This window comes from Aplidium turbinatum, chromosome 3, assembly GCF_918807975.1.
Source record: "Aplidium turbinatum chromosome 3, kaAplTurb1.1, whole genome shotgun sequence".
NCBI lineage: Eukaryota > Metazoa > Chordata > Ascidiacea > Aplousobranchia > Polyclinidae > Aplidium > Aplidium turbinatum.
The window spans coordinates 10,523,918-10,596,006 of record NC_137474.1 but is presented as its reverse complement, the minus strand read 5'-3'; the positions used below and the strand labels follow the sequence as shown (position 1 = coordinate 10,596,006).

The 72,089-nt window shown below is 37.5% G+C and overlaps 3 protein-coding genes across 3 annotated transcripts; all 3 read left to right on the top strand.

The window, feature by feature from the left end:
• Positions 1 to 12,976: 12,976 nt before the first annotated feature.
• On the top strand, positions 12,977 to 24,639 carry LOC145766538 (arylacetamide deacetylase-like). The gene is made up of 9 exons (XM_082578262.1): positions 12,977 to 13,123; positions 13,659 to 13,803; positions 17,529 to 17,594; positions 19,110 to 19,173; positions 19,587 to 19,720; positions 20,705 to 20,897; positions 21,671 to 21,787; positions 22,304 to 22,514; positions 23,659 to 24,639. The coding sequence occupies exons 1-9, from the start codon at positions 12,977 to 12,979 to the stop codon at positions 23,836 to 23,838; spliced, it is 1,257 nt and encodes a 418-aa protein (XP_082434388.1). The 3' UTR covers positions 23,839 to 24,639.
• A 3,717-nt stretch (positions 24,640 to 28,356) lies between these two features.
• Positions 28,357 to 49,152, top strand: LOC145767258 (uncharacterized). The gene is made up of 12 exons (XM_082579049.1): positions 28,357 to 28,497; positions 31,147 to 31,289; positions 33,371 to 33,493; positions 33,873 to 34,009; positions 35,098 to 35,288; positions 37,833 to 37,979; positions 39,568 to 39,799; positions 44,051 to 44,253; positions 44,852 to 45,066; positions 45,308 to 45,404; positions 46,039 to 46,350; positions 47,816 to 49,152. Exons 1-12 carry the CDS (start codon positions 28,404 to 28,406, stop codon positions 48,010 to 48,012), a joined length of 2,091 nt encoding a protein of 696 aa, XP_082435175.1. The 5' UTR covers positions 28,357 to 28,403; the 3' UTR covers positions 48,013 to 49,152.
• A 2,289-nt stretch (positions 49,153 to 51,441) lies between these two features.
• Positions 51,442 to 70,667, top strand: LOC145767436 (major facilitator superfamily domain-containing protein 8-like). The gene is made up of 8 exons (XM_082579255.1): positions 51,442 to 51,471; positions 61,939 to 62,124; positions 63,079 to 63,591; positions 64,232 to 64,389; positions 65,657 to 65,798; positions 68,842 to 68,961; positions 69,628 to 69,758; positions 70,398 to 70,667. The coding sequence occupies exons 2-8, from the start codon at positions 62,010 to 62,012 to the stop codon at positions 70,506 to 70,508; spliced, it is 1,290 nt and encodes a 429-aa protein (XP_082435381.1). The 5' UTR covers positions 51,442 to 51,471; positions 61,939 to 62,009; the 3' UTR covers positions 70,509 to 70,667.
• The last annotated feature ends 1,422 nt before the right edge of the window (positions 70,668 to 72,089 follow it).

Below are 72,089 nucleotides of genomic sequence, written 5' to 3'. Positions count from 1 at the left end.
TTTTAATTCCAAAAAAAGAATATAGCTAAAATTTCATGTCTCAAACGTAAGCTTTAGGTGCATACAAACCAAGATATTTTATCAGCACGTGTTTCCACGTCATAATTTTGATATAAACTGGCAAAACGGGCTTTGTAATGGAAAAGCGTCACGTGGGGGAGGGGGGTGACAAAAACGTTACGTTGGCGTCACATGGGGGAGGGGGAATCAAAAATTCGGAAAAACAGCGTTACGTAATATTTGAACGCTCCCTTATTCTCCAATAGGCTATTTTATGAAATAAATTTTATTCTGATCACATAGGCTAACATTCAATTTACATTGACAAATGACAATGCAGTCTGCGAGGCAAGGCAGTTGCGAGATAGGTTACATGGAAAGGTGGCACTGGTAAGGATAGTAGGCTACCAAAGGTGAATACAGTCCAAAAAATTTAGGGTTTGCTCTTCCAGATCTAGTTGTGATGACTTTCCAAACAGCAAAATCCATCATTTTTAAAAATAACGCATTTTGTTGTCTGGGTTGGTGCTTGAGGTGTTTAGCTGGCTTCTATGTTTTACAACGTCGACTTCGAGTTAAAATTTTAAAATAAAGCGGTTTGCTTTTGATGCAATATTTTTGCCTTGATTTTGTTTCAACTTATTTTCTTGAAACATTTTATTTCGACCATGACAAGTGGATTCTAACAGCCTCAGTCTATTTTGTTAATAGCAGTAGCCTTGTCGCCTTTCCGCGTATGGATGGGTTGGGGTCACCAGCTTAGCCCTTTGCTAAGCGCCACACGGTCTACGAAGCAACTGTGATGGAAGTCGCTACGGCGACGCGACCGTGTAACTGTATAACAATAACTGTGTAGCCTACTTATTACCGTGTTCACTGTTCACTGCGTCCAGTAGTTTATTCCACGTTACTGTACATCCAAAGGTTGAGGGTTGTATCTCCAATATATAATCATTACTTTGATACAAGATCCGAAATAAATCGATTATGCATTTAAACATATATCCAGTGCTTGACTGTAATAAGCGACCGTTAAGCAGACGTCCGAAACGAACTAACTTTCTTTTTCAAGTTTCAGAAATAAAAATGGCTTCTTACAAGAGAGGAGCGCATCTCTCATAACGAAGAAACAAACACTGCGCTCTCACTAAATCTAACGTCACATTCCAGAACTGTGGAAAAAAGGACCAATCACGTGCTACTACGAGCTGTCTCCCCAGTGATGCACAAAACACATTATTATTTGGGTTCCATGGAGGGGAGTACCGCGACATAGCTCCCCCTCTAAGTGGGTACGAAGTTATGCGAACACACGACAAGAATACAAAACGAAATGACAAAAATATTGGTAGTTCTGGGTGAATCGGCTGATGGTCGTTGTTACGGCATGAAGCAGGCGGAGAAGAATGATCGTTGTTCTTCTAGCATGACGGTCATTCCGAGTAGCAATCCGGATGTGATAAAAATCCCGCGGAACGGCCGCAGTATCGCGTGAGCGATCGACATGCAGAGTATCCCTGCTCGCGATGACATTATGTCCGTAATTGTCCAATCAGTCCTTAGATTTCTTCTGATCTTTCAAAGTTGTGTCACCCAGTCTACAGCAGTGTTGGAGGTGAATATCTACAAAGTATATACAAGGCAGTAAGAGTCCTTCATAAGGAAGGTATCTAAAGTAAGTCAAAAATTTTGAATCGCACTCATACTCAAAGATGTTCAAGACTCACCAGAGAAACGAAGGGACACGAACACAGAATCCCTAGACTCAAGGTAAGGTAAAAAAAAAAGGAACTGTGTACAGCAGAAAGGTACGGTAAAGGCAAGGGTTCATCACTTCCGGAAACGAGTAGGTAACCTGACTTCTCTGCCGGTACGTGTCACGTAGTGTGAAGCGGTCGATGAGACTGGGAGCTCATCGGAAACCCTAGGATCATCCTGGGAACGAACGTACTGCATAGAAGAAGTCGAAGAAGTTAAGAACGTATCGTCTCGAAACGGCAGTGACGTTTCGGCATGACTTGAAAAATCCTCATCAGGGGAAGTGTCCATATAAGCAGGTTTTAATCTGTCAATGGTAACTGTATCAGTGCGACCAGCGATGTCAACGGTAAAGTACTTCTCACAACGATCGATTACACGGTAAGGCCCGTCGTAAGGTGGACGTAACGGTCCCTTCACTGCATCATGTCGTATAAAAACGTGTGAGCATGTGTCAAGGTCAGCGTCCATATAAACAGAGCGTTTGCCATGCCGCGGGCGTATGTAAGGAAAATTGTTGACAAAATCACGTAACTGACGCACGTAGTGGGAATTGACAGGACCTACAACGGGGTCTGCAAAAAAATCACCTGGTAAACGAAGGGTGGTGCCAAGTGTGGCTTCAGCAGAAGAAAAACCAAGATCTTCCTTTATCACTGCACGAGTGCACAGGAGTGCCAATCCGAGGTGGGAGAACCAGTTGTTTGGGTTGGATTGAGCTCTGATGGCAGTTTTGAGTGTGCGATGCACCCTTTCAACTAATCCGTTGCAAGCAGGGTGGTAAGCAGTAGTTGTACGATGATCACACCCAAGGTATTGGCATAGCTCTTTCCACAGGAGAGAGGTGAATTGTCGACCACGGTCAGTGACCATGGTGACAGGGGCGCCAAAGCGTGATACCCAACCCCAGAGAAAGGCATCAGCACATGCACGTGCAGTAATGCTGGTCAACGGTAGGGCTTCGACCCAACGCGTGTGGCGGTCAATAACGGTGAGGAGATACGAATATCCGCTGGACTCAGGTAGTTCTCCAACGATATCAACATGGACATTCGCAAAACGTTTGTCAGGAGTAGGAAAATGAGTTAGAGGCGCCGAGACGTGCCGTTAAATTTTGGCGCGTTGACAAGAGACACATGTCTTAACCCAAGCTTTAATGTCAGCCTTCATGTCAGGCCAAACGTAGCGTTGAGCAATAAGGCGTTGTGTTGATTTGATTCCTCCGTGGTTGAGGTTGTGCAGTTTGTCAAAAACTGTTTGGCGATACGTCGTCGGCAACAGGACTCTAAAGCGTCCAGTTGAGGTATCCCCCTCGATGGAGATGCCGTGTTCATGTAGGAGTCGTTTTTCCAACGTAAGAGAGGTAGGACTCATACGAAAGTCAGCTAAGGAGGTGTCATCGTGTTGAGCAATGGCCAGGTCACAAAAGTCGAAGTTGATACCATCTTCATAAATGGCATTGACTGCAGCGCGACTGAGACAGTCTGCGACCAAGTTTTCACTACCCTTTAAGTAGCGAACATCAGTGGAGAACTCACTGACGTAGGCCAAGTAACGTAACTGTCGTGCTGTGGCTTTTGCCATCGTTGCGCTGAAAGCTGCAGCTAGCGGACGGTGATCTGTAAAGATTGTGAAATCACGTGACTCAAGGAAGTAGGAGAAATGTCGGACGGCGAGGTACATGGCTGTAAGCTCCCTGTCAAAGACACTATACTTCTGTTGAGCTGTATTAAAGAAACGAGAATAAAACATGAGCGGCTTGGCTTCGCCATCGATGAGTTGTTGAACAACAGCGGCAGTATCTGACGCGTCTGTGACTAGTTGGATGGGAGCATCATGAACGGGGTGAGAGAGTAACGTGACTTTCGCGAGGCTCTGTTTCGCAGTCTCAAAAGCATGCTTCATGATGTCAGTCCAGATCAGAGGTTTCTTTGACGACTTACCAGGCGGTAAGGAAGTGTACAGAGGTTGAAGGATTTCCGCACAGTGTGGTATGAACATGCGGTAGAAGTTGAGCATACCCAGGAAACATCGTAATTGTCTTACGGTGGTGGGTAGAGGAAAGTTCAGGATAGCTGAAACTTTGCCAGGAAGCGGCCGTATGTCGCTCGAGTCGAGCTGGTGTCCTAGGAACTTCAGTTCGGGTACCGCAAAGGAACATTTTTCCTTGTTGAGGATGAGACCGTAGTGGTCAAGACGTTTGAACACCTGAGATAGGTGGCGTTTGTGCTCCTCTAAGTCTCGAGAATGGACGAGGACGTCGTCAATGTAACAATAGACATAGGGAAGACCCCGCAGCACTTCATCCATGAAGCGCTGAAACGTCTGTGCGGCACCCGAGAGACCCATAGCTGTACGTTTGAAGTTGTAACTCCCCATTGGAGTCACAAGGGTCGTCTTGTGACGATCCTGTTTTGCTATGGGTATCTGGTGGTAGCTCTTCACGAGATCCAGGCTGGAGAAGATAGTGGATCCAGAGAGGTGGTCTACAAAGTCGTGAAGATAGGGTATGCGGTAGGAGTCTTTCGTGGTTTGTTTGTTGAGCAAGCGAAAATCACCCGTGATTCTGTACCGCCCATTTGGCTTGGGTACAAGGTGTACTGGTGTACCGTATGGAGAGTTCGCCGGTTCTATAATGTCCAAGTCAAGGAGCGTCTGCAGTTCCTTGCGGAGACCCTCCAGCTTTTCTGGAGATAGTCGTCGTGCCCGTTGGCACACAGGTGGACCATTGGTAGGAATATAGTGTTCCGTTGTGTGGCGAACTGGACGGTTGAAGTTCTCCAGCTCAAAAACAGAAGGAAACTCTTCCTCTAGGAAAGCTAGTTCAGCAGGAATCTGTGCCGTGCTCGCAGAAGGTGAACAGGTATCAGAATAGAGTTGAACTTCAGAAGCATCAGTAGGTGAAGTAGACAAATCCGTATCAGGAGCAAAGTCAGTACTCGATACACAGGGATCGGCTGGGGTCGTCTGTAGGAGACGGCCGTTAACAACGTCAGGTGTTAAACAAAAATGGCGTAAGAAATCCAGTCCAAGAATGGGAAAATCTACGTCTGCAACGCGAAACGTCCACTCAAATGTGCGGTCAAAACCAAGCGACAAAGTCAATGGTCTTTCGCCAAAAATGTTAACCGCAGTGTGATTAGCTGCGCGTAGACTGGATTGCGGTTCGGAAACGTCGGTATAACAACGCGGCAACAACGAAAAGGTCGATCCTGTATCAACACAAAAGTTAATGTCAGTAAGAGTGTCAAGAATCATGAAAAGAGCGGAATGTGTCGTAGGTCCTGCGGAGCCGAGGCTGCCCACTCGTCCATCCCTCGGCGTTATTCGTTTTTTGGCTTGCCTCTTGGGACCCAAGAGCAAGGTTTTTCACAGCGATGTGCCTTATTACCATATGTGAGGTGGTAATAGCATAAAACACGCCTTGAGTCATTGGACCTCGGTTTGGGTTTGAAGTCGGTGGAGTCCGTAATTTTCGGAGTAGAGGTACTCGGCTCCGAGCGCCTAAAATTCGCAGGCGAGCTCAGTGTAGACATCGAGGTTGTACATGAACGAGAGTCAGAAGAAGCAGTAATGGAGGTTTGGAGCTCCTCCAGGCGGTCCGCGAGTGAAGAAATGCGGTTCTCCAAGTGGAAGTTAATTTCTGGCTGTTTATTGGTATCTTGCGTGGGAGCAGAATTAGATGGCTCTCCCGCAGCAATGATGTCATCTGCTCGTTCGGCGAGCGTTTGAAGATCGTCACCCTTACAGATGGTTAAAAGTTGTCGCACTCCAGGAGGAAGACGGTCAAGAAAAACTATGCGAAGGAGAGGAAAAAAATTCTCAGGAACACGACCGTTTATAGCAACTAACTGACGTAAACGCTTTAAGAGCTCGGTCGGCTTAAGGCCTCGATCTTTGTTACCATGTAAGAACTCGTGAAGTCTCTCCGTAGAGGACTTCATATTCTCGGCAGTGATCAAAGTTTTAAAATTTTCATACGGTAAATCACAATGTACACAATTATCCAAAATTTCTGTCATATCAGCCAATTGCTTAGGATCAAATTTTTGTACGATGCAATCGAACTTATCACGTGAGCTCATGTCAGGGTGCTGCATGAACGCAGATTCACACAATGATAACCATAATTGCACATTGCTATGAGTAAACACAGGTAATTTAAGTTTTTTTGATACTGGTACGTTTGCCGACAAGTTCATAATATTTTGTGCAGCAGTGTGAAAAGCCTCTGTGGCGTTATTATTTGCCTTAGTATTAATGCTACGCACTACGAAATACAGTAAGGTAGTTAAAAATGACGTCACAATAGTCAAAAGTGACACTACAATAACAATAAACTCCATGTTGGTTGAATTAGGCCAAGTTAAGTTACATAAAAAATTGTTGCAACGTTCCAAATCCAATCACGTCGGGGTCACCAATGTCGCCTTTCCGCGTATGGATGGGTTGGGGTCACCAGCTTAGCCCTTTGCTAAGCGCCACACGGTCTACGAAGCAACTGTGATGGAAGTCGCTACGGCGACGCGACCGTGTAACTGTATAACAATAACTGTGTAGCCTACTTATTACCGTGTTCACTGTTCACTGCGTCCAGTAGTTTATTCCACGTTACTGTACATCCAAAGGTTGAGGGTTGTATCTCCAATATATAATCATTACTTTGATACAAGATCCGAAATAAATCGATTATGCATTTAAACATATATCCAGTGCTTGACTGTAATAAGCGACCGTTAAGCAGACGTCCGAAACGAACTAACTTTCTTTTTCAAGTTTCAGAAATAAAAATGGCTTCTTACAAGAGAGGAGCGCATCTCTCATAACGAAGAAACAAACACTGCGCTCTCACTAAATCTAACGTCACATTCCAGAACTGTGGAAAAAAGGACCAATCACGTGCTACTACGAGCTGTCTCCCCAGTGATGCACAAAACACATTATTATTTGGGTTCCATGGAGGGGAGTACCGCGACAGCCTATAAGTAGCAGTAGCGCACCCAGAAAAAAATTTAGGGGGGGGCTAATTTAGAAATGTTGGCCGAGTGATTTGCGACAATAATGACAGCAGGCCAATGCCCATCCCTTTGATTAATATTTAAAGGCACTCACCGGCCACGGCCCACAACCCACCGGTTGCCGATACATCAGGATTCGTTCTCTCAATCAGATTACAAGTTGGCCTAGTGAACCCCATGGTATTAGAACCATCAGCACTCTCATCCCTACGTCCACTCTCGGAATCTTCTATAGATCTCGACTTTTTCGTCATGTATGACAAAATAGAATTAGCTTTCCGTTTGCCAACACAAATAAGTGCGAAAACAACAACTAGCGCAAAAACAGTTTGGAACAAAACACTAATTTTGTGAACAGTAAATGTGATGTGGACATTTTTCCTACTTACAAAACATTCAAAATTAGTTCGTATTTTCAATTAAAGTCCCAGACGCTTTCGTCTTTCTGCTCAAATATCGTATATAATTTTACATGTCCGTGTGATTCAGCATTGACGTATGGTACATCGGTATGTCCACCCAGGGGCGCCGGAAGCGGGGGGGAATGCTCCCCCACCTTCAAGTTAAAGATGGTAGAAGTAGGGGATTGCTCACTCTAAAGTAAGATGGACAACTTACTGGAGGGTCATAATGTTTTGACAAAATTTGATGCAACTACAGCTTGAGGTCTACTGCCATATGTCGCATACTCAGGTGCAGTTTATATGACCTGCCCACGTTTGTACAAAGTGTGTATCGCCAAAATAAACGTAGGAAATATGTGATATCATGTTCATTTAATAGTATTCAAGTCATGATAATGCAGCGGTATACTTCACGCAACAGCGGTAACGGTAAGTAGCCTCAAACTGCTGTAGTGAGGTTTTGCAGATTTTTTAGCACCCAAAATTATAACCAAATATAACAATTCATTTGATAAGAATAAATTTACCTAAAAGCAAAGAAAACGTTGTGCAGTTCTGTTAATTTTTGAACTTCTTAGTATTATAGTAACCCTCCAGCTGTCCTTTTCGTAGGAAAAATCATTAAAGTGAGTCGTCCCGGTATTCTACTGTCCCTACTTCAAGTTGTCTGTAGATGGAGGGGTAGTGGTGCCCTTTTAAGGTCATGTAAGCTACTGCACATTTTGCAATATAACAATTTCTGCTATTCGCTTTTAGCCTATTTATAATCCTTCATTTTTGGCTTAAAATAATATTCACGCCACAAAATTATGTAACTCAGTAGGTTACATCAATATGTCATAGCATGACGCCCTTCTTTGTATACCGGACACTTATAGGCTATCATTACTCAATTGTGAGCTGATAGATGAGCATTATCGCTATAGCTTATCTTAAAACTTTTAAAAAAATTGGTCTTTCACTAAACAAAAGTGCCCTTTTTTCATAATCCTGCCACTCCCACCAGTCAAAAATCGTTCCGGCGCCCCTGTGTCCACCAGACATTTGACTGCGGGAAAGGGTCGCTAGTCCTCACACCCGTTGGTCGACGTTGCCTTACATGCGAGAGTGGGAGCTCGCGATGTTGGGGGTGCTCAGCGAAGGCAAGTCGACCCTTGTGTTCTGTGCCACATGACCACGAGCGTACTGGAGCATCTGAATTTTAGAGACTTAAAGAAAAGTGCCACCCAAGACCATATCATGGAGTGTTCTTTTTGCCCAGATCAAAAATTCTCTGCTGACTCATTTAAAATTTTACGCAAGAGCAAGTCCCAATTTAGCACCAAAATTCAGGAAGCACTGTTATGCTACAACTCAAATTTAAACAAACAATTATTTGCTGGAGGCGCGTCCATTCTCCTTAACATTTACTTGATGTAGGCTATCACGTTCCCTGTGGTGCAAACTTTTTTGTAGTTATTTATGTAGTTGCCTTTTCTTAATGTAAATTTACTTTCAAGAAGTTGAAATTTATTGCATTTTTTAATTATTTTTAGATTCCTGATGAAGGCTTAAAGTTAAGCCGAAAACGTTCCACTGTTAAAACTATTTGTAAATATGTGAAATATATATTGTTATAATGCTCAGCCCTGTTGTATTGTTGTGTCTTATTCATGTCTAACCTGTAAGCAAAAGGTATAAATCGGGAACATACAAAAGTCAAAAACTTCATTTTTTGTGGCGGGTTTGGGGGGGGCTTGAGCCCCCTTAGCCCCATGCTGGGTGCGCTACTGATAAGTAGACACAGCAACATAGGCTATCCTACTAACGCGTTGAAGTGGGCTAGTTAAACTAGAACTTCAAACAACTAAACGTGCGTCAGGCATCCAACATCGATTCATGCTGAATATGAAAAGTGGCCTCCATCAAAAAAGGAAATTGGCTACCGTATCAGCTTGTGATACCTACAGTAGGCTAGTTTTATAGTTAGCTCATAAACCCAATGTAGTTGAGATTTCCATACTCGAAAGCATTTTAGGCTAAATAAACCACAGAAAATTAGGTCGAATAAACATTCTTAATCTGATGCCATGACTGGCAAAAAAAACGAACAAAACCCGGCTTGTAGGAAATAATTAACTGGAAGGTTGGTAAACAAAAGATTCGCTAAGGATTTTGCATTTTCTCAACTTATTGAGGTAGGCTATTGGTGGCCTTTGTTGTTCAACAATTGAAAGTTTAATGTTTTTTAATCAGGTTTGTGGGCTGCTTACGAGTAGCAAACTTCAATTTTAAGAACAGCATTTTCAAGCCAAGTGTCAGGCATGTTAAGTAGGCTATCTCTGGTCTGCACAGACTTGTGCAATCCCTGCACAGAAAATTAAGGAACATAGCCTGAAAGGGGAGATTAAAAACCCCGTTGGGTAGTGGCGGCTGGTGAGTTCTAGAAATGGGGTGGCGTGTTCGCCGAAGGCAAATACAACAGCGGGTGTCTGAAGTCCTCCGACAAAAAAGTTTGAAACATTGCATTTGGTTTGGTGCATTCTAAGCGTAGTTTCATCTCTAAATTATGATAAAAGTTCAAGATAAAACTTGGCTTATTTAAGACACAGATTTCTAGATTAAGAGTTTTACAAATGTGTAATTTTTGAAGGGGACGATCAACAAACAAATGTGAATAGCAAAAATTATCAAGCATAGCCGCCATTAAATAACCTTTATGTCACAACAAACAATTTAGCCAGGGTAAATTAGACAGGGTGATGTAGGCTAACTCACATGGTAAAACAATGTTAGTACAATATTATTAAATAATAGACCGCTGGGCCAGGTCGATTTATTTGACTGTCAGGGTCAGTAAGGTTTGACAAGTGTTTTTAGACTGAAATTTTGTGTAGATTTCAAAAATAAACCTCTTAATTGCACTAGCCTGACCGTTTTTGTTATATTAAGCATTTTCTGAGATGATACCTGTCAATATCGGCATCGCTATATCCGTTAGGGTGCACCATTTGCCCCCCGACCTTTAGCAAAAAGCCTGAACTTTTTTTTGCTTATGAGGTTATATTAGAAAACAACTTTTGCAAAGTATCATTTTGATTGGACAAAGTTTAACCTCCCCCACCCGGCCATTTTCTAAGGGGACTAACTGCATTTTTTCACATTATTGCCACTAGATGGAGCTGCTTACAAGATGCAACTGCACATTTATTTTGGAAACATACCCCTCTTCATTCTACATAACTAAAAAAAAAATTGTCTGAATTGGCCAATAGGAAGTAGAAATATGGGCAGTTTTGTACTCTCCTCTAGCGCAATACTGTCTCTAGTGGCCAAAACATAACAACAATTACCTCCTTAAATGTTCATCCAATTGAAGCAAAACTGGTGTCTAATTCCCCATTTTCAAGGGTGGTGAGTTCATTTTTGCTGCTAGTTTTAAAGATTCTAGCCACTAGGTGGCAGAAAACCTGCTTTTCATAAGTTTAAGCTAACGTAACCGCTTGGACTTGACTTCAAATATGCAAAGTTTCAACAAATGCAACTCATTGAGATGTATATCATTGAAAACAAACAAAGAAAGAACAGTGCAACATCTATTGTAATTGTGATAGATATTGTACAGCAATAACCTTACACGAATTTCACATCGTAAAGGTCACACAGGTAATGAAACAGTACATTCACAATTAGATTGTCAGATACCATGACGCTGAATCTATTTTCCTATTTCTTTGATTTGGTAATTTTTTTCGGGAATTCTCTACTATTTGTAAAATTTTTTGGTATCTTTCTTCCTTGAGAGCAGTCCCATGAAAATCCTGGACCAGTTTGACTCCTCGCTCTGCTGTGTCATTAACCACACTGATGTTACTCACAATTGTTTTTGCAATTTTGTAAGTCTCATTGTCATCCCAGCTATCGATAGGTTCACTTAAAAATGCTGAGTCAATTTTCAAGATTTTAAAAACGACCAAGAGTCTTCTCCAATATAGTCCTGGAGATCCCTGGATGTGTCTGCTGGGAGTTCAGGAAAACAAGGTTTTCCAAATCCAGAACCAAACCTTTTTGTGCACACACCGTCATTTTTAACTAAAATCATTTTTTTGTGCCACTAGTTCTTTGGTTGAAGTTTTCACACTCTGACTGAAAAAAGCCAACGGTACAAGCTCTTCTGTCAGATACCACATATGTTTTCCAAAACTTTTCAGAGCGACACCCGCAATGGCACCATCAATTGCATGATAATTAAGGAAGGAGTGAATGAACAGTTGGTCATTTTTTGGAGCAGTTGATGGTTCAGGAGCAGTTAGCCACCACGGGATATAACTATAAGCTCCCGCTCTATAAGATAATAAATTATTATTCCTCATTGTAACAAGTAACACTCGGTAATATTCCCTACTTGGATACCCTAAAAACCGCAGTGAAGTTCAGCAAGCATGCCTGAGTCGAGCTTGACTTCACATGTAAAAATCTTTGTGAAAGTTACGAATGGTCTTGACTCCTGACCATTCCTGAAAATCGATAAAAAAGTGCTTTTCTACAAAGATTTTTTTAAATTATGACCTACAAAAAAGTCTTCGTACGAACACAAGTATCTTCTAACGAACAAAATATCTTCGTACGATTATTCGTAAGTTTTGTTCGTAACGAAGACGGAAGACCATAATGTACCAAATTGCCGAATCACAAATATTCGTGTTCGTGCGAAGAGCATAGGTTAGTACTAGCTTATGTGACCCCTGGAGAGCAAAAACCTTGCAGCCCACTTTCAAAAAGCGCGGAAAAAAGCTAAAATCAGCGGTTATGAACTGAGAAAGCTGAACGATAAATTATCGCTGTCAACTCTTGCTACACCATAGACTGCCGAGAAACACTTGTTTTTGGGAAAAGTCTTGGTGGCTAGTGTCGAGGCACCACCGGTATCGCGGTATGGTTAGCGAAACACAATGCTCGCTGTTCTATATAGTGAGTAGGCAGGTACCAGTAGTGCTGACGCCAGGAAGATCGCTCCTTCTGAACTGAACTGTAATTGCTGCAAGTTGAAGCTCTAGCTGAGTTGTTTCATGCCGAGTTGTCCGATGGCCGTGTAGGAAGGATCTAGTATTGGTTCAATTCTACACCTTGGATTAAAGTTAAATTGGTGGTAAAGTTCTTCAGTTTCTGTTTAACCACCGGTATTACATAAAGTAGATTAGCCTATTAGGCTAACAGGGGTCACCAAACTTTTTACTCTGAGGGCCGGATTGCTGCGAGATTAACAGCTGCGGCCGGATGCAAATTGCGAAAAGACATAGCCTACAACTATTTAGAACCTCCATTGACTTGAATTGAGCACAAGAAATAACAAAGTCAGCAGTGGAATAGCAAAGTGGTGATGAAAATCGAAAGGTTGCTGGAAAATTTATCCCCTGCTGTGATACATTACACGGCATCTTGCTCTTGAAAATACATTACGCTACATCTTTCCAAATTTGGCCTAGGCTGTCCCCGTTTGTGGTGGCCTAATGATAAACAGCAACGTCAGTCCTTTACAAAAAGTTTGGTAACTTTTTTCCTTAACAGTTGTAGTGCAGCTGTTATTTCCGCAGCACGTAGCGTGCCTGATGAAATCAGTTCGCGGGCCGGTTCCGGCTCGTGGGCCGTAGTTTGGTGACCTCTGGGCTAACCTAAACTTAGGATAGTCTATATTGTGTGGAAATTTCAGAGTTGCATTAAAATTTAATTGACAACCGCTGTAGTCTAGCTAGCCTACTTAAAATTGTATGTTTTCCATAATAGGCCTACTAATGAAAATTCTTGATAACAAAAAATATGCTGCTGCTTTTTATTGCTGGGTTGGTGATTTACTATGTTTACAATGTAACGTTTGTCACTTTTCCTAAACACTGGAAAACATCTGTGAAGTGGAGATTGTTATGTCTTTTTGTCACAACAATCGGCAACCTGATTGACATATTGGTAAGTGGTTGCTGGTAGACCTATGTGAAAACCATCATCAAAGACCGAACAGTTCTAAGATTATGCGTTAATTTCTGTAAAATAGTATGGCAGTCAATGTGGTATGGACCTATTTTTTCAAAATATGTAACAAAGTATCCCAGACCAAGAGTTATCACCCTTTTTCTCAGTTAAGTGCCCCCAAGTCTTGAAACAATCATCCCGAGCTACCAGTAATCTGGCACCAAATAAAGTGATATCTTGACCAATTCGATAAAAATGATGATGTAAATATTTTCTTTGTCGAGTGAGCCTTTCGGCCGAGAGTTTATCTTTTTTCCACCCCGGATTCACGATGTTCTCGGACTAAACTGGAAGGCTATGATGAGTTTGGAGACTTTAATTAGATTCGGTTTTCAATTGACAAGCAACACAATACATGCCATGGCATCAAGCAATGTCTCACCAATTCCACTTGGCGGCAATACATCGCCACCAATTGGCTAGGCCTACTAGTATTTTCGCAAACTATTTGTACTTTGACCCTTTTTTATAGACATTTTGTCTTCAACCGGTTGGTGTTGGAAGAGCAGTGGTCATGAGATGGTTTTACAATGGAAAAAAGCTATTTCGTATGAAAGGTGTTAATGTGGCCGTTGAAAATTGGAATGGAGTTCCTGTTTATGTGTTTAAATCTCAAGGTAAAATACTGATATTAATAAGCAAATTATTATAAGTGACAAGACACACTAGGCTACATAGGCTACACTAAAACAGATTAATAAAAAATGTTGAACTCAAATTTTTTTGACTTCATAGGAATATTTAGGCGTAGCCTACCTTCTATCTATATTCTATATTGTACAGTAAACAAACCTTAAAAACGGTATCTAGTAATTAATAGTAGGATAGAACGCTGCTTCTGTTTAGCTATAGGTTTAGCCTACAATTGAGTTTCATAGGCTACCATTTTCCCCAAATGATGTTCTGCCAATTGCAGCAGTAGTAGGCAAACTGTGGGACGAGGCTAAATTGAGGGTCTTTTATCAATTTTAAGCGGTCAGTGAACTACTTATTGCTATTTCAGTTTTATGAAGTACCATAACCTAGTTGTGAGTCGCGTGGTTCATTGATTCTATTATGTCAATACAAGCTAGGTTGAGCCAAGATCAAATTTCATGACTCGATTTGCTTTGCCAACTGATGAAACTTTAACTTAAAATTTTTTATGTTTGCTTTTCATTGTTTTATTTACTTTTGAACTGAAATTATTTTTAAAAGTAAGCCTACACTTTTGGTTGTCCGATAGTATACAATAAGAAAATGATGATATATTAGCAGAAGCACTTACTACCGTTGCGTTTTGCAAGCTATTAAAGTTTTTGTCAGTTATGCTTATTCATTTTGACGGAGTGGGCCTTCAGTAGTGCTTTGGACCACGATGTAACTGTAAGGCATATTAAAAGTTTCTCATCGACGTGACTGAAGGTGGCTGCTTGACTCGGAGACCGTCATGTTCATGGTCACTTCGAAGCTTCCCGTTGTGGTTACTTGATGCATCTGCTTGATTGAACAATGCGGTGCGCATTTACTATTTTCCGTTGTTAATTATGATCATTAGGCTACTCGCACTGTGTCATTTAGGCGAGATTCACACCGAACATCTAAAGCTGTCTTCAGCATGCAAAAACGTCACATCAAAAATGGCGCGTGTTTGTTTCCTGGGGTGAATGGTAAAAGGACACAAACATGCGCTATTTTTGTATGCTGAAGACAGTTTTGTGTGTTCAATGTGAATTTTGCCTAAATGTTTAGCTGTTTTGATATTGCACAACAAAATAAACCAATCAATCATTAGGTAAACGCCTATAGCTTACTACAGTAGACTAGGTATCCCTGCAGTAGACCTACAGAGTTAAGCTCACTCTTTTGTGCCAGAATTATATCAAGTATCAAATCATTATATCAAATCAATTATATCAAATCTATTGTAGAATAACTGCTTGAAGCGCAGGTTTTAATTGATCATGTTTTCTTGGTCCATTTTCTATAAGTAGGTATAACTGTAATTAAGTCCGTGAGTATTAAACTATTAAAGTTTTTGTCAGTTATGCTTATTCATTTTGACGGAGTGGGCCTTCAGTAGTGCTTTGGACCACGATGTAACTGTAAGGCATATTAAAAGTTTCTCATCGACGTGACTGAAGGTGGCTGCTTGACTCGGAGACCGTCATGTTCATGGTCACTTCGAAGCTTCCCGTTGTGGTTACTTGATGCATCTGCTTGATTGAACAATGCGGTGCGCATTTACTATTTTCCGTTGTTAATTATGATCATTAGGCTACTCGCACTGTGTCATTTAGGCGAGATTCACACCGAACATCTAAAGCTGTCTTCAGCATGCAAAAACGTCACATCAAAAATGGCGCGTGTTTGTTTCCTGGGGTGAATGGTAAAAGGACACAAACATGCGCTATTTTTGTATGCTGAAGACAGTTTTGTGTGTTCAATGTGAATTTTGCCTAAATGTTTAGCTGTTTTGATATTGCACAACAAAATAAACCAATCAATCATTAGGTAAACGCCTATAGCTTACTACAGTAGACTAGGTATCCCTGCAGTAGACCTACAGAGTTAAGCTCACTCTTTTGTGCCAGAATTATATCAAGTATCAAATCATTATATCAAATCAATTATATCAAATCTATTGTAGAATAACTGCTTGAAGCGCAGGTTTTAATTGATCATGTTTTCTTGGTCCATTTTCTATAAGTAGGTATAACTGTAATTAAGTCCGTGAGTATTAAACTATTAAAGTTTTTGTCAGTTATGCTTATTCATTTTGACGGAGTGGGCCTTCAGTAGTGCTTTGGACCACGATGTAACTGTAAGGCATATTAAAAGTTTCTCATCGACGTGACTGAAGGTGGCTGCTTGACTCGGAGACCGTCATGTTCATGGTCACTTCGAAGCTTCCCGTTGTGGTTACTTGATGCATCTGCTTGATTGAACAATGCGGTGCGCATTTACTATTTTCCGTTGTTAATTATGATCATTAGGCTACTCGCACTGTGTCATTTAGGCGAGATTCACACCGAACATCTAAAGCTGTCTTCAGCATGCAAAAACGTCACATCAAAAATGGCGCGTGTTTGTTTCCTGGGGTGAATGGTAAAAGGACACAAACATGCGCTATTTTTGTATGCTGAAGACAGTTTTGTGTGTTCAATGTGAATTTTGCCTAAATGTTTAGCTGTTTTGATATTGCACAACAAAATAAACCAATCAATCATTAGGTAAACGCCTATAGCTTACTACAGTAGACTAGGTATCCCTGCAGTAGACCTACAGAGTTAAGCTCACTCTTTTGTGCCAGAATTATATCAAGTATCAAATCATTATATCAAATCAATTATATCAAATCTATTGTAGAATAACTGCTTGAAGCGCAGGTTTTAATTGATCATGTTTTCTTGGTCCATTTTCTATAAGTAGGTATAACTGTAATTAAGTCCGTGAGTCGAACTAGCCGCGTTTGATCTTAAAACTTCTTCGTTCACGAAATCACGCGCTAACCAACTGAGCTATAGTGGCGGACTAAATAGATCATTTTTTATTCGTTGAAAAAAAAAAGAAAAAAAGAAAGAAGAAAACAAATCAATAGCCTTTTTCCCTATTTTTTTGTCGTATCCAGGCTTACACCTGGTGGTTGAAGATTTAGATTAAGTAGACGGGAAGGCAAGGAAGCCAATCTTCATGTCCACCTTCAGGCATGCCTTTAAGTGTCCTGCCAAAGACACAGCCGCATGCTCTTGAGCAGTGTCGAACCGGCGCCCTTTCGATTGCCGTTCCAGGGCATTCACCACTCGGCTATGCAGCCGACCTTTTCCCCAAAAGTCTGAACCTTAAAACATTTGACCAGGCTAACACTTACAATAGTATTTCAATAAAATTTAATGTACTGTACAGTATGTTGTGGAACCGGTTTTCGTTCATTAGAACTCTTCAGCACAACTGGACCGAAACAAAAGTTATTCGAAACAAATTTAGCCTACAATATAAATATTTAAAGCATATTGTATTATATTGTATATTACTTATATTGTAGGCTAAATTTGTTTCGAATAATTTTTGTTTCTGTCCAGTTGTGATGAAGAGTTCTAATGAACGAAGACCGGTTCCACAACATAAATTAAATTTTATTGAAATACTATTGTGAGTGTTAGCCTGGTCAAATGTTTTAAGGTTCAGACTTTTAGGGAAAAAAGCTATTGATTTGTTTTCTTAGTGATTGCTTTCTGTATTAGGTTGATCTCCCATTTGAGGAAGTGTCATAATAAGTACCAGATCGCCTTTTCCGGTTAGTTTTTTCCACTTTTGATTTTTTATTTGTTCTTTCATTTCTTAACTTTTTTTCATTTTTCAGAAGTATTGCCAAAAAGAAGTGGCATAGTTTATTTGCATGGTGGGGGGTGGACTGTCATGAATGTAGGTAAGTGTGTCTAAACGTAATCTATGTCCGGGGGCGTGGTCAAAGAAGCAAAGAGGGCAATTCTCTCCCGAAGTTTTGTGCTGGCTACGCCTTGACTATATCAGGGACATGTAAAAAGTTAAAATCATTATTTGTTTTGATTTTTACACGGAAACAGCACATTAGAGTTAGACTACAAAAGCAGATAAATAAATATGTATAGGTTATGCTAACAATAATCAGTTTCTCTGGATGATATAAAGTGAAAAGCTATTTTGTCATTGTACACAGGCCATTTTAACCTTAACCCCGTACCCCCCGGTCGGGGATGGCCGCAGCTGACTGTATGGGCCCACTCATTGCAGTCTGTTTGATGTTTTTTGACTGCCTAAAAAATAATTTTTTTTTACTTAAACTCGATATATAATCAATAGCTTAAATCATGTCAGACGGTATTTAGCCTACTGCTTTCCAAACGTTCGACTGGGGCTTACCTCTACATAGGCGCCCACTCATATTTAGTTCGTGTAGTGGTTTTCGGCTTGTAATTTTCCATTTATGTCAAATTTTCTCGCTCGCTCAACTACTGTACGTTTTGTTCATCTTGGCGATATAGGACCAGCATAGCTGGGGATTAAGGGAATGAAACATTTTTTCTGTCCAACAAAAAACTAACAAAACGATGCAATATTCCGAAGTTAACACTGCTTCCTCAAATAACCTAGTTAATTAATAATTAAATTGGTAAATTCCACTGTGAATCGAAATAGGTTATGAAGTGAAATGCTATCGGTGAAGGTGGTAACATCTCAGGTAAATATTTGAAGTTCTAACCCGCTGAAAGGCTACACTGCACTTGGCTATACAAACTTTAAAAAGTGAATTAGGCTATTTAAATCCTTCTGTAGTTGTGAATACAATTTTTTTAGATGGTAGGCTAACTTAAATTTTAAACAGAACTTCTACCCTAATCGAATTTTAATTTGACGAATTTAGTTACATACAAAGTGTGTATCTGGATAAAAAATTACTGCTCCTAAAAATCGAAATGCATAAAAAGTGACCAAAACAAGGTTATATTTGTCAAAATTTTCTGGGGGTAAATCTCCCACACCCTCTTTCCGTTTTACTTTTTCGGACAATAAATTTTGCATTGTTCATTTATGTTTATAAATTTTTCTTTGAACTCTGGTCCTTTCCTAACTTTTTTCTAGATCCGCTACTGATGCATTGTCGGCATAGCGTAACTATTTTTTCTATAAAACCTTGAAAGTTGTTTACTCTTTGCTAAAATGATGAATGTAAATTGTTTTCCTACATTGAAAGAGTTTGCATCCCTAAACGAGTTTTGGTCCTATTTTTAAGAGCAATCACTAAACATAAGGACCCACTAATGGATTCCGAGGGGGGGGGAGGCGAGATGGTGCTCACACGGCCCTGGTTGTACATAACCGAATTCTTTAAGAAAACATTAATAGGCTACTTTGTGAATATGATCAGGAGCCTTTGTGACAACTTAATATTATTGTTTTATAGAATATTATTCTTTCTTCCTTTCCTACATTGCAAAACACACACAAGCCGTCGTCGTGGCACCAGCGTAAGTAAACCGATATTGTTCTTGGTCTGCCTACAGGCTCTACACTTACAGCATACACGCTCCAATTCAGTTTTACACAATCTTTTTTATAACTTGAATTTGGCTGACTTTCTGCATTTCAAGCAGAATCTGAAAATGTTCGCCTTATGTAGGCCTATCTCGCCTATAACTTGTAGACTAACTAGCAGACTACGACTAGTCAAATAAGGTACGGTACCGGTACTATAAAAAGCTGTGATACCTTTACCACATAATAGTCACAGGCTAGAGTTGTTCGATCGAATGTTTGGTGCAGACACCATTCGACACATTTCAACTAAGCTTTAGTAGGCTATCTTCATTTCTGCATTGACCAGAAATAAAGAAAAAAAACAAGACTTCTGATAAATACTGTAACTCTATATCTATTGTAGATATCGAAAAGCACCGGAACATCCTTTTCCTGCAGCATTTGACGATTGCTATGCTGTTGCGGCCCGCTTTATGTCTCAAGCAGCAGATTTTGGTGTTGATCCAAATAGAATTGCCATTTCTGGAGATAGCGCAGGTATGATCTTGCTCAGTAGCGTAGCCAGGAATTTTGAAAGGGGGGGTTTTGACGACCCAACGGCGGGGGGGGTCTGGGGGGCCTCCCCCAGAAAATTTTGAAAAATTACTTTGAATTTGGTGCATTCTGAGAGCATTTTCAACAAAAATGTAGTTACGAATATTTCTGTAAAATGGTGGTGTCTGGTGGCATAGCAAAAGGATAAGATCATGTTTTCTTCGTCATTTGTCAGAAATAAAGCTAAGTCTCTATGTTTTCTTGTTGCTAATTCCTGGCTGAGATGTTTGGTATTGGCAAAACTTGCTCTTTTAATGCAATTTTGTTTAAAATTAAGCAATTTTTTTTAGACTGAAAGCATCATTCTCAATATCGTGACGTCACACGCGTGCCAAAGGGGGGGGGGGGGTTGTAACCCCCAAAACCCCCCCTTGGCTACGCCACTGAATTCTTGCTATGAAACGAGTTTGCCTGACAGTTGTTGCGGTTACATTTTTGAAGAAAGTGACAAGTATTTGTTAGCATGCAAATTGCTAACAATGTCTACAGGCCTTGTCACGTGCTGTGAGCTTACATCTCCGGGGCTGTTCTTGACTAGTTTTTATTGCACACTCAAAGGCAGGCTAAAAGTTGAACAATTACGGTACACAAAATTCATTAAATTTGTTTCAACGTCAATCCAATAGTTTAACCGTTAGATTGAGGCTGAAATATGGTTTAACTGCAAAGTTGCAAAACAAAATAATGTCTTAGTTACGTCATTTTTTTTTCAAACTAAAACTTATTTCCAAATTTTAATGTGTATTTTTATATATAGCGCTGTATTCATCGCAGATATGCGTTGCCACTCAGCGCCCATTATTTTTGAAACATTCGCTTTTCCTGCATTTGCTGCACATGGGTTGAGCTTCAATCTTCAAGTTTTGTACTTTTTTTGAATTGATAAAATCTTCCAAATATTTTGCTTTTAAATTTATTCCCTTTCAGGAGGAAATTTAGCAGCAGCTGTAACGCATAAGCTGTCAAACGATGAAAAATCTGTTGGGAAGCCTGCATTTCAATACTTGATATATCCATCACTTCAGTTTTCGGTTTATAATCTTCCTAGCCTGATAGAAAATCGACATGACGCCCTGTTATCGCAAGCAGCTTTGAACTACTTTAAACTGTGCTATCTTGGGTGAGCAAAGTTATACAGTGACCTACGGTCCTACAGTATAGCCCGAACTGTGCTTTATTCTGCGTTGTGCCTACAATAAAAATATAGTTACAGCTTCGGTAGAGAGTTTGTCTTGTTGAACCATAAGCATACGAAGCCGAGCAACGTTATCAAGTTTAACATATTTAAAGATTTTTATATTTACAAAAAAACACAAAACTACGCAACAATTAAATATCGAACGTTTTCGACATCACACGATGTCCTCTTCAGGAATATGTTTTTTCGTTGTTCAGGAAAATTCGTTTTTTCGCACCTTGCCTTTCTACCACATCATGTAATCTGTTCAACACCTTTTGATGCAGTTACCTTTGATTCTCGCAGAGCCTATATCGTTGAGTTTGAGCTAGTCAGAAGTACTGTGCAGTTTTTGTTTTTTTCCTGTTTATAGTTATAATAACCATTATATTTTATTCAGATGTAGTAAAAATTGTATGTATGTTATTCCTGAAGAGGACATCGTGTGATGTCGAAAACGTTCGATATTTATTTGTTGCGTAGTTTTGTGTTTTTTGTAAATACAGTATAATAATCTTTAAATATGTTAAACTTGATAACGTTGCTCGGCTTCGTATGCTTATGGTTCAAAAATATAGTTGTTTCAAAATTCTTTAATTTTTGTGGGGCTTTTTGATGTCTAGGCTAAGAATTAAGCGAGTTTAGCTGCCCTTGTAAATTAGGCTTGTGACAGTGACACGAAGGACACAACCATAAGTTGCTTTCGTCTTTTGCAGGTTTGTTAATGATGAACGAATATCGTCAGCGATTGTTCTTCACGGACATCTGGTAAAAGATGGAAAAATAGATGCAGATAATTTGAACCACGCTGATCCACGCAAGGTCCCAGAAAGGTGATGCAGACTACTGCGAAAACGCAATGCCTTCAAAAAACAATGATGTTTTTTCCCTAGTTTGCAAGCATTACCCATCAATGTCATTGAATAGGGTGTATTGTTATTCAGTTTGTTTATATGGTTCAGTTCACTTTACTTGCTTTGGTTGTTGAGAAAAAGAATGTAGGTTATGGCCTACTAACACAAATTGCGATTAGTTTGCTCAACAAAGATGGCAACGAAAGACCAAAAAGCTATCAAAGCCAGTTGACACCCATCATATAATTGTCACATTTCGTTGTATAGCCTACGTAAAATAGCTTATTGCATTTTTTTAATAAATAGATCTTACTGCTTTGATCTTTCAATTCATTGCTAAATTTCTGAAATGTGATGAATTCTTAACTGTAGCCTAAAACAGAGTTTTTATGGTATCTCATTAAACCTTTAAGTAGCTTTATTATTCCTTAAATAATTTTTATAACATCTTTTTGCTATTGGAAAGTTCATGTTTAATTCTGTACGGTTTTATAGGTTCAAAAAACCTATCGCTCTAACTGGAGACATACCATTGTCAGTGAGTATCAAGGCCAGTGAAAGACTATCAGAAAGTGAAAGGAAAAAACTTGAAACTGTTATGAAAAACCCACTGCTATCTCCATTGCACGCCACAGATGAAGAATTAAAGAAGCTTCCGAAAACTTTCATCCTCACATGCCGGAGTGATACACTGAGAGACGAAGGAGTGAGTTCATCACCTCATATAAAGCGGAAAATAATTCGATTTTGTACCACATGGCATAAAACCTCTTTCAAAAATATTCTTTTTGTCGTAAAAACACAGTTTATAAAAACGTTTCCCATCGGAAAGGTGCGTCACCAGTTGGCTATATGATTAACACGATTAACAACTAGTATTAGCTACTAAACAGTAGCTTTGAAGGGCCTAGGATATTGAATGTGCTTGTTTCAATGGCCATGTGCCTACATTGTTTGCCCTATTTCTTTTTGTCATCATATATCCGAGATGAAAAAAGTTCCCATTATCTGCAACCGGTGGCGTACGCAGGGATGAGGCTATTGGGTCATGTACCCTTTCAGAAATGTTGATTTTTCAGCGTTGTTGTGATTGTGTAGTGCAAACATGTTATTGTTGAAAAGTAGTCGTGGGTAGCTGGGCTGCATTAACCGTGTACGTGGGTAGCAGGGTAGCAGGGCCCCACTCTTTCCATTTGTTTAATATTTTTTGGCTATTTGAAATGAAAAGATATTGTAGCCTAAATATTGCTACAGAAGCTAGATATTTAAAAGCTTAAATCACGCAAGATCCTATTTATAGCCTCTAAAACTCTGGTTAGTGGCCCACATTTCTGGTTAAGGGCCAATCCATATTCATATTTATTAGGTGCAGCGTTTTTCGGCAATTTTGTTTTCGTTTTGATTTGAAAACAATTTCGAATGCACCTCCTCCACTTTGAGAAAATCCTGCGTACGCCACTGTCTACTCTACAACATGTAGCCTAATAATATCCTCATCATTGTTGGCTGCATAGTCAAGTAGTGAGAGCCCTGGTACGACGCCTGTAATCGCATGGGTTCGACACCGCTCACGAGCAAACGGCCATGTCTGTTAATAACGTGACTGAAGACTGACACGAAGATTAACCTCAATTTTTAAATACCGGGCGTTATGCCTGGTGACGATAAATCTACCGGTCATGCCACTGCTGGCAGATTGCCACTCCACGAGTGATACACCTATAAATAAGCTTTTGCGACTCAGGCCTCTACAAGTGTTTGGCCTATTACACTAGCAATCAAAAAAATTATCAAAGATAAAATAAACATAGGATAATATGAAATAAAAACACATTTATTTTTATTTTTAGATACTGTACTATGAGCGCATGCGCAATGTCGGAGCTGACGTGAGTCTAATTCATTGTGAGAAGATGGTCCACGGTGCTTTTGGATTGACAAAGTATTTTCGTGAACATTCTTTTGATGACGAGGCTGATCAATACACTTTAGATTATATGAACACAATGAGAGACAACTTAGCATGTTAACATAAATGATTACACGCCACAATCTTCTCCATGTAAAATCAAGAAACATAATTTACGGCTAATTGTAGGCTACACTCAGCTTTGGTTAATCGAGCCTCGTCGAGACCAAGCCAAATTGGTGTAATTAAGCAGGTTGTTACATTGAAAAGACGAAGAAAAAACTGTGCAAACAGTGAATTAGGGATCAGAGAGAAGAGATTTGATTGACGGTATTCCAGTTAAACGTGGAATGATCAAGTGGGGTTGACTGTATTTCTATATATTTGGTATTATCATCACCATCATCAGTTGCCATCTCCGCTTGCAGCAGACTGTGCATCAACATGGGTTTTTTGTTTCCAAGAGTTGGTAGTTTTGAGTCACATCGCCCATTATCGCCAAATTAAACGCGCTTAAATGTTGCTTACGTAGCAGCCTTACCAGCAAGGCCAAGCATATTGAATATTGAGTGCTAGAAAACCTTTTTTTTTTCATTGATTAAAGTTGAAAATATGTTGCTTCAATTCATTCAATTTCAATTACGGTACATTAGTGTGAGAATTGTACACGTTTTTTCATGTCAAACTTGATTTGAATAGCGATGCTTAGAACTTAGATCTAGTTAATTTGTTATTGAAGAAATTGTAATGTAATAAACTGTTTTTACAACACAGAGCTTTTTTTCCTCGGCGTAGTTTATCCATAGTTTACTGCATGTAATTTCATTCCATTTTGTTGTTCACTAACATACCAGTGTTGCCAAAAAATAAAGAGTGAGCTCTACGTACTTTATCTAGATTGTCATACTTTTTCTTCTAACCAGAATAAAATATGAGGTATTAGTGACTCGTATTCAATTAAACATCAAGCGCTGAGAGAATCCGTGAGACACATGAGTTTCAGTTTCATTGGTTTTTTGATTCTTTATCCTCGGACTAACAAAGCCTTGATACGTTATTCCTGGTAGCTTCGCTTACTTGTAGAGGCTTTTGACGCAGGGCAGGTTACCGAGATTGACAGAGTGAAGTTTCCGTTTGTTAAAGTGTTGTTGTCGGATAATCAATCCATTCATTAGGTGCCACTGAATGGAGAGTCGTCCTTAACGTGCGTTTTTCAAGCCCCACACCCTGAGAGTCGAACCAGTGCCGCTTGATCTTTTTTCTTTTTTTTAATTGATCTTGAAGCTTCTTCGTTCACAACGTCACGCGCTAACCAACTGAGCTATCGGGGCGGACGTTTTCTGTTATGTTTATGTTTTATTTCCAATCATTTCTGTTTCTCTGGGGTGTTAAAATCGAGAAATAAAGTCGCCATCACACATCAAAAGAAAATCTGTCTGTATAAAAGTTGTTAAACTACGGTACAACCAATTGTACTGCATTTAGAATTGTTTATTCAAATAGAATTGTGGTTGTTCTATTACACTGTTTTTTTGGAAATAATAAAGATTTAAATTCCAAAAAGATAATGAAGACAATATAACTCACAGTAAGCTAAATTATACAAAATAGTAAAGCTATAACAACAGCAAAGTTGACAGTTTGAATTAGGCCTCTTGCAAAGATATAAAATAAATTTGCACAAACTATATGCAAGCCTTGTAGGCTAAAGAAAAGCAAAAAGTTAACCCGACAGCCTAGGCGTAAAAGCAAGGGATGCAGAGAGTGCAACTGCACTCCTAAAGTTTTTAATTAGTCGAAAATTCGGGCTAATTTGATAAAATTATGAGAAAGACCTTTCAACATGTTTCAAAAACTGCATGAAGATTGAACTTATTTTTGATTTTTTGTGCAAATGCCAAATAAAATGCAATCGCACCCCCAAACTATTCAATTAGTCGAAAATTTGGCAAAATTTATTAAAATTTGGGCAAGAATTTTCAACATGTTTCAAAAATTTTATTATGATTGAACTTATTTTTGATTTTTTGCTAAAATAATCAAAATTATACCAGACCATTGGGATCAGTGTAGAATTTTTAACCAGGTGCTCTATGCTTTGTCGCAAACATACTTGGGCGCATTTAATTATATTTGGGCAAGAATTTTTTCTCACCCTCAAAACCTAACTTTCCCCTACCCCTATGCCCGACAGTATTGACAAGCAAGCAAAACCTACGTAGTCATCATGACTCAAAGAAAAAATGAAGACACGGCTTACTGAACATTTTGACTCAACAAATTTTGAGAAAACGATATTTGCTTTTGTGATCAATAAGAGTCAAATATTAGTTTTTAAAAGGGAAGTTTTACTTCAAAACATATGAGCTTACAGGGAAATATGAATGAATGTGGCTTGAAGAGGTGGCTGTAAAGAATTAGTTAAGTAGCTAGCTGAATGGTCAATGCTTCAAACCATCTGTATTGAGAATATTTTTGATTTGTGATTAAAATTGATGCCATTTTTATTTCTTTCAAAATGTATTGTTTTCTTTATGCAGCTATTCCAAAGTATGGACTGCAGTAGTCAAAACAACCCGGGAGGTGAAGAAATCTGATATTTATTACTATTAGTCGACAAGAGATAGATTCTATTCAAACGGCAATGAACTGCTTATGTTAAAGAAAGATACAACCGCGCTCGCAGCGCTGGGTGTGGTGTCGTAAATATTTTGATATTTTACGATATTTAATCGTAAAATATCAATCGTATAAGTGATTGTTGGATGCATCTGATACGAAGACTGGTCGTCCACATTAATTCATTTACTGTCAGATTTAAATTTAATTTATTTGGCTTGTTTTACTAATTTTGTGTTGTCGCATTTCAGCCATTGGCAAATGGCCTAAAATATCGACGCACTTCAGACATGCAAGCAAAGCAACCCCTAAACCTGTAGACCCAACAAGGTTAGCTAAAGTAAAGGATTAGGCCAATCCTGTAAAAAGTAACCTATAGTGATTAGAAAACCTGAGTAAGCCACGCCAAACTGGGGTAAAGAAACTACTGAGGGTAAGTCTGTCAAACTCAAAGCACGCTTTTGATACCAAAACTAGGATTTGGGTATCAAATCGTTTTCGATGCAAAGTCAGCAAAGTGCCAAAGAACGCAGAAGATTTTGCAAGCACGTTGTTGGTGGTAGCGTTGACAGGGTGGTCCAAGAGATATTTTTGAACCTGCGCCCTGGATAAATATAGATGCCCGTAACCTAACGTCTCAGAAAGTTGCATCAGAAATAAAAAAAATATCTAAATGGTAGATGGCGCGCTTGAGGAAAAATGTTATTGAAGAGGCGTTTCAAGAAATTCGTCAGATTTATTTTTTCTAAAGTGACAGCATTACAAAGAAATGGACACAGACAATACTTGTTTGACCCTGTAGTCTGAGACGCTAGTATTTCAAATTAGACGAGCGTCGTTGAGGCTAATTTTCGTTTTGAAATAATTATCTGATCAAGTCAGATCGTTCGACGAAGAAGTTAATTTTCAAAAAGCCGAAAAGCTATTGAATTTAAACTGTTTTTGGTGTTGAATGTATTGTTTTTAAATTAATCAAAGTAATTTTTGAGTGGGTTGCACTACCTTGAGTAAGGTCGTGTTTCGTGACGTTAATGGCTTGTCAAAAATTTGACATAACTTATTTGTTTAGATTGTCAGTCTTTTTTGGGGGGAAACACTGGACTTTATTTACTTAATATTTTCACTCCAATTGTTATGCATATTGTTTCAAAATTAACAAAATTAAAAAGGAAGTTAAATCGAGAAGAGTCAAGGAGCTGACAGCATCTTTGTGAAGCTGAGGCTATAAAACAGGTTTTTATTTTAACGTAGATCTTATCACTTTGTTTATTATTTTAATTTTTAAGTGCACAGAGATTAGCCTATCTAATAAAGCACTTTACACACATTAGTTTATGCTTGATTTTACCAGAGAGTTAGGTCCAACGTGAGAACATTTCATTAGGATTCATTTAAAAATCAAGCTTGCATTTGCAAGCAAACAAAAAAGGTTGTACAAACTTTACTTACGTCCGTAAGTTACATCATTCGCAACCTATACAAGAATTAGAAAAAAATACTATTTGGAGAAGAAAAAGGAAATAAAATTTTCACAAAAATAATTATTGAAGTAGAAATGGAACCAAGGCATAAGAACTTTTCCTTCAAAACAAAACTATACTTTCAAAATAGTTTACTTTTTTGAAACAAACACAGTTAAGATGTTTGCTCAGTCATGATAAAGGTGAAGGTGAGTCTCATACTTGAATCCACGCATCGTGGGATGAGAAGATAAGGTTCTCATTATACTAAGCCATCGGCACTAATGAGAGTAGGGTGGCCAGTTCCTTTCTCTCAACGTCTTTTCCCCAGCAACTACGTCTATCCAATTTATCACACCCTGGGTAGAGGTGAGCTGTATTTTTCAACTACCAGTTTAGGCCGAGAGTCGAACCAGGATTTCATGATTGCAAAGCGAGAGCCTCATCCGCTGCGCTATCGCACCGACATGAAAGTAACATGCAAGTTGAAAACTGCCCTTCGCTTTATTTGGATAGAGTATCGCCATGTATCAAGTTTGATTTTATATTTTATTCTGTAGGTTGATAAGTAGCCTAAAATACGAAGTTGTGGGCCTACTGATGCAAAATGAAGCGTTGGATGATTATTATAGCAGTTGTTTGCTTACTACTGAAAGTTACGCTGGCTCAAAACATAAAGGTGTACCCTGATGAAGATGACGGTAAGTTGGAATAAGTTCGAGAGGAATACCTTTGTATCTAAATAGATTTTGCTTCAATGTGTCTCTTCAACATTAATTTGTAAAAAAAAAAACAACGATATCTATGGTTAGAAAAATCAAAACGATTACAAGCGATAGAATATAGATTTTACGCTGGCGGTAAAAGGCTGCCTCATAACTAACACAGTTAAGAAGCCTGATTAACCGTCTTATTAGTTCAAAGTGGCCACACATGCAAGACATAAACCGATTAACACCAAAGAAGATTAGAAAGAAAATGCTCTAAAATCTGTAAATTGTATTTTGGAGATAAATCACTGGTTTATCAGTTACCGCAAACACCAGTAAAATACTTTTTGTTAACAAACCATTTTTTTGGTTAAAAAACTAGATGAAAATGAATGTTTACCTATGCTTATCTTCTCTAGTAGTCTTTAGTTTTGAATGGAAGTTTAATGCATCAAAAAATTTGATATAAGATGATTGACAGTTACTGTCAGCGAAGGTTTGCTTTATGGTTGTGATTTTCTTTAAATTTTGTGCGCGCGATGTTACCGAAATCTCAAACCTGCAATTATGTCGACTCAGCTTCGAATGTCTTCGCTTTTGGCTAAATCAGTTGACAAAATAGTTGAAGCTTGAATTGTCAAGGCCGGTTTATAAGCACAAAAAGAGCAACGTTTAAATGATTTTCGATTTAAACGAAACAAACGACACTGTCGTATCGATGTGAGATCATAGCGATTTGAAAAACACCGCCGAGATTAACGAATTACTGTCTGGCTTGTAATTAAGATAAACAAACTATAACATGTCTGTGAACGTAGCATGAGTTTTAGTTTGATCATGAAAAAAGACTTGCGGTAATTTCTTTGACACTTCATGATGCACAAGTATACAGTTTGTAATTTGAAGATGAAAAATTTGTTTACGTTTTTGTCAACTTGGATGTTTCACTTTTTTATCAGAAAAGTTTTCTAGCAAGCATTTTTTTCCAGAAAAAAAAATGATAAGAAATACAAGAATTTATTGACAGAAACAACAAATATGTTACTTCAATGCCACCATCAATACAATATCACTATCATTTTTGGTAAAACATCGACATTTTGTATCCCCGAGGACTACTTTTGTTGTTCGAACGTGACATTTATCGCGAGTGCTTTCTTTTGAAGTTCCTTCTAGACAATTCAATTAAACTGAATGACTGGTCATACCTCAATTAAGAATAAAAAACGTGCACAAAAGATATACGGTAGTCTAGCGTGGATTGTCATATTCCCCAAAGCAAAGACGAGTAGCAATTCCCTTCAGAGCAATGAAGGCGTCAATTTCATAGACATATCTCGGTTTCCTGCGATAAAGAGTCTATTTTACAATCTACATCTTTAAAAAACACTTTTTTTTCTTGTCAATGCATGCAGCTGAAGTCAATTTCATTGTCTGATGGGTTACAAAAGATGTTGACGTTTTTTTGCTAATTTAACGTCGGAAAACATAGAAATATTAAAAATTTCAGTAAATTTTTATCAAAGAGAAAATCATGTCTTCTGTCCTCCAACCTACGTAAACGCCAGATTAGGTCGTTAAATCAGCACAGACAATGATGACTCACAATTTTAAATCCCTTCAAGACATAAGTCATGGCTGCTGTCTGATCTTTTTAGATTACTAACCGCAACAATTCTAATGCTGTTGCAGTGATCTTACTTTATATCTTCCGGTTCAAATGATGCTGCCTTGAGAACAACCAATGTATTGACAGTAACAAAATTACAAACTTAGATACAGAATTCAATTTTTTGACAAGTGGTCAAAATCATCAAAAAATGAACGTCTGTAAAATTGTTACCTATCAAAACTATGCAAAGGTATCTGAAATTTTTGTGTTTTGTTGATATCTTTGTACGAACTCTAGCATTGATTTGCTGTGAAAATGCAACTGTGAAATGTTTAATACATGTTAGCAAACTATAGCCTACATGGCGTATGCATTACAAATCCAAAAATTTTTGTAAAAACATTTGTACAGTAATTGACTCCAACTTCGTAAATAACTCGCCCTTGAGAACAGGACTTTTAGGCTACAGAAAAAGGGTTGCTTTTTAATACAAAAATCAAACTTAAACTTTGTAACATGAGAATAATATGGAATAAGATTAGTGTGAAATTGCAGAACTCACTTTTTTAAGTTGCTTGAGTTAAAAAAAAATCCCTTTTTATGTCACATAGCATTATTTTCTGTCACATTTCTACCCACGAACAAAATTTATGCAAGTGTCATAGTTGTGTCGCCCACATTGTGTAGACGTATGCTCATCTTGTCGTGTTCTGTAGCCTAATATCTTCAAAGTAGTCTACATTCACCGATTTTGCAATTAATGTCCAATTTTTAAACCATTGTTTTTAAAATTTCAACACGGATAGTGAGAATAAGTCCGTAATTGTCTGACATTCAGTTATGCTTTTGCATAGTTTATTTTCAAACGCTGTGGTAATTTTTGACGCTAAAACTTTTATCTTGTAGCCTAGTTTACAAGCCATCTCTGATGTAAAATTGTGAAAACATCATACCTATAGCCTACAGCTTATAAAAGATAAAAATGTTAAACCACAAAAAAATCTTAACACTTTTGTTTTCATCTTCAGAATGCTTGAGAGACATTGATCTTATGATTGTACTTGATGGATCCTACTCCGTAACCTCAGACAGCTTTGAGCTGGTCAAAGGTTGGGTCAAGATGGTAGCGGAAGGACTGCACATTGACCATGGACATATACAAATAGGAGTAGTAAGTTTGTGATTTTCCGTCAGATGCCAAAACGCATGAGAAAATTGGACAAATGTAGGCTACATTAAGGCTACGATAGAATTGTCCTGAGACATGGCCGAATTGTTAAGAACGACTTGCTGAACACCGTAGTACAAACTCGACGAAGGTTCGATTCCCACACGTCAACGCCGTCCACAGTTTAAAACAAGTTGGTCGTTCAATTCTAGCTCAAGACAACATGGATATTCATCAATCATCACCGATGATCCTAAATAAGGGTGAAACTCGAGTATGGCGGCTTTCATTTTTGTTTGATCGTGGCCTTAATGAATTTTAGAAATTCCCGCATCTTCATAAAATGTGTATATGAAAAAACTTGAACTGGCTTGTTCGGTAAACCATAACTAAATTATAATTCGATTTCACGAGAAACCGATGAGAAGGGAGAAAGTTATCGCCATTGCTTTTCCACTGAAGCTTTTACAGTTCTTTTATGACTATGATCGTAAGCCACGATTGTAATTTCTTTTCGGCCATTAAATCAATCACAGTTTTCATTAAGCCTGTGGAAACAGAAATCTCTAAGGAAGCTTCCGTCGCAGTAATTGTGTTTGACAATAAGTAAAATGTCATATTTGTTGTGTGAACACAATTATCAGATAATGAAACAAAATTTTTGTAAACTTTTATGTCTTTTACATTTAACAAATCAAAATAAAACTGTCATTAACGTATAGGCCCTACAGACCACGGTTAATGCCCTTTTTTAATTTCATATCTATTTTTCAAAAATAAAGTGATATTTGACATTAAGTACACTCAGTAAAATAACAAGCTTCTCCATTACGTAATGCGGTATTGTAAGATAATAAAGACAAGATGACAATACAACAAAAGGTCAAATTTAAAGGTCACATGTATCTGGTATTTTGAACTTTTGATTTGTGAGAACAGGGCCATTGAGAAGATAATTCGGGCCCGGAACCTTAGTTTCTTCAAGTTTTCCGTTCCCTTGGAAGGTTACGGGTCCCTAAAATTATTCCGGGCCCTGGTCCAAAAGTACCTCCTGGACTCCCCTGCCAACGCTACTGTGTGATAATTTCTGTTGGCTTGTTTGTGCATGACTGTTTGAAATATCATCTTTCCTTCACCCAAAGGAGATGGAAAAACCGTAACAATGACAAACTTGTGGTTTATTCATTGTCGTTGTAGAACAGCTAAGTTTTTCAGCTGCTGTGGGTTTTTAATATTCAACAATCGTGGTAACTGGTAACTATTTATTAACTAAACTAAATTGTGATAACTAAATTACAACTTCCTTTTAATGTATCTTGTAAGCAAAAAAACTAAAAATCGTGCTTAAGACAGTTTTGTTTTGTTTAGTTGGCAGGAAAAACGTTTCTAGTTCTACAGAAAATGAAGTTGAACTTGTCCGTAGTGTTGAAAAAAGCCTTTAAGGGTCGGTTGGTTATTCAACCAAGCGTTTTGTTGACCCTGGTCTGATTCAAGTCAAATCAGTGCAATGGTTGATGAATTGTAATTCTGCGTTTGAAGAAGCAAAAGTAATTTGGCTGTAACCTGACATCATGACCGGTTGCCGTGGGATTGTTTTAAACCGATGTGCCCAAGATTTCAGTCGTTAGGTTAAGTTTTCAACAACACCAATTAATTCTCTTCTTTTCCTTCGGTTTCTTTAAATCAGAATCGCAGCAATTTTCCTTCTTCTTCTAACTAGATTTATTTGTTACTTCTTCCCTCTTCTCCAGTTGTTTTTATGTTATTGGTATGCTCAATTCATTTTAACCATGTATAGCCTACTTCTTTTTGGTCCTTTCTTTCATCCAACCACGACCAAAAAAACGTTTGTCATTATTTTGAAATCCCACGAATTACCAAGCTGAACGATGCACGTTATTAACTGTGAAAGATTAATTAAGCTATGGTACTTTTCTTTAAAGACTTCAAAACGTAGCCTGCTCTTATCTTTTGAAATTCCAGAAAGGTAGGCCAACTTAACATTCACAAAGTCTAGTCTACTAAGCTTGCTGTTCTGAATCCATTTAACTTGATCACTGGTTATATCTTTCGTCTTTTTGCAGGTGCAATATTCTCATTTCTACAGAAATAGGCCATGGAATCAACAAAGGTACATCAAAACGGAAATAGAATTGGGTGAGCATCAGAATATGGAAGATTTCAACATCGCGGTGGATCGTATCAGGGTGAGACCTTGCTAATGGTATCAGATCTTAGACCGTAGGCTATTTGTAGTTCAGCGTTTATTAACCGGAGTCTGCGGACCCTCAAGGGCCCTGCAAAGCGTTTTCAAGGGGTCCATAAAAATTTTCGAATTTGCAGCATGATTGATAAATTAAGGCACTTTGAGGGCACTAAAAGGGTTCGCCAGGACAAAAAGGTTGAGGACCACTGTTCTAGTTGATGCATCTCAACCTTGATACATTGAAAAACATGACGTTTTGGATCTACATTTATGAAGTAAGCTGTGGCTCCAGTCAAGATCATAGAAACTAGTGCTAAAATATTTTCAATTGTTTTGTTTATACTCTTATCACTAATACGGTTTTGTTTTGTACATCACAGTATCAGGGATACAGAACATACACTGCCCATGCTATCAATAAAACACTAAACAAAGATTTTGTTGGTCCGACCAATCGTTATCCGGGAGCTAAGAGAGCCCTGATTTTACTTACTGACGGAAAAGCAACAGACTCAAGGTAAAGTAGATCTACTTTAAAACAAAAAAATGACACCAGCTTGCATTGACTTTGTTAGTTAGTGGTAGGCTATCGTGTAGTTTATCATTTCTGAACACTATAAAGATTCAGAGCAGGACAACATCTCTTATTTGTAGTGCTTGCGAGCATGGCTTCTACTCTACGAAACTAACACCAGCCAAATCTAAGTATGACCAACTACAAGGAGTCTAAAGTTTGGTATTTAAACAATTTAGCTGTTGAATGTGGACTTTGAAACAATCGAGAATCGGTTTAAACAACCCCGGGGCAAACTCTTGCTTTGCACATATATAACATAATATCTTCGTGTTTGTTGTGTTCATACACAGCCTCCACTCACCAGACCTATCAAAAATACCTTAAAAATGCACATCTTCAGTTATGGTATGTCTGGGTTATTGCAGATTCAGCATCAACTTATAGAGCGTTTGAGATATGGCCTGTTTTGAATCCAATGGTCAATGTCTTCAGTCAACTTTTACTACACTTTTACCAATAACATGTAGGCTACACTACTTTTTGAAATTAAATGACTAGTAAGTTTTAAATTAAACACAAAAGTTGACCACTACGCCTACTGTATGTGCTCGGTGTGTAAACACTCAGCAGATATCATGATGAACACTTGTTGTATTCTGTTGTAGTCTAGATCAATCTAATGTGATAAACTCTTTCAAGACTTTCGCAAAAGTTATTCTTTCTGCTCGAAGAAGTCAGTCGTTTGCTGACTGGAAAAGATGGAACAATATAAGCTTCTACAGTGCTCACTGCTTTTAGGCCCACCAAGTCCAAAAAGATCCCACAAGAGAGAATTTAAAAGTAGCTAAATGTTTAACAAAATAGCAAAAAACACTAAAGTAGCCTACAGGTGCAATTCATACTTACTTTTACTCCTGCACTTAACTATAGTTTTTTCTGCGGCTCTGATCGTATGTTGCAATGAAAACAAATGTCGATTTGAATTTCTCCAATTTGAAAAAATAAGAATAGATACTTTAATAAATCCTTTAAATACTTTAATAAATGTCTACAGCTTTAAAACAACTAAAATGCTTCAATTGTTTCAGTGATCTCCCTCCAGTCATTGAAAAGGCTGAAAAAGAATTAGGTGTTGTGTTGTATGCTGTTGGAGTAGGAGATTATGATGAGGATGAACTCAACCTTATAGCACACAATCACACTGAAAGAGTATTTAAACTGGCCAATTTTGAGGGCTTGAATCAAATTGTGAAAGATTTACAAATCCAGCTGCAAACAAGTAAGTAAACTGTTTTCGCATTTAGCCTACACAGCTGTTATTATTTTTAAGCAGCCTACAGGTGTGAGGATTCATACTTATGTATTTCCTTTTATCGTTATTGCTTACATTAAAAAAGCGTGGAGACAATCTATGAGTTTCTTTCATCACCATGCAAAATTCCCAAGACCCCATGCAAAAATAAATGACACATGCTAAGTCATTCTATTTGCATTGTTTTGTGGTACCCTTCCAACACTACATCATTCTCACACACCTTTATCTTGAAAGCCACCACACAAGCTTACAGTTTCTCGAGTTAGATTCCTTGATTGTAGCCAACCTACATATTTCTGTTTGGCTTTAGGCTACACATTTGATCTTAATCGAAACAGAAGGCCGTGGACTGTAGAGAATCGTATCATTACAACCCTTTTTGCAAATGATGAAAGGTTATGGAAATTGAAAAACTAGCTTTCGGTTAAAGCTTCCTCTCATATAAGAACAAATTGCAAGAGGCATTTAAATTTCGATCGTATTGTCTGATAACATCAAAAAATCATCCGATTTAGTTGTTTTGATAGCTGAGACTCGGTGGAGTGGGTGTGCATAAATGTAGGCTACACTTTTAGTATCTGAACTAATCGAATACCAATAGCCTATCAGTTTCACACCGGAGTCATAGAAAAACACACATTCCACAGATATTCAACTTGGTTATAATTTTAAAACAAATTGTGTTTGGGAAGCCAGCTGCACCACAACACCATTCCCACACGTTCATTATATGCCTGCAGCCCGAGGGGGGCACGGTTGTTTAAAGGCTCAATCATTTTAGTCTGTTTAATGTTTTTGACTGTTTTGACTGTAAAAAAGAAAAAATCTAGGCTCCTTTCCATCTAGATGAATAATTAATTAGTAGCCTAAATCATGCAAGGCCGTATGTAGGCTACTACTTCCCAAACCCCCGGCTGGGGAGCCACGAACCTATTTAATTTGTGCAGGATTTTTCAGCTTATGATTTTACATGTAACACTTATTATATGTTTTTTTTTTCATTTTTGGAAAATGTTCTTGTTCACTTTGTTCGCTCAACTACATTATATTCAAATGACCAGCGACATGGGTCATGCATAGTTTTAAAAAGAAATTAATGGAATAAAAAGTTTTGTGTCCAACAAAAAACTAAAGAGATAACGCAGGGTAATCTTCCGAAATAAACCTCCTCACTCCAATAGCCTAGTTAATTAAAAATTGAATTGATAAATTTCAGTGCTGATGGATATAGGTTAGTCTATAAAGTGTAATGTGCCAAGAATACTGTAGGTGAAACGAAGGTCAGAACACCTCAGATAGACTTTCGAAGCTCTAGCCTGCTGAAAAGATATAGGCTACCACTAATATAAGTCTATACAATTTTCAAGAAATAATTTATTCAAATCCTTCTGTGATTGCGAATAAAGTTTTTCTTGAAAAGGTAGGCTGATTTAAATTTCAACCAAACCTTCTACACTAATCCAATTTTAATTTGATGAATTTGCATAGTTACGTAGATGGTCACCTACAAAGTGTGTATCGTGGTGGTAAAAAAAAACATTTTTGTGCCAAAAATGTGACCCAAACAAGATTATATTAGTCAAAAATTTCCGGGGGCAAGCTCGCCACACCCCCTGACAGGTTTACTTTTTCAGACATTCAGTTGTGCATTGTCCATTTATCTTATACATTTTGCTTTATTAAAACTCTGGTTCTTTCCCAACTTTTTTCAAATCTGCTACTGCATTGGCATGTTTAGGCCTACTATAAGAGTTGTTTACTGTTTGCTGAAATGATAAATATAATTATTTTTCTAAGATTGAAAGGGTTTGCTGCCATAACCTAAAGTTTTCTTGTCCCATTTCAAAATCTATCACCAAACATAGGGGCCCACTAATGAATTTCGTGTCGGGGGGGCAAGATCGTGCTCCAACATTTGTGCAAGAATGTGGCCTGAAATTGGACTACTTAGTTTATTAATTTGCTGTTATTGAAGCTATACAGTGTCTTTTTATGGTAAATATGTGACAACTACAAGGTTGCAGTCATCTTTACCAAAAATATTGAGTTATTTGCAGTTAGTGCAGAAAAACTTACTGGGAGAAAAAAATACCGAAAGCGTTTGTAACGATTTGTATGGTTTCCTGACACTTCTGATTCTCATCAGAGTTGATTTCAGCAATCTGTGTTGCTTGATCGCACAATGCTGTTTCGTAGGCAGTTGAGTCACAACTGTGTGGCTATCTGTTGATCAAAAAACTGATTGACACTGTTCAGCTAAGGCTCCAGGGGTTTTGTGATCTCGAAACATTTCCATTTAATTCAGGAAACGTCTCAACTACAAACTATTGTTTTCTTGACTTTGAGTCTTCACATTTTTAGTAAACAAATGGACTATTACGGAGGCAACCAATTTTTTCAACTGATATCAATAAATTTGTTAAAGATATCTAGGCTATTTTCAAAGATATCTTCAACTGCACAAAAATTTCTTTCTGAACAGTTTTAACAGCGTTATTTATTTTTCAGCGTGCGACTGCAGTGCTGCCGGTAGTACAGGTTCCAAGTGCGACCCATGTTCTCGTCAGTGCATTTGTAAGAACAATGTGGTTGGAAGAAGGTGTGACAAGTGTACAAAGGAACATTACGGCTTTGGAAACGAAAATGGATGTCTTGGTAATCTATAAAGCCTGTAGTGTTGACCTAAGCTACGATCACCCTAGTGTTGTTTTTGTATAAATAATAATTGTAGGGTCAAGAGCAAAATATGATTTGCTCTAACAAATGTTGTTTAAATTATGTGAATTTAATGTCTAATGACGTAGGCTACTGTAAAGCGACGGGTTTCTTTCCTTACACCACCGAGCATATAAGAAATAAAAAAAGTATGATGCTATTCCCAACAAAACCAAGCCCAAAAACATAACTGAAGATTGAGACAAAGTTTTCATGCAACATGGACATGCATTTTACGCTCTTCTGATGTTGGTAACTACTATGAACAGTTAGTTTTACTTTAATCTTGTCTATGAAACACGATTATTCAAAATTATCTTCTATCAGGTTTTGAACTGATTGTATTATTTTTCACTTATCTCATGATTTTACAATTAAATGGTAGGGTTCATAGGCGTAGCCAGGGGAGGGGGCGAAAGGGGCCATGGCCCCACCCAAATTTTCAATGTTTGGATTCCGAAGTTGAGCCCTTTGTTGAAAATATAATAAAATTTCTAGAAATTTATAACGTTTTCCAAGACATCTGGCTATTAACACCCCAAGGACTTGTTTTAAACACACAGAAAGACACCAATAAATTTTGCAAATCGTAAATCGCGCAAAATTTACTCGATTTACGTTTCATTTAACTAATTTGTGGAAGCAATTTCAGAATGGCTTACTCTGTTGGGTTTTTGTGTAGCTGAGTTTTTGGTGTTTTCTAATTTTAGCCGCAGATTTTGCCCGTTCGTGTGTAAGAGCTACCTTTAATAACTTAATAGCTGTTTATCTGCTAATAAATTTCATACAAATATTACCCTAAAAGTGTTTCCAGAAAGCGCTATAATCCATGACCCCGGACCCCCCTAGAATACGCGTGCCTTCGGCACGCTCTAACCCCCACCAGTTTTATTGCTTCCCTTGCTCAACCCACCAGGATACGTCACTGCACATCAGGTAGCGATGGCTTAAATCAAACACTTTGTTATTCTCTTCAATTCATCAAATATTTGCCCCCCCCCAAATTTTATTCCTGGCTACGCCACTGGTAGGGTTTGCTAGTGCTTGTAAGCCTAGTTAGTTTTAAAAAATGGTTATGATTCGTCTCCTAGTTCAGTGGAGAATGTCTTTAAGTGCACCGTTTATTTTTAAAAGTTAAGCCTTATATTCAATTTTTATTGTTGCCAGGCCCCTCTCTAGGGTGCCACAAAAACTTCATAACACTTGTGGCATTAGATTTTAGACTTTTACGGAATAAAACAAAAAATCCTATAGAAAAATGCTGCTCTAATAGACGGAAATGCCTATAACGAAATGCTCTACGCTGCATTAGACAGAAGTGCCTTCGGCCCTTCTTAGGGCTATGGTCCACTGAACTGTACTGATCAGGCATTCAAAAGTGCAAAAATGTAACTAGAAATTCCTAGTCAGACTGATAGCGTCAGTAAATTAGCATACACGAGGAATAAGAACACGTCTGTTGGTAGCTGTGCTGTAAAGTGGTCTATATGCTGTCAGTTAAGGTTATAAAGAGCTTCCGATTATGCAGATTGCGCCTGTAACCCATTGGGTTCCTTGAACAAAACTTGTCATCAAGAATCCGGACAGTGTAACTGCCGGTCTGGGATAGAAGGTCGAGTCTGCGGGAGTTGTCCTGATGGCTTCCACGGCTTTCCTGAGTGCAGACCATGCGAATGCAATGGATTTTCTAAAAGTTGTGACAAGGTTACTGGCGTGTGCATAGAATGCTTACAAGGCCGAAGAGGAGACCACTGTGAAACGTAAGTGTGATGATTGGTTGGTTTTTGCATATTATCCTCGGTCTGACAAAACCTTGATAGGGGATTCCTGGTAGTTTCGCATACTTGTAGAGGCTTTTGACGCAGGCCGGTTACCGAGATTGACAGAGTAAACTTTCTGGTTCTTGAAGCGTTGTTGCAGAGATTATTCCATACATTAGCTTAAGTGCCGCTGAATGAAGAGCAGTTCTTAGAGTGCGTTGCTCAAGCGCACACCCCGAGAGTCGAACCAACACCGCTTGATATGGAAGCTTCTTCATTTACGAAGTCAAGCGCTAACCAACTAAGCTATCGGGGCCAACTAATACATTTGAAGGCTACAGTCAGTAGTGTTGATAAGGGGCCAAGGGTTACGTTTGGACTCGGGTTGCGATGATTTTAGGGGCTCGTAACCTTCCTAAGGGGCTCAAGAACTTGAAAAAATTACCATGCATTATAAGAATATGGAGGCCTTTTCTAAAAAGTGTCTTAATTGGAGTCCTGAAGATCTCCCTAAATTATCTTTTCAACAGCTCAGGCTGCAGTTACTATGGTCTTGCTGATCACTCAGCTATATTTTGGTTTTGGCATTGTTATTTTAATAACGAGTTGCTTTATAATAAGAATAGGCTAATGTATTGTACAATACAGGTCTGATTTAGATTGCTTGTCTTGTATACTTAAGTTGTAATCACTCTTTGCATTAGCAAGAAACTCACTTTGATAAATGAAAAGTTTGTCGATTGGAAAGGTTCATATAATAATGCTTTTATTTATTGTCGCTCTACAACAGCTAAAGTCTTTTATAGCGACAAGGCTCATTTTTTTAAATTTTGTGTTAGAGAATGTCTTCACATTATCATCCAACTTTTCCTCACTGCGTTATGCAAGAAAGAACACAATCGGTACAATTTTTAAAGTCTTTAGTGTGACTCGACTTGAAATCGATTTCAAATCTACCAGCACTAAAGCCAAAGGCGGTAACCACTCGGCAACTGAGTTGGTGATTGAAACAGTTGATAGAAACCATAAACATTAGCCTTGATTGCAAACCCACAAGTTTTATACAAAAATTCCATTGCATGCAAAAACGTCTCGAGTGAGTTACGTAGCTGTCAACCCAGTCCACAAAAATAACTTGCAAGCTTGCTGGTTGACAAAAACATTAACAGATTTCTAGTGCAAGTTGAGCTTCGACAAAAAAATTGCATTGGAAAGAAATAGACAACTTTTCAAAATATGTCATTGTCGTAGAGATGCATTTAATAGCTTGTATGAAATGTTTTTTTGAGGTCCAAAGGGGCTTCATTTCATAACTTTTGCTCGAACATTCCACAACTGTTTCCTTTCTCTTTAACACTGTTGATAGCGAAAAAAAGTTAATACGCCAACAAGTACAGTAACACTTCCAATTGGGTTGCAAAAGTCTTTTAGCTACGACATACCGTAATGATATTTTGATATCCCGTAATGGCATTGGCTGATGTCGACAGTGCTGGGATCTGATCATCAATTGCGTCAGGTCAAGTCAATTTTTCAAAACAATATTTCAAAATATAACTTGGCAATATTTTAATTCTGTTACCACTGAGAAACAGGAAAATGTGACTTTTTTGACTCAAAAGATTACTATAAACTGGAAGCTTGATCTACAAATCTACCATAACTAGACCATTAAGGTCATCAGGCAAAGGCCATCGACTCTCCTCATTTTAAAAGTACTATTCGAGACTTTATTATGTTGTTAAATTAGTCATAAACATAGCCTATACAAAAGCTGCAGCTTTAAATGGCAATCTCACGATAATAGCTTTTCAATCACTTGTTAAATGTGAGATTACATGTTAAAAGCTAACTCATAGGAATTATAGGATGTATTTATTTTTGTTAATCTACATAGTCACTTTGCACTGTACAAAGTTAAAATTTGTCATTGACCTTATGACTTACTTATCTTTGATGTACGAAATTCACCAAAATAAAATAAAAGATAAGAATCCTTTTCGGTTTGATGATCGAAGATTGGAAGATCAGGGCAGATCCAGCAAGTAGCCTAGCTTTTAATACAATGATGTAGCTACATTAAGCCGACTTTGCAAATACATCGGGAATAAAGTTACATTTCTGTGTTTTACCGGAGGGGAGCAATCGCCACAATCCCATCTCCCTGGACCCTTCTACTGACTAAGATAGGATTATTTTAAAATATCTAGGCAAGCTATATAAACTAATTGCCCTGTCGGCTCCAATATTATCAATGATTCAATGTCATTCATGAATTATCATCATTTATTTGACAATTTTTAATGTTGTAGCCGACACAATTTATCAACGGACTTTGTTTGCCACAAAACGCAATTTTACCGCCTTCTTGTGTTAATAAATAAAACAAAAGCATTGAAATAAAGCGAAAAATCATGTCCTGAGGATAGTTATCGGTGACTTTTATTTATTATTCTGGGAATTATATCGATCATGAATTTGTTATGGCATGCACACTGCAAATCCCTACCCAAGCAACATTATAGGCTACCGTCGAAATTTATTGCCTAAAAGTTGTTTTTTTGCTTTGGATTTTGGCATGTTCTTGTTTGCTTACACAAGCGTGTCGTACCACATTCGTTTATCTTCAAATAATTGTGTTACTAGATTAACTGCACACCATGTAGATTTAGCCGATACACATCGATTCTGTAGAGCTCAACAGCATAATTCATTTTCTTACTACATCAGAAATGAAGCTGACAATCATTTGCACTTTCTTGTCTTAGCCGTGCCCTTGCTTCCCAGATTAAAGCTATATTTACAACCTTATTGCTTGGTTGTCTGTGACAGACTCTTTCTACGTATACCTAATTATGGAAAGGAAAAATTGATACACACTATAAGATTATTTCAAATTTAGCTTAGACACCATTTGTGATAAAGTTGGCTCCCAAAATATCTGAGTCGTAGCTTGAAACTTACAACAGCTCTCCCATTTAGGCTGGAAGAAACTCTTCAACATGGTAAATCTTTTAAATTTGTAAGCATTTATTTGATAATTTAGTTACGGATAACCAATAAAACGTTAGTGTTAATTTGATGGATGGAAATATAATTAATCCTCAGCGGATGATGGCAACTTTAGTTTAAGAATGTTACACCATGCGCCAACATCATCTGTATAATTCAGTCTTGGCTGTTGATGAAATTCTTTTGTTTATTTAATCACCACATTTTCAGCGGACTTTGCGGAAATCCAATGATCGTATCATCTTCTAAAGAAAAAAAATCAAATAAAGTGCAATGTCCCATGGTACCCTGATATGATCAGGAAACTAGAAAGCAAATAAATCCAAATCAATAAAGCAAAAAGCGCAAATACTCAATAATAATAATTCGTCCTAGTATAGGCCTATACACTATACAGTAACCTCAACTTGCAAGTAGCCTGTAATGTTGTTTTTTGCCCAAACGACAAACACAAATCAAGAATTTGTGCCACTGCCCACTCGTGCTGATTTCATCTCGATACAAAATTCAGAACGTAAGCGCACAAATGAAATGGTAGAAGAAATAATATAATGCAACTTATTTATGTTTCTAACAACCTTGTTTGAACGCTTGCCAAAAAAAAACAAACTGCCCAGAAATTGTTGGTTAGGTTACGAGATTTGATATCCTGGACCGTAGTTTATTAAATCTTCGGTTTCTATAATAAAATTGCCTACCAGTGGTAATGACAATTCTTCGTCTTCGAGTATGATGGTCTTCGCAATAAAAGCGCTAACACATAGCCTACCTGCAGGGCCGGATTTAGCTGATGGAGGGCCCGGGGCACTTTTAGATCGGGGGGCCTCCTGCAAAAAAATTTTTTGCGCCTACGGCGCGAAAAACTCCTCTGCGTCTAAAGTAGCATCAATCCAGCACTGCACACTATTTTGAAGAAACTTCAAAGGCTGAAAGGAAGAAAAAGTAACACAAAATCACATTTTTTCCACGTAGGGGGCCCTTCAAAAGTCGGGGGGGCACCTGCCCCCTCTGCCCCCCCCCTAAATCCGGGCCTGCCTACCTGTACTAAAATGGAAAAGGTGATCTCTCCAAACATTTTCAAGCGATTAGGGTAAAAATGCTTCTTTCATTCGGGTACATAGCAAAAGACCTCTAATTATTACGGTGATAAGCCACTTTTGCAGTGCAGCTATCATTTATTATTTGGCTGTTCTGATAACTTCCTTTTTTCGCTGATTAAAAACACAGTACACGTTTTAGGTGTGCATCTGGACATTTTCTTGACGAAGAGGATGGAGCTTGTGTTCCTTGCCGTTGTAATGGAAACATTGATCTCAATGATCCTGACGCTTGCGATCCGACCAGCGGTGAATGCCAGAAATGTTTGTACAACACCGCAGGGGGCCACTGTGATAAATGTGCCAAGTTTTACTACGGAAGCGCGTTGGTGCGATCTTGCGTCCGTAAGTATTGACAAAGACGTTTATTAGCCTACCTGTGAATATTAGTAAAAGTTTAAAATGAGAACAGAAGTTGTGAAATATTAAGTTACTTCAACCCAATATAGCAATTGAATGGCCAAAAAGGATAAGATAAAGAATAGCGCAGCCTCTTTTACTGGCTGAAGCTGATTCTTTCATGGTAAGCGCAGTGTATAAGCCATAAAGGAAAATATTTTTTTCCAATTTGATATAAGTGAATTAATTTTGTGTTTAAGTCTAGTAATGAATGCTTTTTTTATTTAAAAAAAATGAGTTCACATGTAAATAATATAGCTTAATTTGTATAAGCTAACATGTAATGGTCCTATTGTAATACCAAAACATGACTCAAATAAGTCTAAACGACTAAACACATATACTGCAAATTGGGAAACTTTTTAACACAATTCTACTTAACTAAATGATAGGCCAGCAAGGCAGTAACTAAATTCCACATTTTGTTGTTGAAAATTTGTCCTGATTTTCAAATGCGTTTACAAAATTTTGCATTTGTATTTATGCCCTTTTTCGTGTTTCACAATTTTTCACCAAGCGATTAATGACTAATTTTTCCTGTCAGGCTGCAAATGCAATTTGAAAGGCACAGTTCCCAGTACTTGCGAAGGAGACCAATGTGTTTGTGGAGACACTGGCTCTTGCTCTTGTCTTCCCAATGTCCAAGGAAGTTATTGCGACAAATGTGCTCCGGGAAGTTGGAAGTTGTCTTCTGGAAAAGGATGCATTTTATGTGGATGCAGCAGCAAAGGATCACAACTGAACACAACATGCAACGAAGTAGGCTAATGAATCCCTTGTTTGTTAATCGCTAATGACTTTCAAAACTCTCATAATTTTTTTCAAAATATCTTTCCCAATCTTTTTCAAAACTGTTGTTATACTGTTGTTTTACATAACCTAGGAGCAAATTTTTCACTAAAAATGCATTTATCTTTCTTGCAATTTTATTTGATAAAAATAATTTTCTGCCGCTTGTTAGTGCAATAACAAAGAATAAAGGTTTTGTTACAAATTCCAGATAACTGGAGAATGCGCCTGCATAAATGGTTACACGGGTATGAAGTGCACAGAGTGCAAAAATGGATACGATCGAGATCGTGAGGGGGGTTGCAATGGTGAGCATAATCATGACAATTTGTCTTCTTTTAAAAGCATCTTTATAACTTTGCGGCGTTCATTTTAAACTTTTTAGAGAATTGAAATGAGTAATTTATAATTCTTAAGTTGTGTTTCAATTTTAAAATCTTTAGTCCTGTGTTTTTTAGTGATTGCAAGAAAACCTTCAATCTATACTACTTAATCGTGTCGTGTATCTATTTGTGTACCGGTATGTGTTGCAGGGTTGCCATACCGTCCTTATTTCTAAAATTTGTCGTTGTTTTTGACTTGAGTTTTTATTTTATCTTATTTTCAACAATTAGTGAACAGACTTAATGAAATGACAGTCAAATCCCTGGTACAAGTAAAGATAAACCTAGACCTGAGCTGTGGTGTGGTGCACGAAGTATTTTCTACAAACAAGGAGTTGTTGGAACAGATTGTCTCTGGCAAAAAATATGGCATGTGATAAGTCATGGTTCGTATAAACACGAAGATTTGTTCAAAAACGTTTGTTTCGTTTTGTATGAAAATTTGTTCTTTCGGTTGTCCTTACTTTGAGATCCATGTCGAAGGCAACTATGGTTATAGGCGATATCAAACTCCTACTGTAGAAAACTATCTTTTTACTTACTCATACACTATTGATAGCTCTTGATGAACTACAAGGAGACGATTTTGTCAACAACCCTGAGACCACCACGCCAGAAAACACCACGACCACAACTACTACTACTACAGCTGCCACCACTACAACTACCACTGTAGCTACAACCACCACAAGGCCAAAAACAACGACGACTTCAAAACCTCACAGTAGAAAACCGATTCGTGTGAATCCGGGCTGGAGCCCATGCGTGTCTTGTGGTCGTCAGAAATGGCCGTCTTACTGTCGTGGATGGATGTGCCGTAGAAGATGGCCTTACTACCAGCAAACACCATCAACACACCGTTGCTATTCATGTAGGTTGTCTAAAACTCTTTGTAGCTTCTTTAAAACCTTTTGTAGCTTGTTTAAACTCTGTGTTGTTTTAGACCAGGGGTTCCCAACCGGGGTACTCGTACCCCTTGGGGGTACGAGATTAAACATCAAGGGGTACGAAGATCTTTGGGCCACAAAGCAGTTTTTCAAACAGATTTTACAGCAGCCTACAGTTTTATTTTGGAATTGTAAATGATATTATGCCATTACGGTCTTTGCTTTCAAAAAAACAATTTTCTACAAATAATTGTTGTTATTTAGTACGCTAAGAAGCCTCATTGTCTCATACCAATGTGTTTTTTTACTTGCTGCTGCTGAAAATGAAAATGGAAACCTTGCTAATTTTCCTTGTCTTGATCAAATTGCAAATAACTCTTTGCTGCAAAATGTCCGAAAATGAAATTATTTCCCATTCAAAGATGCTGGTTGATTCTTTCGATGGTTACTTTTTTGCTGGTGAATTGAATTATTTCCAGCATTGGATTATAAATCCATCTCTTTTTGAATTACCAAAAATGTCGGATGAGGATAACTTGAAGGAGAACATCAAAATGAAAAGTTTCCAAAATTGAAACTGTTATTTGACAAATCTAAGTTAGAAGATTTTTGGTGTGTTGCTATGAAGCTTTCCCAAGTCTTGCTATGGAAGCCATGATAGTGCTAATTCCCTTCTCAACAACTTATTACTGTGAAAATGGCTTTTCTATCATGATGTAGCCTATATCAACAATAAGTACAGAAGTCGTCTGCAACTGGAAGATGATTTACGTGCTGCCTTGAGTAAAATCGAACCATCATTTGAGCGAATTTTATCAATGAAGCAGCAACAAATACCTCACTGAGAAGTGACAAACAAAATAAATGACATTTAATATATTTTTGCATTTTTGTGTGAAATATCGGTTAAACGCTTAATTGAGTTATAAAAGAAATTTAATTTAGCAATAGGCTATATACCTGAAAAATTCAATCAGAATTTTTTGGGGGGTACGAAGAATGCTCTGACCTGACAAAGGGGTACGAACAGCAAAAAAAGTTGGGAACCCCTGTTATAGACGATATTTGATTTGTTCACATAGCCTATGTATAAAAAATATTTTTTGTTTAAAGCATCTTCAGAGTAATTAAAGCTCTAGTTCAATTGGCAATGTCTCAGTAAAATACAGTTTTAGTAGTTAGGGTAGTTGAAACAAAAAATATTTCCAAATTTGTTTCACTGCAAACACTTTCTTGATTTTTTTTCTTGTAACTTCGAATCGAAATGACTTGTCAATTATTTAGACTTAAGCTTAGTTTTCAGAAGAAAAAATTGAAATGTTTTGTTTTGATATGAAACTATTTTGTGCAATGGTATTTTTTGATGTTTTCTTGCAATTTCAAAGTAAGTTGCATTCTATTTTTTTAATAATTAATATTCAAAATATGATTCTATCAATTATATTTCAGGGCACAGGAGTTGCAGAGCATCCGTAGAGTATTCTCGTTACCAACAGCACTATTTTCAACCCAGTTATCGTCAACCCAACTATAACAGTTATTACCGGCAGCCGACGTACTACCGGGGGTATAATCATCACCCAAGATTTTACCGCCCAAGACAAGCTTACAGACCTTCTGTCCGTTACAACCTCTACAGGAATTAACTTTTCTTGTTTTCACTTTGTTGCCGAACAGCATATCTTGTAAGTGCCATATAATTTCCTGCAAATGATCAAAATGAATTGATCACATTGATTTGATTGCATCGTTGAAAACTTGGGCTACAAACTTTATTGCATTTTGCGGTTTTTGATTTGTTGATGTTTCCATATATTTGCTATGATTATTGATTATTGTGCTCAAAACTAAAACTTGCATTAGTTGTGAGAGTGCTCTATTTTTAAATTAAAAAACAAATTTCATATGGCTAAGCTTTTCTTTTCGCTTCAGTGCACAAAGTGTAAATTAAAATACGTTATCGCTCAACTGTATTTTAGAAAACTAAACACAGTCAACATGATGGTAAGCAACAACTACTGCAAAGAAGTATTGGCACGGCGTTTTTGAAAACAGCTTCTAATGGGGGATCTACGTGCTAAAAACATAACTCTGGTGTTGATGTAGGTGGTAGAGCAGCGTTTCTCAACCTGGAGGTCGCGAAGGTCATGTCATGGGGGTCGCAAAGAATTCCAAAAAAATTAAAAAAATTTTGCTGCAATAACTTTGTATACAGTAATGTCGTGAAAAGTGACTAATTGTTTGCACTGTTACAAAAGAGAACGCGTAGCTCGGTTGTAGGTCAATTTATCATCGTTTGTTCAAGTAGAACGAATGAACTGAGTCAGCCTGTTTAACATTCTCAAAACGTTAGTTGTCGAAAAACCTTGGTCGGCGAAGTGAAGAAAATTGCGGTAAAAGTGAAGAACAAAGTTGTTAAAAAACATTTGTCTAGATCAGATTTTAATTATTGTGCAGTTGCGTTTAGTGAGTCAGGAGTAAACGTATTTCAGTGTTTATAAATATTTCAGTTCTATACTTATGGACAAGAAACGAAAATATTTTCAAGAGTATTTAATGTTTGGCATTACTTCCATAGTTAGCAACAGCGTTGAGAAGCCACAGTGTGTTTTATGCAATGTAGTTCTCAATGCTGAATTTATGAAGCCATCAAAGTTAAAACGATATTTAGAAACAAAGCATTCCAATCACATCAGCAAGCATTTAGAATTTTTTCAACGCCATGAGGCCGGTTTGAAATGCCAAACATTAAAAGTTGTGACATTCAGCAGTTCTTTGAAATTAAATGTTATTGAAATGTATTTTTGTGCTAATTTTTATAGCTTATCTATAGAAAAGAGAGCAGGCAGGGGTTTGCAGGCTGTATTAAACACCTAAAAAGGGTCGTGAACCACAAAAGTTGAGAAACACTGTTGTAGAGTGTAAGTCCTTAACTCTCGATTATTACTATCTAACCTAAAATGATATGCCATTTTTTAAACGTTAAATAACGTTCTTGCAAACTTCCGCAAGCACGAATGCTTGCAAGGGCACATGTTTTATTTGAAATGTTGTTTGCCATCATATATTTTTGTTATCTGCTAAACCCTTGTTTGTTTTGCAGTGTAAATTTGTTAAACACAAGGAATTGTTGATGGTGTAACTTTCATCATTTATAGCAGGGTTACTCAACTAATGTTAACAAAGGTCCAGTTTGACAAGTTGAATATTTTTAGCGGTCCGGTGAATAAGTTATTTCACACGCAACCATGAAAGTTAAACTATCTGTACCGAACCACTTTTTTAGGTAAAATGCAACTCGACTTGGATTATTAAGAAAGTGTTGGGAAGTCTGGGGAGCGAAGCCCCCCAGCAACTAGGATAATTACAGTAAAAATTGCTCCCTCACAGTACAAATCTGTTTAAAGAAGCCCTGAAACGTGGCAATAAGGTTATTCTTCCAAAAGCTCAAGGTCCACCATTAACACCCAGAAGGTTCGGATTCAGACCGCGGTCCGCCAGTTGAGTAGCCCTAATTTATAGTTTTAAAGCGACGCAAAACAAAATATGACAAACGACGATGGAAATAGATTACTACGCTTGTTAGAAAAGCAAATCCATTGGAGATTTGAGTTTTAAAACTACACAGTTTTTAAAGTTTGAATTAGCTTTTAAACCGTGTCATTTAAACAATCAAATGTCGGCTGCATAGCCGAGTGGTGAGAGCACTGAAACGGCAATCGAAAGGGCGCCGGTTCGACACCGCTCAAGAGCATGCGGCTGTGTCTCTGGCAGGACACCTAAAGGCATGCCTGAAGGTGGGCACGAAGATTGGCTTCCTTGCCTTCCCGTCCACTTAATCTAAGGTGTAAGCAGGTGTAACCAGGTGTAAGCCTGGATACGACAAACAAACAATCAAATTCCCAGCAAAAATTATTTTTTAAATGCAACTGTGTCGCACTAATTCGTACAATGTCACTCAACGCGTGCTTTCCAGCTTTAACATCCTTTTATCAAAGAATTCTGCTGGCGACGTAAGTTCTTTTGAAACTCCTCTACCATTGTTTATTTCATATAATAGCATTGCATTGATGATTTTTGTTAACACCAGATAAACACACCGTTTTCAGATTTGATTAAGCTTATGGACATTAGCCGTGTTTTAATAACTAAAATAAAATAGAACACAAAACATGATGATGTAGAAGACGGTGAGACTATTGTGGAGATCATCGACAGAGATAGTGGAAAAATCGTCGCGTTTTTGGTAATAAAAACATAAGAATTGAGTTTTTGGTTTATATTTTGTGTTAAAAATACAAACAGCTTTTCTAGGAAAGTTGTGGCCTTTAGCTCTTTTCAGACAGCAGCCCACCATTGCCTCTTCATGCGATACTGCACTTCTACCAATAGAGACAAAGCAACTAATGAAGTTATAAAGAAAAATGCGCTCTCAATCAAACTGGAGGTGAGTAGACTGCTTTACGGTTTCAATTCCAATATGACAGCTTACAGAGGATATCTCAGTAGTCAATATTTCGAACGCATAAATATATTCGTCAGAGTGAGGTAGAGAGCAGCTGTCGGTTGGTTTATAAACAAATGTTTTTGCAAACTGACTCTTGACTTGGCAAACTTTTTTTTGGTTTATGAATCTTTATACTCAGACTTACAAAGCCCTTGACAGGACAGTTTCATATACTTGTAGAGGCTTTGAACCACTGACACAGGACTGAAACTCTGCTTGAAAACAGAAAAAGAAATATAAGACAGTGACTGTCGTTTCACAAGCTCGCCTGCTCATGCACTCTGAATCTGATTCATCTCAATTCACATTATTTGTTCTTGCTTTTAAGATTAAGCATCCTGATTGATCAAATCTTAATCCTCAGATTGGGAAAGCTTCTTCGAGAGCTTAATTCTGGCAGTTTCGCATACTTGTATAGGCTTTGAACCACTGATGCAGGGCCGGTAACCGAGAATGACAGAGTGAAGTTTCCAATTGTTGAAGTGTTGTTGCTGAGGAATTATTTCATCCATTAGGTGCCGCTGAATGGAGAGCAGTTCTTAGAATGGTTCAAGTCGAAGAAGACGAAGTTCACGAAGTCATGCGCTAACCAACTGAGGTATCGGGGCGGACTTGGCATATAAGCACATTTTTTGAGTAATTATACGGTGTAAAATTTGTTTATTAAATTTTTTGTTTTCGATATATTGCACTTCTAAGTTAAATAGAATCTTAAAATCAATACTTTCAAAATTTGGTAGTTTTCATGCAAAATTACTGCGTTTTCAACTTCTTTGACTGCGCATTCCAAAAAAACTGAAATTTGTTCAACAGTCAGAGCTGGTGAGTGCCCTAAAGTCTGAGAATTTGAAAAAACGAAAATGCTGAAATGGAACCACATGACATAGATTGATATAGCAAACTCAACCTTCTTGCCTCACTTAGCCTACTGTACATCTTACTTATGAGTACAATGTCTGCATTGTTTTTTCTTTGTGTTTTATCTGTGTTGTCATTGTTGTTTATAGTAAGTAGATTCCACTTAGTAATGTAGGTCATGTTTGAAACAAGTTCTGTCAAAACAATACAAAACTTTACTTTAAATTCATTTTAAATGAAGCAAATCTGTTCATGCCGAAACTTAATTGAAATCAGGCACGTAATCATGGGAAGAAGGGGCTTGTGGGAGCAATTGCCCCCCAAAATTTGATTTTTCCCTCCCATAAAAATATGTTTTTAATACTACAGTATTACAACATTTAAATGACTGAAATTACTTGTCCCCCCAAAGTTGCTTTTACCCCCCCTAAACTTTTCTTTCCAGCTGCGTCACTGATTTAAACAAAGAATTTTGAGTCAAAATAAAACGAAATGTTTCAAATTTTCTGTGTTTAACACATAACAAAGCGTTAAATTCAAAACAAAACGACTTCAAAGCAAAACAAAGATCTTCACATCAAAACGAAAAGAAATGCTTGCGTGTCGAACTACTCTAGTCATCTGTTTATCTAGTTAGTTGTTCAATGAGCAAAAAGGTTAACTGTACAAACAAGATCTATTTAAAAAAATCGTTGGTTTGTATCCGGTCACGTACTGCAATTGCGAAACTACTCTTTGTGATGCAAAACATTTGTTACGCAACAATCGAACAACTTCAAAACAATGCAAACCGCAACTGATTCATGGCTTGTCCTTGGAAACTTTGTGAATACGTACTGTTATGTACTTTGTTACAAAGAAAACTTGTAAGAAGGTTTCAAGAAAAGTTTCGATGTGACAGCAAAATCTTTTCAACAAGGTTAAATTACTTCACAATGTGGATATTACCGACCTGTTTTAGCCTGATTCTGCAAGTTCGCTGTGGTAGTAGCAAATTGCACTCGCTTTCGAAACACTGTTCCCTGGGCATGGGCTATGACGAATAGCGAACTCAACAGACAGAAGCCTCAAGACAAATTAAAGAGCCACATTAAAAGAACGACTCACTGACTTCAACCAACGCCTTCAACACCATGTCACCAATTAACACTCATGACTAGGGAACTGTGTTCCGAAACCGTGTGCAATTCGCAACAATTGCATTTACGTTATGCAATTATTGCGATAATTGCATAACGTTAAATTAAACAAACAGAAATCCAAAATGCAGAAATGAAACTTGTGGTCAACCAAAGCTTCAACATTGCTTCCAAAAATGCAATCTCATAGCCCCAGTGGAAAGTTTTTCCAAGCGTGAAAAGATCTCCATTATGTACAAATGCTTTAGGAAAAAATACAAACAACACAATACATTTTAACCATCAAGTTCTCTGCAACGAAAGCTTGCTCTCTTGCGTCATACAAACTTTTATTTCGACAAAATGTTTTAAAGCGTCAAAAGCGTTGCCATGAGTGAATGCCGGCAGACGGTGACTGCACTTTGATTGTAGGCTAGTTGTTAAAGTTATATAACTCACTCACCAAAAATTGTTGTTTTACATCGTTTTGACGTTGCTAAACATTGAAAGGGTTTGAAAATAAAAACTTTTGCCAATGGGGAAACCTGTTGCTGCTGAAATGAAATAACACGTGATCGAACCAAACTTTCTAAACAAACCGGTAGAAGGAATGATCGCATTGCAAAGTAATGTCGTCTGTCAGTTGTTTTTGCAACAGGGCAAGACAGCAATTGGACAGATTTAAGTGTGTGTTAGAATGACGCAAGACAGCAGTGTAGTTATATAATCTTTGTTATTTTCATGGCTGCCTCGAGTCGACAATAAACATGGCCTTTTTGTTTGCCATAACCTACATAGCAGTTGAATGCAATAACACGCGCGGATATGTCATCAACTGGACTAGTATTAGACTTTTAAATTTGATGGGAGTGTTTAGCAAATCGATTTTTGAATCCAGAATCTCTGAGCAAAGTATGCATCACAGGTGATGTAAGCTAGTTGACTCACAAATAACAATTAGGAAACAAACGCCTAGAAGGAAAAGATTAGTAGCCTACGTCTTATACATCACGAGCTTTCCAGTTCAAATGTGGGCTACTAACATTCCAGGTAGCTATTTGGACAGCGCTGCAGCCTACTTATTCAGTTGGCTTACATTTGCAACAGGTTTGGTGTGAAAGTATCTGATCGCATGATGCTTTTTCAAGGACATGTTGAGGCCTAAACGAGATGTTGAGTGTTTTCATTATGACAAAATCGAAATATGCTCAGATGAAAAAAAATTCTCAAAAATCATACAGGAAGCACTGCACTTTGGCTAAACGTATGACAGTTTTTGATAGAAGGCGCTGATGCAAAAATAGACATTTTACAGCTGGCTGAACGTAGAAAAACAATCTATTTAACTTGACCTTAACGAACTTATCCTAATCGAACTGAAGTAATCCTATGCTTATTCTACTACCGTAAAAATGCAAAGATATTGAAGTCTCTTTCCTATCATATACCTTTCAAAGCTATCAAGGGAACGAGAGTAGTGACTTGTTTTACTCTTACAAGACTTACAATGTTGTCACACTTAGGCCTCTCAATTTTGCTGTCAATGTTTGATAGCTTCAGAAGTTTTTCAAGTTTGCATCACAGTTTTTCGTACTATATGAGGTTTAGTACTGAACGCAGGCAAAGTAAGCCTAAAATATTTTTATGAGCCTACTTTTTGATTTTGATTCTCACTCCGGCGTTACAAACAAATTGACGACCAGGTCTCATACTCCGGTTTGATAATGGATGTTACAATACCATGCATGAAAAATTTCCAAACATGCTAGATATACTTAACGACAATGAAGTGTTTTAAGCATAAAGGGTTTTTCCAGTTTTAATAAAAAATTTAAGGGCAGACCTTGGTGTTTAAGGGCGTCTGGCAATCTCGGTGAATGTGACTGCCAGTGGTTTTAGCGTTTTTAAGGTCTAAGATTGTTGCTGTTGTTCTTCGGTTACCGGTAGCCTTCTTGTTTCGCCGGGCTTTGTCGTCATTGTGAAAATAATTTGTGCCCGGTGCCAGAGATAGAACTAGGATCACATAGGCTACAGAACATCGTTAAACAAAAAAATTCCAACAAATATCCAGCGTTTTTTTAGTTTTCGAGCACTTAAAATAACCCAGGGTCCAAACTATAAATCACCCCCTTGACCCCTAGTCAATGCTTCTATAGCACGTATTTGGACCCTTTCCATTGTCAGTCGTATCAGATGAGTTTGAAGTACACATTGACAATTGAAAAGCGGTTAGAAAAGCAGAGGCTGTGAGTCGAAAAAAAACATAGATTTTGTTTCGCTCTGTCTTACGAACAATTTAAATTTACGTGTCGGATAATTATACAGTAAAATTAGGCTGCAGTGACTTCGGCTATTGTGGCACCATTTTGAATGTCCCTTCAGGCGCCGCCATAGGCGAATTCTACTGTATAAGAAATAGTAATATAATAAATAATTTAATGCAGCGATTCTTACAATTAATAGCTAAAGTGGCGTCGATTTTGACTGGTGCAATGCTATAATACTTTATAGTGAATAGGAAAACTTGTCACTTGTGGTAAATAGATATGCTTGTTTGTCAGACAAAAACAAAATGAACTTTTTTACCAAGAAATGTACTCGAAACCAAGACCAAGAGATATTATAGGTGCGGAAACGAAAAACCTATTTCAGAGACGTAGCCACAAAGGGTTTTGGAAAGTAATTGCCCCCCCCCCTCCGATTTTATTTTGCCCCCTCAAAAATATATATTTTTAATACTATTAAAAGGTTTTAATGACATTGTAGCATAATCTTGAGTGATGTTTCATAAATGTTTGGTTGCATACAGTAGCTATATTTTTAAACAAACTTTAATTGAAACATTATTATATTTACCCTCCCCTTAAAGTTGCTCTTGCCCCTCTAAAATAAATTTTCTTTGTAGCTACATCACTGACCTTATTTAACAACACGCTGCATGTTGTGTCTATGGAGAACCACCAACTCAAACTATACAGTTTTTTAGATTCTTTCTAAAGGTGGTTAACTTAAGTTTTTGTTTGTAAGTTATTTATTGCAAAAGTAACATTTTTGATCGTCAAAGCGTTTTCCAATAATAGAAAATTCTATGAAGAAATTGTCTGCTACTTTTGGAATCATCTGCTTCTATAATTTGCTCAGCGGTGTAGAATACGGTAAGGATAGCTACCAAAATGTCTTTTATTGTATATAAAAATCTATTTATTGTATTATGCTTAGTTGCTTGTGTGAAGTAGAAAATACATCGTGTTGGTTTATAAGCCCACCCACCAATGGCATCACAATTTGGCTTTGACAAGGTTCTGCAGTAAAATACTTTATTGCTTTATTAAAATAGTAAAATACTTTATTAAAATACTGCAGTTAAAATACTTTATTTTGCAAAAAAATATTATAAACTAGGCAGGAATGTTAAAAAAAAATTCAACGTGGAGAAAATGGCTAGGTCAATAACTGAATAAAAAGTACAGTAAATGAAGTTTTAGGCCAGCGCTTTTTCAATCGATAGGGGTAGGGTTGCAAGTAACGACTATAGTTGTCACTATTCGATAGCGTTATTCGAATATTCTTTCTGAATATGGAATGCTTATACCTATTCCTTTTAAAAATAAATATTGAATGCGCGTTATTCACTGCTTTTTTATGCAAGCAACGAAATCATTCTTTGTTTTTCACTAATTGATATTTACGAGAACTGCTGAATCATTTTTTGTTGTTCACTTGCTTCGTCGTCAAAACGAATTTACGAGATTTAGTTTTTGGATTCCTATCCGACCTAGTACCCTTACGGTTTTCGAGCTTTAAAGGATTAAGGAAAATTTTTGCGGCAACACAGTTCAGAAAAACCATGCCAATGAGAGTCGTTAACAATGTTGCCAACCTTGCCGTTTTCTCGTAAGTTTGGGCTTGTTTTTTTTTGAGTTTTTTTTTGTTATTTTAGTTTGCGCGTTGTTTGTTTTTGGGCTTGTTTTTTGGCCAGTCAATTTTTAGTAATTGCTATTCATTGCTTTTTTTAAGTATCGATAGCGGAAAGTTATGGCTTTTTTGGGCACTGTCGAATAGTGAAATAGTCATTGCTTTTCGACTAACGACTTCCAACCCTGGATAAGGGATTAAAACTTACAAGAGAAATTTCTATTTCTCAAAAGTACCTGCTGTAGCTAACTGACTGAATAAGAAGGCAAGTTAAGATGAAAACGTTCGATAAACTATGTCTAAATCTGTAAATTTATTCTCATAATACTCAACTCTGTTGTGTTATTGTGCCTTGCCTGTCTTTGACACGAAAAAGGATGCCCTCAATCAAAACGATGTAGCGTACGGTTTCTACTGAAGCCAAACAAGAACATTTTTATTGTCGTAAATAACAGGCTTGATTTGACACAGTTTGTTTTCAATGTGTTCTGTTAGATGCCAACTCATTCAGCTCTTACACAATATCTGGATGTAGATGCAGTTCCCTTGAGTAATTTGAAAATCATGTTATTCTACAATTTACTGACAATTGCCCTTACTGATACCTACAGTACATGCATATCGAACAATAAATGCTATTAATGCTACAAAAAGTACTTAATGCCAACCAAAAAGCCAAGCAGAGCAAATTACATCAAATTCAGGTACTATATATACTCTCTAAAAACCTTAACAGCCTGATCCACCCTTACTTGGGATGATCAAAAGGTTCATTATTCAAATAGAATCTATTTGAATAAGAACCTTCTGATGATCTTAATAGTGGTAAAACAGGTTGTTAAGGATTTTAGTAAGTAATAACTGATTTTGATGTACTGTACATGTATAATTGTATATCATGTTGATTGTTGATGTTGGTCTGTTGAAGACCTATCAATAAAGTAGTACATTGGACTTTATTTACTCTGGATAAGTGTGAATGCCGAAAAGTTTGGGTGTTTATCAAGACATTTATCGTTTCTAGCACTAGTTGCAACGTTCATCTGATGAAATTGAAAGTAAAAGCAACAATAAACAGGATAGTTTATTGCTTCACTGACGTTTCGCACAGCATGACTATGCGCATCCTCAGAGCGAATAACATACAAAATAAAATTTCACAAGGTTATATACTGCAGTGCGATTGAAGGCAAGAAAAAATAAAACACACAATATTTTAAAGATTGGCCAATGATGTGTGAGCGGTTACTTTCCACGTTAAATTACGTAAAAACTTCCAACAATAAACATAAATTCAAAGCAGTGAAGACCAACAGAAAAAATGCGATTGTTACGAACAATCGCTCCCCACATCAAACGTCACATAAAACCGTTAAAGTCTACTTAACCTGGAGTCTTACGTCATGGAATATTGCTAAAAAATGAGCAGAGATTTCATCATTCTTTTGTAACACCTGTAAACTATTACATCATCTTGAATTATAAACTATTCCACATCTTGAATGATAAGGTATTGCATCATTCTTTTTTAACAACTGTGGAATTGCTTAACAATGCATATGAATGTTACGTCATAGAGGCGGGTTACGTGCATTTGAAACATCGCAATCAATTCTCTCATTTTGTAGACTGTCGCTGTGAAAGTTGGGCAGATATTAAACAGTTCTGCTTTGGGTAATAACTAGACGAAATTTCCGTTATTTAACTGGAAATCTGCTTGTGGTGACAATTTTTTGTTAGTGCGTACTTGGCGCTCTCTTTTTAACAGCCCGTGTTGCTGTGTTTTTCTTGAAACACAATTCGTGAAAGACTTTTTCAAAAGAGTGTTTCTTTTCGGTCATCGTATACAGACGAAGGATTTTGGAATTTTATGCTACAACTTTCCCATAGCATCTTTTCACAAATTGGGACTAGGTGGGCAAATTTTCAAAAAAGAGCACTTTCAGCATGAGAGTTATGTTAAAAAGGGCACTTTTCGCGCGTAAATGGTGGGAAAACGGGCATTTTTTCCCGAGCGTAAAACGTGTAAGTTTAAAAATGTAGATTTGTCAGGAAAATTGTGGGTGAAAAGGCATATTAACTAGGCTAAACTTTTGAGACCCATAATTGATTCCTATATGGCTATATTCATCCCCGCCCACAATATTTTGTAAATAATAATGTAATGAAATTTAATCTAGCAACATTTAATTGCAGAGGTCTCTTATCATCATCATCATAATCCATCGTCGGTTTGTTCCCCACTAGTGGGGGTGGCCGATTGTTTCCGCGCAGCAATTGTTTTTATCCCTCTTCTCCATTTCACCCTGTCCCTTGCATCTTCCTCCTTCAGTCCGACTTTTTTAAATTCATCCTTCACTTGTTGTTTCCACGTTCTTCTTGGACGACCGCGTTTCCTCTTCCCATCCACCTTTAGATCTAGTGCCTTTCTAAGAAAACTTCCTTCCTCCCTCCTTATCACATGTCCATACCATCTTACTCCATTTGCCCTTGCCATTTGGTTTATGGTCTCTCTCATCTCTAGCATATCCAACAATTCTTCAGTCCTTTTTTCCCTTCTCGTTTTCACCCCACACATTGCTCTCACCATTGACCTTTCCGTTCTTCTCAGGATTGCCAGTTCACTCTCTCTCAATACCCATGTCTCGCTACCATATAGCATTGCAGGCCGCACACAGCTCCGATATACTTTTCCTTTCTGAGCTGTGTGCGGCCTGCAATGCTATATGGTAGCGAGATCTTGTACTAAAGTAAAAAGAAACAACTATGATAATTGCCTATATGAAACACAACTGCTAAGACATTATAATGAGTTGAATCTTTGCAGAATTAGATGATTTTAAAGAGCTGGTATTTTATTTTGATGAAAATCAGGAAACAAACTTCGGTAATTCAGACATCTAGAATCTCACACAAAATTTGAGGTACTCACAACACAAATTGATAATTAATCTGCTTGAATAGAACATTAAAGATATTATACGCAAGGTCAAAGGTAGGCTCATAAGTTCTAAATCAGTGGTTCCCAACCTGTTTTCAACTGTCTTGGGAATGAAGACAAAAAGCGCAATCGCCTGGATGTCGAAAGCGACACAAGAATACCACAAAGCCCAGGATCACAAAGCTGGCGGCTGAAGTCCAGGCCCAACCTGCGCATTGAATGTTTACCGGTAGGCTATTCAGCATTGTACTGCATTTTGATTGTTATAGTTAGCCCTTTGAAATACATGGCAATAAACACTTTTGTTTTTGAAAATTGATCGTGGGGGTAATTGGCTCACTTCAGGGCTGAGATTAGGGTAACAGCCAAAAAAGGTTGATAACCACTGATTTAGCTGCTCATTCTTTAACTTGGATCTAATTTAAACAAAAATTAAGTCTTAAAAATTGCCCACCTAGCTTCAAACTAGGGGGGCAAAGAAAAGGCTAGGGGGGCAAGCAAAGGGACTAGGTGAGCAAGTGCCCACCTAGTTTATATGTGAAAAGATGCTATAAACTTTCCCATGGAGATATATGGTTTACCGCTCAGACCAATGTGTGAGCGGTTACTTTCCACGTTAAATTACGTAAAAACTTCCAATAATAAACATAAATTCGAAGCAGTGAAGACCAATAGTTCAGTTACAATCACAATCATTACACTTCTTCATCAACATTACATCAAAACATTGCAACGTACTCAACTGGAACGACGGAAACATATTACCAAAACCTTATAAATCATTATTGTCTCGACAAGCAGGCTTCAAGCCTACTTGAACGGGTCTGCTACTATTCGGTGAGTCCGATTCGGTGAGTCCGATTCGGTGAGTCTGATTCGGTGAGTTCCTAACCTCTAACCCCTAACCCTAACCTCTAACCCTTAACCCTAAAACGGCAATGATAATTAGGCTATGGTACCCAATAATTAAAAAAAAAATTGAAAAAATCCCCCGTTAAGAGATCGGACTCACCGAATCGGACTCACCGAAACAGGCCATTCCGACTTGAACATGCTTGAACACAGTTGGAAACGTTATTCTAATTTAATTTCGTCTCGAATTTTTATTGGTCTTCACTGCTTTGAATTGGTACCCGGTCAATTGGTCGAAAGACATTTGGTCGACAGTCATTTGGTCGACAGACATTTCGTCGACAGGACGTTTGGTCGACAGACATTTGGTCGACAAGACATTTGGTCGACAGGACGTTTGGTCGACAGACATTTGGTCGACAGGACGTTTGGTCGACAGACATTTGGTCGACAGGACGTTTGGTCGACAAGACATTTGGTCGACAGGACATTTGGTCGACAGAACGATTCATTTTAGTGTTAACTAACCCTAACCTAAACCTAACCTAACCCCAACCTTAACCCTAACCCTAACCTAACTCTAACCCAAATGTCCTGTCGACCAAATGTCTTGTCGACCAAATGTCTGTCGACCAAATGTCTTGTCGACCAAATGTCTGTCGACCAAATGTCCTGTCGACCAAATGTCTTGTCGACCAAATGTCCTGTCGACCAAATGTCTGTCGACCAATTGTCTGTCGACCAAACGTCCTGTCGACCAAATGTCTGTCGACCAATTGACTGTCGACCAAATGTCTTTCGACCAATCGACCGGCCACCTTTGAATTTATGTTTATTGTTGGAAGTTTTTACGTAATTTAAGGTGGAAAGTAACCACTCACACATCATTGGCCAATCTTTAAAATATTGTGTGTTTTATTTTTCTTGCCTTCAATCGCATTTTTTCTGTTGGTCTTCACTGCTTCGAATTTATGTTTATTGTTGGAAGTTTTGACGTAATTTAACGTGGAAAGTAACCGCTCACACATCATTGGCCAATCTTTAAAATATTGTGTGTTTTATTTTTTCTTGCCTTCAATCGCACTGCAGTAGCCAGTATATAACCTTGTGAAATTTTATTTTGTATGTTATTCGCTCTGAGGATGCGCATTGTCATGCTGCGCGAAACGTCAGTGAAGCAATAAACCATCCTGTTTATTGTTGCTTTTACTTTCAATTTCATCAGATGAACGTTACAACTAGTGCTCGAAACTGGATAAGTGTATTGTCCTGTAGGCAAAACGTCGGTGAAATCTTGCGTTTTGTTTAACGGTTGTCGCAAGGGTCCATAAAACGGGTGATTTGTGAAAAATCAAACACAAGTTACTATTTCTTTTCACAGCTGTGATCCTGCCCACTCTAAACTTATACCTCATTAGTTTCAATGCACCAAGTTATTTCATTGGAATCGTGATGTCATCATTTAGTTTGTCCGGACTTCTGGCCGCCCCTGTATTTGGATACATCACTGACCGAACCAGATCGACGAAGGCTGCCGTGATCGTTAGTAATATGTTTGAAATTGCAGGTAATTCTACTTAAACAAGAAGCGTTCATGTGCTAACAAAACAGCAATGAAAATTTTAAACAAGGTTGGCTTATGTGCAGACCACCGATTTTGAATCATAAATTATAAATTAGGACCAAACAGAAGCCAAAACATTTCAAGGAATTAATTTAACAACTGTCAAGTTAATACTATTACGTTTCATCAAAATCATTTCGTATTTGTTTGTTTTTTAAATGAATAAGTTGAAATAACCTAAAACATGTTTTTTTTACTGCAATGTCATTCATTGTTTTTACTAATTTAACGACAATAGCTTATAAACGAAGAAATGAATATGTACTGCAACGGCTTCGCTTCTAAAGGCCTAAAGCATAGATAAAAGATATTCAAAGGCCTAACAACTCCACATAAAAACGTACTCAAAGACCACAATATAACTTCGAACGAAAATCGCAATCACAAAAGGCCATATGCATGTAAATACACCACAACGACCGAAACCTAAATAGGTTTCCGAGGCCAAGAAAGAAACCTTGTTCATCAGACTGAAACATACTTTACTGCAATTCTGAACCGATATATTGAGACGAAAAATCAGACTCAGGTGAAAATAATGAATTTCCCTAGAATGAAAGGGCAATAGTATTTGCTAAAAATGGTGCTGCTATTTTGCATTCATCAAATGCTGGCATTGGCACAATTTAACCTCTCAGTGAAATTTATTGAGAATCGATTTCGCAATAGTAATAGCATTTTTTAAAAGTCTTTTAAAAAAAATTTTGTTTTCAAGCAAGGAAAACAAGTGTAGGTGGAACGGAAGCTGAATGTAGAGCTTGGTCATATAGAGCAACAAGAAATTTTACATCTGGACTTAAAAACAACTTGATAATGTGTCAGTCATGGTAGTTGTAGTCCACGTTGCGTTCTGATGTATTTTTCTAACTAATATTAATGAGAGCCTGTTCTTTGCAGGCAACTTCATGTACTTTGCTGGTAGAAACCGTTACCTTATATTGGGAAGTCGATTTATAGCTGGAGTTGGTCCCGCTTCAGGTTCATCCCTTTTCGGAATGGTAACCCGATCCACTTCAGAGGAAGAACGAACTGCTACTTTTTCTATTTTAATAGCTTTGCGACAATTTGGTCTGGTAATTGGACCAGCGTTTAATTTAATTCTTAGAGAATTACATTTTTGGATTGGCCCGTTTGAAGTTAATGCATACACGTCTCCAGGAATTTTCATGGCGTTACTATTCATCATCCACACAGTTTTAATGATATTTTTTTATCGAGATCTTGACTCAAATCCCACTGACAGTGTTACAATTCACAACGCAAATGAATATGAAAGAATAAGGCCAAAAATGTACGGCACGACATGTAAAAATGGTTCACCAAAAACTCAAATTGAGAATAGAGATATAGACAGGAATCCCGAAACAGCTGTGGAGTATACATATTCGTTTTGGTCCTATGTGTACCAAGGTGAGTGTCATGCAGTATTGTATACAGTAGGCTCATGTTTTTATGTTTAGCTTAAATTAATAGCAAGAATAAAAAAAAATTAATTTGGTTAAGACATCTTAGTTAGTTTATGAAATTAAATAGTCCACAACAGTCTTGCTCTTAAAATATAACATGTCTATTACAAAAGCGCTTGAAACTTAATTTCAGCTGCAGAGATTTTTTCGTTGTCAAATTCTTCTATTGTGACTGCGCTTTGAGTTAATTTTTTTCTAACTGAATTCTATTAGCTTCGAAACGCCCTTCACGGGGTTTAAAGTTCGTTTGGTTTAGCGCACATTTTCTTGCTTTTGTTTCAAATTCAGTTTTACGATGCAGTTTTTTTCGTGCCCAAAGTTTTTTTAGCCACATGCCGCATTTGTTTTTCAAGAGTCTTGCTGATAGCATTAAAATTTTCCCTCGTTTTTTTCCTGAAAATCGACCTAAGCTTTAAGATTGTATAATCTAGAATCCAAACGAGGGCTGCAGACAATGCTCCCGCGGCCGCACTTTGGGCACCGCTGCACTTTGGGCACCGGCTCAAATGTTGATGCATAATCGTTTGAAATACTGACATAACTTTTCAAGCATTGTTTGTAGCTAAGTTTAAATTTTCTTGCAGATTTGATTCGAGAAGAAGTTGTCGTTTGTCTCTCCTTGACATTTGTTCTCATGTTTATCCAAAGTGGGACAGAAACGATGGTTACTCCAGTAACTCACCAACTTTTCGACTGGGAAGATTTTTCTAATAGCATATATTTTCTGGTTTGTGGCATCATTGTGAGTAGATTGTGTTTTATGCTGCCATTATTTTGTAACAGACCACTGGCATGACTAGTTAAGTGGTTAAACGCTTCGTCAGTTGCTCTTTGGCGTATTGGTGATCTGCAGGTCGCTTCAGCAGATGAGGTTTATCAACCAATCAGAAGGCAAGATATAAATCAGCTGATTGCAGGCATGTGACTTATGCATGTGAAGTAAAGTAAGTGAACGTTTCGCCGTCGGCAGCGTTGCCTAGCAGCTGGAGGAATGAGGGTTAATGTTAAGGGAGTAGCCATTTCGATGGTGTGGGTTCGATTCCCACCTCTGCCATTACTCTTTTTCTTCTGTAATTACCAAACAAAGTTTAAAGCAAGAATCAACACTCTGACTGAGTGCGATAAAGGTCACTTGTAATCAGCTGGTTTATAAGTAAAATTATCCTATGTTAAAGTGTTAACTGGTCAAAATAACCTATCTAACTGGTAAATGAAATCATTTTCAAGGAACACTAAGCTATCACCAAATGGTAACTTTACTTTGTCAATCTTGCTGACCGGACCTACGTCAGTAATTCAAAGCCTGCACACGGATGCAAAACTGCCTGGATTGAGCTACCAAAAAGTTTTCTTTTGGCCCAAAAAGCTGTTAGATTTCGCATCATATCTTTCCATCACACTTTTTTTGCCACATAGTATATGTAATCGATTTGTTGTGCCTTTGACCAAATAAGTTTGCCTTGCTAATTTTTCATAGTAAATTTTGTGCTGTACGTTGTTGATGCGTAAAATATAACTTACTAAATATGATCATTGAGAATGAAGCTCCAAAAGCATTACATGCTTAACAAAAAAATTTGGCCACAAAACCAGGGATGCACAAAAGATACGGAGATCAAGTTACCCTTACTACGTAGCGTTGCAGACTTGAACAACTAGATAAATCTATCTTCTATCTATCTAATCTATCTAATTCGTCATAGCACATGACTAGGGAACTGTGTTCCGAAAGCGAGTGTAATTTGATATTGCCAAAAAGAACCCGCAGCATCAGGCTATAACAGATCGTTTGAATCTACACTGTGAAGTAGATAAATCTAGTTGTCTAATTTGATGAATTAGAGCAAAATGTCGGTAATTCTAATCTAATTTAGAAAAATTAAAAAGATTCTAGTTGTCCAAAACTGCTACGTAGAAGCTTTATTTCATACGATTTGATTATGTTTTCTGACAAAGGCTTTTTATTCACATGCATGCTGCGCCGTTAAAATCAAATGTTTTTTTTGCAGTTCATTCTTAGCCTTGGCTCAATAGCCGTCATTAGCAAAAAAGTTTCCGACCGTGTTTTATTGATGGTTGGCATGACAGTTTCTGTGATCACATTTCTCGTGTACTTGTTGATGTTTGTATTCGGTGTGAAGGAGCCAGTTGGTGAGTTTGACCGCTTGTGGTTGTGTTGTAGTTGACAGGCGCGGATTTATGGGGGGGGGGGGGCCCGAAATTTTGTGAGGAATTGTTGAAATTGTATGTTTCCGCATCAAATGGTTTGATATGCTTCTAAACAGCTGATGTTAGTCCCACGGCGGACTTAACTTACCCCGGGGGGGATAGGTTTTTGTTATTATGGTTGAAATTATCCATCGATCAGACTCCGTTATTTTCTTTCATACAACTTCAAATACATTTTAATAGTAACATTTGTTGGAGCTGAAACCAACGCTGAACCAAATGGCGTCAGTTGCAACAATCTGAAACCCCTGAATGGCTCAGTGGCGTAGCCAGGGGGGGGGGGGGTGAGGGTTTCAACCCCCCCTTTGGCACGCGTGTGACGTCACGATATTGAGAATGATGCTTTCAGTCTCTTTATGTCTCTAAAACAAAGTTTACTTAACTTTAGAAACTGCATTAAATGAGCGAGTTTTGCCAATACCAAACATTCAAATATCTCAGCCAGGAATTAGCAACAAGAAAACATAGAGACTTAGCTTTATTTCCGAAAAATGCCGAAGAAAACATGATCTTATCCGTTTGTTATGCCACCGGACAGCACCATTTTATAGGAATATTCATACCCACATTTTTGTTGAAAATGCTCTCAGAATGCACAAAATTTAAAGTAAATTTTCAAAATTTTCAAAATTTTCAGGGGGAGGCCCCCCAGACCTCCGCTGCTGGGTGTCGTCTTAGGCGAACACGCAGGCGGGCTTTGCCCGCCCGACGTCATAAAAAAAAACCTTTCAAAATTTCTAGCCACGCCACTGGAATGCCTGTTTATAGTTTTTAGTTTTCTTTATAATTTCAATCAATTACGTATATGCCTGCAAACATAAAATATATCCAATTGGTCATGGATACTCCATGCAGGGTTTTAAACCAGATTTCAAGTTTACTTTGCATGCTTAGCAATTTTTATTGAAGCAACAGTTATTTTTTAAACATTCACAATTGATGAAAATGGCTGTTTTAATGTCTATTTTATATCATATCTAGGCTATATGTCGTAGTATCATTATTGTTCATATGTGCTTTATCTTTTTCTTTCTTTTTAATTGATTTTCAAATTTTCTGGCCCCCCCCCCCCGAAAAAACTCCTAGATCCGCGCCTGGTTGTAGCCTACTGTAAAAACTGGATTACTGCCTGAAAAAAGCAAACCTATAAACTCTAATTCAACAGTGTGTACTGTGTAGCAAGCACCAGTGACATTAAACCTAAATACGTGTTACACGTGTCTATCGCTGAGTTCGTGCTACACTCGACTGCCGAGAAACACACGATGGAATGGATGTCGGGTCGACACCGCTCCAGAGCATGCTGCTGTATCTCAGCAAGACGCTTAATGGCATGTCAAAGCAGACTGGATGACAATGTGTATCTTTGCTGCTTCCTGTTGCTTGTTGTGTTTCATCTGTAATCGCATTGCCAAGATGAAGCTAAATTAAACAATTAAACATGTTTTGGTTATATTTGATCTGATCAGGTAGTGGCGACCAATCACATTTTTTCGTGTAATTAAATGCCTTTCCAAAGTGTATCGATTAATTTGCTTAAGACTGAATCGTCACAAAAGGCAACTACATTTACTGCCCAATAAAAATGTAAAATATCCTCCATTTATGGCCTAGCCTCGTGGCTGTTAACCTTTTTAGAATCACGGACGCCTTTCAAAGAAATAGTAAGTATGCGGCTTTCTTAAACTTTCAAGAGTGATCTTGAATGGATATTTAGCGATATTATTCATAGATGTGTTAATTTCATTGCTTAAACTTTAAAAAAAAATTAAAACTCAATGTACTGATGAAACCCCCTAGAAACTTCCATAGACTCCCTAGGAGCCTCCATAAGTGAAGAAGCACTGACCTAGTCACTAGTCAGTGCCACAAAATATTGAGTCAAAGAAGCAACGTAATGTTTCATAACAATATTGTGGTAACTTTATTTGATTTCATTCTGTTTTTATATAACAGGCTTGAGATGAACCAGTCACAGCACATCTAACATGACATTCAAAATCAACATTTGTCATTTGGAGCTTTGACTAAGCAATAGCATCAAAGTTTTCATCTGCACAAATAACACTCGGCTATAGTGCTTTGGAAGCTTGATGATTAAGATTCGATGTCTTTTGTGTAACGTGCGCTTTTAGTGTGACCACAAAATGTAAAGGTCCTATAGGTTTACACATTTGAAGCTTAAATATTTGCAGTCTTTTATTCTATTCTGTATAATAATGCGCACCTTTTTTGTGGCGAATTTATGCGAAGCATTATATTTACTTTTGGCAGTTCTGTAACGGCTGTTACACAAGTCGTCCAAGAATAGATTTACTGCCAAGGCTATTTGAGCAAAAAACAGCTCGTGTTCCAGAATATAGATAATATGAAACTGGTAAAATTAAACTAAAACGATAAAAGCGATGCGTAAATGTATGAGGATGCATAGTCGCTTGCCAGAACATAAAATATCACCAATACTTGTGCGTTATTTGCTGGAAACCGATTACACAAAAGGTGTCATCGATTGCAATTATACCCCGCATGTCTAATGCAAGCGCACATGCCATGAAAAAGACGTTTTCAATCAGGGAGAATAAAGTTTTTTTAACTATCTTCGATCTGATTTACAGTTTGAAACAACTTGTTTTTTAAGTATGCAAGTTTTACCTACACATTAAAAAATTAAAATAAACTCAAACTTACATTTGCTTATAGGCTATATATCCTGATATTATACATCTTCAAACTTTGCATACACCCATTTGCTTTGTTTAGAACTTTCCTAAGATGTTAAGTAACGGTAACGTATTGAATTGCTAAAGTAAAGTGTCTAAAAACACATTTTATATATAGACAATAGACATTTGGCAAGGGTTAGTTTATATGGAATAGTACGGATATGGGTTTATATTGTAGTAAACACCCCATAGCTTGCGTATTAATTGTTTTCAACATCTTGAACTCTCATTTTATTTTTTAGGTACTGAATGGGTGTTAGTTGTGTTTTGTATTTATTCTGCTGTGTGGTCGTTTACTTTCTCGTATGGTTGGATCCCGCAGTCTTCATTATTTTCAAAACTAACTGCAGAAAGGACACAAGGTAATGCCATGGTTATTTTTGAAACTTCGTAATAACTGAAAACGTATCAAGTGTGGAAACATCTGTACTTACTCACTTACAAAAATGTCAAGAGCTGTGTTTAATAATTTAGCTAAATTATTTTAATTCGTAAGCAATACACGTAAAGCTGGTCTCATTTCAAAAGAAACTAAAAAGTAAAACAAAATGTTTTTTCCTGTGGGCAAGATAAAATACTGTACGTTATTTATATCATGCTTATACATTTCCTGATATTTCTTAAAGCTTTGGTAGAAGAAGAAGAAGTTCTTTTATTTGCATCATCAGCACATGTGAAACAAAAACAAAACAAGATTATAATGGGATCTAGGTTGTAGAGAGTTTGCTTTGTTGAACCATAAGCAAACAAAACGAAGTAACTTTTGCTGGTTTAACTTGTTTTATTACAAAGATATTAATAATGTTAAATCCCCCAAAGTTACTTTGTTTTATTTGTCTATTCTTCTTACTTGATAACTTACTCGTTTCATAACTGAAGACCAAGGAGTGTTTCAAATCACGGCCTTGAGTAAATATTTTATTCACTTCAAATAAGTTTTTCAGGCATACTCGTTGCTACTCGCAGCCTTGTTCGCTCTTTTGGTCGGTTTTATTTGTGGCTTCTCTTAACAAAGCTTTTCTTCGCAGGTTTCAACCAAGGTATCCGTTTGTTTATTATGGGAATAAGCCAAGTCTTGGGGCCACTGTGGGTTGGATATACACTTAACCACTTACCTGTGATGGCAGGAATGTTTCTATTTCTTCTTTTGATCGTATATGTAAGAAAGCTTCCATTTTCCAATAGTAATGCTTCAACCTTTGAATGTTATGCAGGGTTGTAGTTGTAGGCTACTTATTAGGCTAAGAAATGCAAAAAATAAAAGCGATGGCTACTTCGAATATTTTATTTAAATAGCGATAGTTTGACATTTGGTAACGTCATTTATTAAATGTTTTGTGGATTTGCAAGGTTCTAGGAATCTAGGCCAATCGAAATGAATTTGCTCAAACTAAACGAAACAATTGGCAACATTTTTTGAAAGCAAACAAAATTAAAAAAACAACAACAACTTAAACCGGAAGCATATGAAAAAAGTTAAACTTATGAAATATATCTTTGCTTGATGATTGTAAGCTTGAATATTGGAAAATCGTTTCGACTTTAAAGCGAACTGAACAATAAGCATTTTTTTTTCACAACAAAAACAAAGAGTTGTGTATTGACATAAAATATTTTTGTTGTGAGCAGTCCAAGTATATCTTTTCTAGTTACATTTTTTTACAATTTAAGGATATATAATACTAGTAAGACAAAAATACACAAACTAGAAAACAAAGCGCAGTGCTATTGCGTTTAACTTGCAGACTAAGCTGTAGCCCTGCTAAGTTCTATCAACATTGTATCTTTTTTTGTTCAGGTAATGGTATTATTATCCTACAAACGACTTGATCCAAAAAATCAAGCTCAAAGAAACTCGGAAACGACATCTCTCTTGCAGCAGTCTAGTGGAGACACCCATATGACCTAAATTCAATTGACTGACATCTCGCAAAAGAATTTCTATAAATTTCTGGTTTTTTAGTCTGGTACATATTTTATATTTCCATCGTCAAAACATTATATTGTAGTTGATTTCAGAACAATAAGTTTCTTCAATAGTGGAACAGTATTTGTCCAATAGAGCAAAATGTCTTGAACGGAATTAAACTTGTGTTTTTGTTTCCAGACAGCTACAACAAAGCAGGAACATAGTCATAGGGGGACTTGGGAGAGCAATCGCCCGTCCAAAATTTTCTGTATCTTGCCTCCCAAAAAATATGTTTTTTTAGTTACTTTTTATGCTGTTACAATGTTTTGATGACAACGTTTCAAAAATGTTTGACTACATTTAGTACCAAATTTTAAAACAAACTGTTTATTTGAAATATTAAAATATTTGCCCCTCAACAGTTGCTCCTCCTCCCCCTCCCCCTCTTTAAAGAAATCTAGCTTCTGCAGCTAGACTCGAGTGAACGTTTTGTCATCAAACATCCGATACTACAGGGCAGCGTTTCTTTATCTGTGCACCATGAAAGATTGCCAGGTGCTCCGCTCGGAGATTGAAAAATTATTCAAGCAAAATCTGCAGTAGGCTACATCATTTTAGCATTAAATATATTTTCAGGAATTATGTCCTCAGTTAAGTACCAGAGGTGGAGATTCAACTTCTTCAATGCACTAGAAGCTACAATGGGATCAATCTTCTCAAACAAATGTAAAGTTATCATTAACTTCAGGCCTGACAAGCATGGTGCAGAAACTCCTGAACTGCAACGAAACTACCATGGCACATATACATATAGGAGGAACATTGCAAACATTTTCAACTTATGGCTGTAGAATCAAGTGCTTCTTGGGATTAGCAGGAAATCCATTACTTCTTCACTTCAGCCTTACCAGACAATAGTGATAACTTTATGGCATAAATAACTTTAACCAATCACCGAGTTTTGTGAATAACTCCTGGATGTTTCAAATTAAATGGCTTTTTCATAGTCGTAGGAGAGTAAAACCTTTTGGGGGAGGCAAACAAAATTTGGCCAAATTTTTTCAAACTTTGCCAAATTTTGTCTTTGCAAAAATGTTTTCAGAAAAGTAACATTACTAAATTGCTGAGGTAGTGTAATGTAATAACTCCACAGGCATCAACTTGGCCGTGTACGAAAACACAGTACAACAAACAAGGCTGAATTAAGTTTAACCATTCATAGACCTGTCTGTGACCCAATTAGATGAATCATCAAATTTAGACTTTCTTGTGGTACAAAATAATATATATATCAGGCCTACAAGGATTCACCAACGATTTGAACCGAGATTTTCAGCAATAACCAGACAACAGTGGCTGAATATCCATGTCGTCAGATTAAATTGAAAATCTCTAGCCCAATTGCAATAACAGGCCAGGCCAAAAGGAGCTCAATCTCTTCATTATAACTATACTCTAAAGAATCACTATTTAAAAATTTGCATTGAAAAAAAAAACTAAAAAGAAATGCTTATTTAAGCCTATTTTTCAAGCCAGAAACATTAAATTCATGCTATTTCAAACCCTGCAACCTGAAAAAAA

What these genes read in the sequence shown, in the direction of transcription:
- LOC145766538 (XM_082578262.1), top strand. Translation starts at nt 12,977, where the DNA reads ATGCTGCTGCTTTTTATTGCTGGGTTGGTGATTTACTATGTTTACAAT. An exon ending in GCAACCTGATTGACATATTG is followed by an intron (nt 13,124 to 13,658) that starts GTAAGTGGTTGC and finishes CCTTTTTTATAG; the next exon opens with ACATTTTGTCTTCAACCGGT. An exon ending in ATACACTGAGAGACGAAGGA is followed by an intron (nt 22,515 to 23,658) that starts GTGAGTTCATCA and finishes TTTTATTTTTAG; the next exon opens with ATACTGTACTATGAGCGCAT.
- LOC145767258 (XM_082579049.1), top strand. Translation starts at nt 28,404, where the DNA reads ATGAAGCGTTGGATGATTATTATAGCAGTTGTTTGCTTACTACTGAAA. An exon ending in ACAAATCCAGCTGCAAACAA is followed by an intron (nt 35,289 to 37,832) that starts GTAAGTAAACTG and finishes TTTATTTTTCAG; the next exon opens with CGTGCGACTGCAGTGCTGCC. An exon ending in AACACACCGTTGCTATTCAT is followed by an intron (nt 46,351 to 47,815) that starts GTAGGTTGTCTA and finishes ATTATATTTCAG; the next exon opens with GGCACAGGAGTTGCAGAGCA.
- LOC145767436 (XM_082579255.1), top strand. Translation starts at nt 62,010, where the DNA reads ATGTCATCATTTAGTTTGTCCGGACTTCTGGCCGCCCCTGTATTTGGA. An exon ending in TTGGTCCTATGTGTACCAAG is followed by an intron (nt 63,592 to 64,231) that starts GTGAGTGTCATG and finishes ATTTTCTTGCAG; the next exon opens with ATTTGATTCGAGAAGAAGTT. An exon ending in AACTGCAGAAAGGACACAAG is followed by an intron (nt 68,962 to 69,627) that starts GTAATGCCATGG and finishes TTTTCTTCGCAG; the next exon opens with GTTTCAACCAAGGTATCCGT.